Source organism: Castanea sativa, chromosome 7 (genome assembly GCF_040712315.1).
Source record: "Castanea sativa cultivar Marrone di Chiusa Pesio chromosome 7, ASM4071231v1".
Classification (NCBI taxonomy): Eukaryota; Viridiplantae; Streptophyta; class Magnoliopsida; order Fagales; family Fagaceae; genus Castanea; species Castanea sativa.
This window is the reverse complement of record NC_134019.1, coordinates 16,608,088-16,680,176: the sequence shown is the minus strand read 5'-3', so window position 1 is coordinate 16,680,176 and position 72,089 is coordinate 16,608,088. Positions and strand designations below refer to the sequence as shown.

The 72,089-nt window shown below is 36.2% G+C and overlaps 2 protein-coding genes and 2 pseudogenes across 2 annotated transcripts; 1 reads left to right on the top strand and 3 right to left on the bottom strand.

Annotated features, from left to right (window-relative positions):
• The window catches only part of LOC142644049 (leucine-rich repeat receptor-like protein kinase PXC1), a 3,042-nt pseudogene extending 2,792 nt beyond the window's left edge, over nt 1-250 (bottom strand).
• A 30,198-nt stretch (nt 251-30,448) lies between these two features.
• LOC142644048 (uncharacterized protein At4g02000-like) lies at nt 30,449-30,991 on the bottom strand. The gene is made up of 2 exons (XM_075818734.1): nt 30,821-30,991; nt 30,449-30,772 (listed from the first exon to the last, which is right to left on the bottom strand). The coding sequence occupies exons 1-2, from the start codon at nt 30,989-30,991 to the stop codon at nt 30,449-30,451; spliced, it is 495 nt and encodes a 164-aa protein (XP_075674849.1).
• Nucleotides 30,992-46,209: 15,218 nt separating this feature from the next.
• On the top strand, nt 46,210-48,686 carry LOC142643018 (cationic peroxidase 2-like). Its single transcript, XM_075817540.1, has 3 exons — nt 46,210-46,694; nt 47,028-47,190; nt 48,222-48,686. The coding sequence occupies exons 1-3, from the start codon at nt 46,293-46,295 to the stop codon at nt 48,629-48,631; spliced, it is 975 nt and encodes a 324-aa protein (XP_075673655.1). The 5' UTR covers nt 46,210-46,292; the 3' UTR covers nt 48,632-48,686.
• An 8,237-nt stretch (nt 48,687-56,923) lies between these two features.
• Nucleotides 56,924-59,558, bottom strand: LOC142644047 (putative pentatricopeptide repeat-containing protein At3g15130; annotated as a pseudogene).
• Between the last annotated feature and the right edge of the window lie 12,531 nt (nt 59,559-72,089).

Sequence of the window (72,089 nt, the reverse complement as noted above, 5' to 3'; positions counted from 1 at the left end):
CATAAAGGGCATTCTTCTCATCAGGATCAACAGATGGAGTCCCTCCTTGGCCTAGAACGTTTCTGTATAACAATAGAAAAACTGTGACTATAAGAATCTGTTCGAGAAATTGAGCAGAACCCATGATGCATTTCAGGGTGAAAAAAACTGTATTGGCTGTCTGTGCTGCACGGAAGTCAACAAGTAGAAATGGTATTTGGCCTAGGAATGTGGCTCGATGAATTCGTAAAGATATCCTCATTATTTCCATTGTAGCGAACGGTTTCTTTTGTCTAAGACAATAAAAAGGGCAATGTCCAACTGTTTCTCTTGGATATTCTTTTGTGAAGAATCCTAGGATTAAAAAAGGCTGTTGTTTAGTGTTCTTTTATGAATGAATGTCAGGTTGGATGTACATGTATGTTTATATGTGATATAATTTATGAAATCTTGGCAAGTTCTTGCCTCATCCTGCAAAATAATATATAACATGGGTAGATTTTTTGTTTTTGTTTTTTCTTTTTTGAAAATTAACATGGGTAGATGTGGATTGCCTCAACACTTTGACAAAATAATATATAACATGGGTAGATTTTTCGTTTTTTGCTTTTGTTTTTTCTTTTTTGAAAATTAACATGGGTAGATGTGGATTGCCTTAACACTCTAACAAAATAATATATAACATGGGTAGATTTTTCGTTTTTTGTTTTTGTTTTTTGTTTTTGGAAAATTAACATGAGTAGATGTGGATTCCCTCAACATTTTAACAATTTTTTGATGGAAACTATTGTTTTACACTCGTTATTGTACATTCTATACATACAATGTGGGGAATAAAAGGACCCAAATGGGCATATGGGCCTGTGGACTGTAGCATGGAGGGCCGACCTGCCCCAAAATCGAACTCTACGAATTGGCCGATACGCCGAGGATACAAGGGTACCGCCGAGGACGAGCTTCTCCTCGGACAAGCCCAAGAGAATTCAAAGCTTCATTATGAAGGTCAAAGCACAACTCTAGAAAGACTAATGGTTAAAAGGGGAAAACCCTGAACCTTCTCAATACACCAGTGTTAAGGAAAATATCTAGAGCAAAGGCTGCCACCTCCGCATTAAAGACTCTGCACCTACCTCCCTGGCCGCATTAATGTGGAAGTGACCCCTGAACAGTAGGGCAGAAACTTCTAGTCAGGGTCCCAAAGGGCATCTAAAAAAGGGGTATTTAAGGGGGAGGAATGCAAAAGGAGGGGGGATCTTCTTCTTTCTCTCTCTCGCTTACTCTCTCTCTCTCTAAAGAAAAAGAAAAGAAATTAAGGATTGTAACCTGTAAGAAAGAAAGAAAAATAATAAAGAAGTAGTCCTCGGCTCGAGTCCGAGGAGATCCATTTGCAATTATCGTTCGTTATTTACCTGTATTTGTTTATAAAAGCCTGTTATCAAGCTCCCAGCACTTCTAACTTAGGTTTCAAGCCCACACTCTCCAAATTTTATTGTTTAAGGCTCATTGGGCCTGAGCCCATAATCTTCTTTGGGTCCAGGTGCAATTGTGCACTTACATACAATATTCATAATTTCACGTGCAATGTACTCATTTTTTACTAATGTTTACATTTAAAAGGTGAAATGAATAATGTGTATGGACGATATGCACTAATGATTATGAGATAATCAATACTTCATGCTAAATAGCAAGATTAATAAAATCATTCTTTACCGGGAGCTCAACAAAAATTAATGTTGTCCACTCTAAGTTTTGTATGAGTATCCTAATTTATATTTCACATCCACTCTAATATTTTGTTTAGCATCCCTCTATTTAAAACAGGTTTAACATTAATTTTAACTCATGTAAAACTACCTTTAACATAATCTTTTTCACTGTTAACGTGTAATAGGTTGTGGGTTTTAGGTCCACCTTATTTACTTGTATAGCACACATACTTGTACTACACACACTGCCTCCTATATAAAGGCACTTATGTATATTTTATTCTCAGAGAAATACAATACTATTCATTCAGTATTTCTAATATGGTATCAGAGTTACTGCTTTGACATTTCTCTTTGCAGTCTTGTCTTTTTTGGTGTTACTCCACTCTTATTGCTTCCGCTGTCACAATAGCTGTCGCAACCACTCACCGTTGAACCTCCGATGTCTCTCAACCGTCCTCCTTGGGTTCCAGACCTACAACTACCGTCCTTGAGGAGTCCCACACCACAAAGATCACTACCCTTACCATCTCCTCTGTGAATCTTGTTCTGATTAATCTTTTGCAAGTACCACTGTGATCATCTCGCCCTAATCTACTCAGTCGTGGAACTCTCACAATCATCAAAGCTTACACACACCCTCACACGCCACCTAAAGAAGTTGCGCCTTAGTCACGCATCGGCCCTGGTCCACACTGACATAATCCGTGACTTCAGCATTGCCACGTCAGCCCTAGCTGATGTCATCATTAGTCACTGCTATGTCATCGCCACGTCAACTGCTCACATTAGCATCATTGACTGCCGCTTGTTGACCGTTAACCACTGTCAGTTGACTTTGACCATGAGTTTGACTGTTGACTTTTTTGCTGTCTAGGTGTTCCTTATCCAGTTTTTTGCATTGATTTCATTTTTGCAGTCTGTTTTTGCATATTTTTCTTCCTCGCCCCATCAATGCTATATTGGAGGAAAATAAGAATTACTTATCTTGGTTTCAAGCTATGCGCAGTTTTCTTAAGGGTCGCATGCTCTAGCAATATTGTGCCGGTACAATCATTATTCCTGTGAAAGGGGCAGCTGAAGAAGACATTGCCTTCATCAGTCGCATGGTTGAATAGGATAGTCACAATCACATGATCCTCACTTGGATCCAGAACACCTCAATTTCCTCCATCTCTAATCTGTTAGGCAGCTTTGATTATGCAAAATCTGCATGGGATATTTTGGCTAAAAGATACTTCACTTCTCACGGATTCATGAAATATCAATTAGTGGTTGAGTTGCATCAGCTTAGGCAACAACCAGGGCAATCTATCAATGACTACTATGATCAGCTACACTTCATTTGGGACTAAATTGACATTTCTGATCCAACTTGGGCATGCTCAAAGGACGCTCAGCAATATGCATTTGTTCAAGATGAATTTCGTCTCTATGAATTCTTGATGTCTCTTAGATGACTATAAGCCCATTCGAGGCTAGCTTCTTAATCGCAGTCCTTATCCTTCTCTTGATACTGCTGTAAATAAGTTGGTTGGAGAAGAAGCTCGTCTTGCAACTCTTCAAGCCCAGAATAAGCTTAATGTTCTGGCTACTGCTCCCTCTGCTCCCCCCACATAATAACCTTTGCAATCAGGGTTGAGGCCTCTGGATCTGGCAATCGTCACAAGTAGTTTGTACGTGCAAGTTAGATTTGAGCTTATATGGGAGATGAAATAAGTTATCTAACAGACATCTACATGAAAAAGCTTATGAGTGACAAAGGTACAAGCTTTGACATCACAAAGATTAAAGAAGGAGAAAGTGATTGCAAGAATGTAAAGTGGACACAACATGTACGTGAAAAACCCTAAGAAAGGGAGGAGCTTTTGTATGTGAAAAATCCACGCTTTGTATTATATGGAAAGAAGAGGTAACTCTTGTACAATAAGGGTGTTTTTCCTTAAAAGAGAGACCTTGTTTTCTACCTTCCTATTTTATCAACTTTCTACTCTCTTCTCAAAAGATCTACTTGGGTTCTTCCTTAAAAGTCCAGCTGCATGTTCCTCTTATAATTTGAGGAATATGGCTAAGTACAAAGACAGGTGTCAAGTCATCATTTTTTATTTATTTTTTGGACCTTTTCATAGCTGGGGTACTATTTGGTGACTGGAGGAGAGAGAATGCACCAACATGGCATTGTGGCATGTGGGTAGGTGACTCTACCACTGCCTGGGTAAGAACTCTTGGACAATGAGAGGAACATCAAGAGTACTATAAGTAATACACGTGTCTTTGAAGTGGTCCAACAAGCACTCAGCCAGTAAGAGGTGTTCTCATAGTTGTTAACCTTAGAAAGTCAATATCTCTCTTTTTGTGAGTGCTTAGTACCATGTCAGGTGTATATCTTACTTCCTTCCCAAGGCAGTCATGCCTTTGGCATAGGCCAAGGATGAGATTTTGTAGCCAACGCTTCCTCTTCCTTTGTTCACAACCACTCCACATGTAGGGTTCGGATCCAACCATATAGACATTCCCCTATGCCTTGGTTGGTGGAACGTACATAATCCAACAAGAAGTTCTGCAACTATTGCAAGCGTCCAAGCCACACTATTGAGACTTATTACCGTCGCAACAAATCTACTATTGTTGTTGCTAATACTGAGTCTACTCCACCAATGTCTTCTGTCTCAGCTGAGTCCTAGTCTTCTAGATCTATTATCAACCTCTCTTCCACTGAACTACATGACATCATAACTCAGGCTATTCGTATGGCTGGTAATGCATCTCTTTCCATTGCTCTCTCAGTTTTACTCGGTAAGTCTCACTCTTGGCTTTTTAATTTTGCCTGCTGCAATCACATGACACCTCACTCGTCCTTATTCTCCAAACTTGAACCTGGACCACATCTTCTTCTTATTCATATAGCTGGTGGTTCCACCATGCATGGAAATAGTATAGATTTTGTTTCGACCTCCAATCTCTCAGTTCCTAGGGTCTTCCATGTACTTGACCTATCCTATAATTTATGCTCTGCTGGACAATTAGCTGAACTAGGTTATTGCCTATTTTTTACTATTCTGGGTGTATTGTGCATGATCAAAGGACGGGGCAGGAGCTTGGGATCTGTCCTAGAGTTGGGTGTACGTTTCTAGTAGATAACCTTCATCTTCCACCGGTTGCTCCTGTTTCTATTGCTGCTGCAACGCTATGGTTTCTTCCTTACCTTCTCTTGCACTTTGGCATTCTCGTCTTGGTCATGCATCCTCTTCTCAGGTACAACAGTTAGCTTCTAGGGGTTTGTTAGGTTTTGTGTCCAAGACAATTTTGATTATACTTCATGCCAATTGGGAAAATAGCTAGCTTTGCCTTTCAATAATAGTGAATTTATCTCTAATAGTATTTTTAATTTAATTCATTATGATGTTTGGGGACTTTCTCTTATTACTAGTATTGGTAGATCTTGATATTTTGTTATTTTTATTGATGATTATTCTTGTTATATTTGGATTTTTCCTATGAAAACTCGTTTTGAATTATTACCAATCTATAGTAACTTTGCAAAAATGGTTGAAACACAATTTTCCAAACGAATCAAATTTTTTTCGATCTGATAATGCTCTTGAATATACTAAATATGCTTTTCAAGCTCTTTTGCATTCCTATGGCACTATACATCACTTAACTTGTCCAGGTACCTTTCAACAAAATGGTCGAGTTGAACAAAAATTTTGTCATATTCTTGATACTGTTCGTGCTCTTCTTCTCTCTGCTAAAGTTCTTACCCCATTTTGGGGGTGTAGCTGCTCTTCATGCTGTTCGTGCTATTAATATCATTCAAAGCACTGTCATCCATAATCAAACTCCTTATGAGCGCCTTTTTAGGTCACCCCCTGACTATCATTACCTTTGCTCCTTTGGTTCTGCTTGTTTCGTTCTTTTTCAACCTCATGAGCACAGCGAACTTGAGCTTCAATCTAGACTTTGTTGTTTCCTTGGCTATGACGAAACTTAAAAAGGGTATCGGTGTTATGATTCTGTCTCTCATCGTCTTCGTGTTTCCTGAAATGTTGTCTTTTGGGAACACTGCTCATTTGTTGAATTCTCTTACTTCCATTCTTCCCTGACTACCTCCTCTGTTTTAGAAATCTTTCCAGACAAGTCACATCTTCCTTCTATAAATACTCTCGATCCTCCTTTGGACTTCTCTATCCAACCATCGGATATTTTTGATGCTTTTCCTGGATTACCCTTAAATGAACAGGTGGAAGATGAACAGGTGAATGACAAGCTACCCCACTTTGAGCTTGGGTCCCCTACTCCTGCTCCGCCTGAAGATCTTCCATAAGACATTTCACCTCGTCACTCAACTTGGGTAAGATCAATTTTTGCACATTTACTTAAGTATCATTGTTACATTGCCCTTGCTATACTGCACGAGCCTCACACCTATCATGAGGCCTTCACAGACCCTTTATAGCAGATTGCAATGAAAGAGGAACTTGATGCATTATCCAAAAACCATACTTGGGATTTGGTTACTCTCGCTCCTGAACAATCTATGGTTGGTTGTAAGTGGATTTACAAGATCAAGACTCGCTCTGATGGGTTTATTGAGCGCTATAAGACTTGTCTTGTTGCAAAAGGTTTTATACAGGAGTATGATATTGATTATGAAGAGACCTTTGCTCTAGTTGCTCGTATCTTATTTGTTCATGCCCTCTTAGCTATTGTTGCTGCTAGTAAATGAGATATTTTTCAAATAAATGTCAAAAATGCCTTCCTTAATGGGGATTTAAGTGAAGAAGTTTATATGCAACCTCCTCTTGGTCCCTCTATTGAATCAAACAAGGCTTGTCACCTTCGATGTGCACTTTATGGCCTTGAACAAGCTCTAAGAGCTTGGTTTGCCAAGTTCAGCTCCACTATCTTTCACTTGGGTTACATTGCCAGTCCTTATGATTCTGCCTTGTTTCTTCGTCGCACTAACAAAGGCACCATTTTGCTTCTCCTATATGTGGATGATATGATTATAACTGGTGATAACCTCAGTGGCATTCAAGAACTCAAGGATTTTCTTAGTTAGCAGTTTGAGATGAAAGATCTTGGATATCTCAACTATTTCTTGGGTCTTGAAATCATTCATTCCACATATGGTATTTATATTACTCAAGCCAAGTATACTTTTGAACTTTTGTCTCGAGCTAGACTCACTGATAGAAAGACTGTTGACACTCCAGTTGAATTTAATGCACATTTGACTCTCTCGAGGCGGAAACCATTGTCTAATCCCTCTCTTTTATAGACAATTGGTTGGCAGTTGTGGACACAACGGAGGAGTCATCACCTAGTTTTTACAATGGCCTAGGAACCATGAATATAACATCCTTTCAAGGAAGGACAATTGATTTTACTACTAGAGATATGAGTTCGGAGTTTAGGTACGTATTTGGAAAGGTGTTAGGTACCCAAGATAGCCCAACCCTAAGGTTGGCCTCCAATCATTGCGTCCTACATCTTAACCTCGATAAAATCATGTTTAACACTTATGTCCTAAACTCACACACACACTAGCATACATTTAAGCATACAACTAAGCGTACAATATGACATCATTATACCAAAACACATACATACCCATCCATAAAGCATATGAAACCAAAGTACACATATACAACCCTTGCATTCATCTAACATGTGAAAACCCTATCATGTCATATATAAGGCAGCAATTTAATCATGGTAGTAAGTACATCATTTATCAATTAATCATAAAACGCAACACAACAACACATGTACATGTTCATCAAGCAAAACAACACATATGCATGCTCATGTGAATGTATGACTTACCTTTATTCACCTTGCAGCAACTCAGCACCTATGGCATCATGCATGAGCATGTAAATGAATGATCATGGCATTGAAACATAGAAAATACAAAATAAACCCTAATTCTAACATGTGAGACAAAACAAGCAATTAAACATGTGAAAGATCAACATTGAAAGCATAAAGGCATGGGAGAAGAAGCTAAACAAACAAACACATGAAAGTAGGAAATAAATAAACAAAATAAAAATTAATGTTTCTAGGTAGTGGCTTGTGCATGCAAGAATAAGCCTGTGTGCGCATAATTAAGCCTGCGTGCATGGGCAAGATTATGTGTAAGCAAGTTCTTGCCAAGAAAACCCTAAAAGCACAATCAAGCTTAAAACAATAAATCTAACACCCTAACATGCATTTTAAACATATAAAAACGTAAACCTAGACTAGAAAAACATATAAAAACATGTTATAACAAGAAAATAAGACAAACAAAAGAATTAAAAGCATAAAAAGAAAGAAAAGGAAAAAAAGCAAAAGTTTGAACTAATACCTCAAAGAAAAGCTCTTCAAACTTAATTTTAACTGTTCCCCTCAGTCAAATCTATTCACAAACCAATAAGAAAGTGATTAGCAATGTTAAACTAAAAGGATCGGGGCTAAAAAATGTCATAATCAAACAAAATTGACTTGTGGGTATTTTGTGAAAAACTCCCTTTTGATTCACTATTTTCTAGTAAATCTTGTAATTTTCCCATGGAATTTCAGTGTCTTTTGAAAATATACCATGTAAGGCTTTATATAGTGGAAAATTGAAACGGCTCCTAGACGATGTGGGATTCATTCCAAACCTCAGCCATTATTGCAGAAAACTTGCATTTTTTATGTTTCTGAACCCTAGCTGCATACGTAGGAGTGTGCCTGTGTACGCATTCTTTGGCCCACGTACATAGGCTGCTGCCCACATATGTGGGCCGAGAGCCACTTTGATAATTTTATTTCCAAAAATAGATTTTTGCTCATTTGAAATGTTATATTTTCAATTTTAACACTCCTCAAGTCAATTTAAATTTGATTGGGCTTTTAATTGGCTTTGGGCCTTAGAGTTTGGGCATCATTGGGGGAATGAGGGCTACAGTCATAAGGGGTATATAATGCAGTGTTTACAGTAACCTAGTTTATCTCACTGTCACTCATCCAGACATTTGCTATGCTATTCACCAGGTGAGCCAGTATTTGTCTGCTTCATGATTAACTCACTATGCTACCGTTCTGTGCATTCTTTGATACCTGAAGGACACTTTCTTCCTTGACCTTTTCTACTCTGCTCAGTCTCCTCTTGTTCTTTGCACATTCTCTGATGTTGATTGGGTAGGAGATCCCATTGATCACAGGTCCACCACTGGTTATTGCTTTCTTCTTGGTTCATCTCTGATTTCTTGGCGAAATAAGAAACAAACCCTTGTGGCTCGCTCTAGTACTGAAGCAGAATATCATGCCCTTGCTGATACCACATCTGAGCTCCTTTGGCTATAATGGCTTCTTAAGGACTTAAGTATGTCCATATCCTCTGCTACTTCTCTTTATTGTGACAACCAGAGTACCATTCATATTGCTTACAATGATATCTTCCATGAATGGACTAAACACATCGAGATTGATTGTCATTTTATCCGTTATTATCTTGTCTATGGTGCTCTCAAGCTGTTCTCGGTCTCCTCTAATGATTAACTTGTGGATATCTTCACCAAGTTATATCCTGAGGGACGCCTTCGGGATTTAGTTGACAACCTCAAGTTGGTTTCACACCCACCTTGAGTTTGAGGGGGGGTTGTTAATGTGTAATAGGTTGTGGGTTTTAGGCCCAATTTGTTTACTTGTATAACATGCATACTTGTACTACACACTCTGCCACCTATATAAAGGCACTCATATATATTTTATTCTTAGAGAAATACAATACTATTCATTCAGTAGCCATCATTAGCACAAATTCTTAGGTAGCAGTGAAGCATATACTTAAGTGGAGAACGGGAGATTATATGTTTGTCTATCATTGTGAGTATTTCATAACCATCGATTACACAAATTTTGATTTTCAATCTGATCTTGATTCTTGATGGTACACTTCAAGATATGTGTTCACACTTCACCCTACCTAAGGAGCCATAGTTGGAGGAATGTAAAAGCAATCTTGTATTTATTGACTCCACCATGGAAGCTGGGTATGTTTCGTTTTGTGAAGCAGCAACATAGGTTAGATCTTGGTGTTATACGATTGGAGTAGGTTCCTCTCACTTTGTTTTGCAACAAAAGTGGAGTGATTGCATAATCCAAAGAACCGAAAAAACACAAGACAAGAAAACACATACACCATAAATACAATCTCATCATAGAAATAGTAAAAGCATATGGATGTGACCATAGTAAAAATAGAATATGAGGAGAATGTTAAAGTTCTTGTTTTTGTTGGCCCTTAATTTAGTGGCAAAGTTTTAAGTATCTTTTTTTTTTTTCTTTTCTCATTTTAATGTTTTCATTTTGGGTAAAATGTATTTGAATAGAAATTACATGATGTCATGCCCCAAACCCTAAAGGGTCCAAAGCATGAGAAATAAGTCTTAAAGTACCTGTAGATTTTTCCTTTTTGACAATTTAATTCACAAAAATCATATCAAGTACCAACATCAAGAATTATCATAATAATTCCCTTGAATATACTCTTAAAGTAAGTCAGAACTCTAAACAATAATTACAAAGACCATTGGTCACAAAAGAACAGAGGTCTGAATAAACAATTACATATCAACAGCTTGTCCCATCAGTGGGAATAAAGTCACAACCACTATAATATACAAAAAATGAGTCAAGCCTATTTTAAGATGTACATCATCTAATGTCTCCATTACAAAAGTTCAGCCTCCATCAGTAGTTAGTCTAACTACTGTTAGCCACCAAAAAGCTGTCTCAAAATATTGTTGCCTACTCTGAAACGTTTATAAATTAATAGAATGAAACAGAGCCTAGTAAGTAGCATAATTAATGGGGTGGGGGAAATGCAAGTTTCATCTTCAATAATAATAATATGACAAAAATGATTAAGTAATTAAACACAAAATTTCTCAAAGCAAATACCTTGAAACTATATAACATAATCCGTGAGCACTAACAATATATTTTTCAAAGCCATAAAATCTAACATACGGTAAATTATCACAAATATACCACACTACCACATAGACCGGTCAGGGGATCCACCCATTTATAACTGGCACGATATTGTCCTTTCTGGTATTTAGACTCTTGGCTCCATGGACAACAGCCTTATCCATACCATCAAGGTTTTTCTCTCCCCCCATGGGCAGCAGAGAGAGTGCATCAAGTAGGACCTCTCTTGCATGTAGTCTCTTGGGCCCATGGGCAGTAACCTCACCCACACAAAATCAAGGAACCTCTTCCTCCCATGGGTAGCAAGGAAGAACGCGTCATCCAAAGTGAAAGGGCACTGACCTGGATTTGATTTCGTTATCACAAATTCTACGAAAACCAAATCGGGTGATCACCTGGTAATCACAGATGGCATGGTGTTAAAACCACATAAAGCTCACAGGTTACATTACTTTCAAATACATAATTTATATCTAGATAATTTCAGGAAAACCTTAAATAATATAATTTCCACAAAGTTTGTAAGGTTTTTAACTTCATTCTTGTCAAAAAGATTTTATATCAATTTCCCAATAACAAGACAAGATAAGCATCTTTAGATTTTTTAATAAACCATAAAATCCATAATTTCCTTATCAAAGATTAAATAAAAGATGCTCATATTTTCCATATCAACAATTCATGCATTTCCCTAAATGCAATACCAAATATGATGCATTTTTCATATATAATAATATATAATAGGGTCACAACACAACACTTTTAAGAAAACATATATCCATATATAATTTTTCAAAATGTGTTTGACCCAAAAACATCATTTATGAAATATAGTTATTTTCCAAAAATATCCCATTAAGAAGCTACTTACCTCGCAGCCGCAAAATCCGAATTCTCCAAGCTCCAAGGAGATTAGCTAGAACCTAAACAATATCAAGTAAACTTATTACAATAAGCATAGAGCTTGAAATTGTATCTATCTACAATTTAGGATTGGCCAAATAAGCACTTAATTAGGTAAGCCTAGTATTTATCCTCAGCAATAATAATATATACCACTTCCAAAGTTTCTCAACAAATTGATTCACAAGGCATCAACTCCAATTTATAAAGTTAACCCATTTAATATCAACTCCAACATTATGACTAGCTTCAATAAAATTTACACTACATCATTAAGAGACCCATGAAAGTAAAATAAAAATATCCTCTAAGACAAGAGATTTAGGACTTCAACTAACTCCAAATAAACCCAATGGCAATGGAAAAATTAAATTTACCAACCATCACATGTTATAACTTAAAACCCCTAAATTTTCCACCATACATAAACCTTAAGTAGCCATCATTAGCACAAATTATATACTCACTCATCAAATAATTCCACCAATACAAAACCCATACATAAAAACACATAAATATCACTTCCAATACTCATAAATCACATGGGTATAATTATTAAAGCTTAGACAAAAATAACCTCAAGAAAAAGTGTAAAACCCACCAAAAAGATTAGAATTTTTTACCTCAAAAAAAGGATGTGAAGGTGCTTATAGGTTCTCAAGAATTTTCCGGCAATCTTGCCAGAAAATTATGGTGGAAATGGTGGTGGTGGTGTGGTAGTACCGGTAAGAGGATATAAGAGTAGAGAGGAGTGTATGAGAGAAAACAAAAAATGAAAAGACAAGAAGAGAGTGAGCCGGCCAAAGAGTAAAGAGATGAGTGCGAATGAGTGGTGGGAAAGCGGAGGCACGTGTGAACTCAAAAATCTGATTTTTTTTTTTGCTGATTGGGACGTTACACATGATCCTGGTTAAATTGTGGTCAAAGCTGCTTTCGTGACCTGGATGAGACCTGCCTAACTCGCGAGTCACACATGGCAGATGAAGATAAAATTAGGTTTCAAAAAAAAAAAAAAAACACTATTAAGTCAAATTACTATTATTATTTTTTTGATACAAGATAGAATTTTTACTATAGCCTAATCTAAATGTATATGTGTGTGAAGCTCCCTCTTAGAGACTTGAACCCCGACCCTTACCCTCCACATCCCACCAATACTTATACTTGTGGAGTGATCACCGCATCAAGGGAAGTCAAATTATTTCTATCTAACCAAATAAATAAGGAAACCCAAAAAATCTCTCCTAATCCTATGGCCAATCTTCATCCGTCATACTCCATTATGTGTTAAAGGTAAAATTTTCAGAATCTAGGAGCAGTTTCTACTTAAGAAAAAAAAAAAAGATAAATAAAAGAACAGTGTCACATGATCTTTGCCAAAATATTGAGAAAGGAAAATGTGAGGGCACGGCCACTCTCTCAATTTTTTCTTTCTAAGAGAATAAGAGAACAAAATTCCTTTGTGTTTGGACTAAAAGTGTCTAAAACCCATTTGGAAAATTTTTAGAAATATTAAATAAGATGTCGATGAGGCAATGGCGACACTAGAAATTTATTTTAGGGTGGTCACTAAAAAACTTAAATGATACAAAATCTAATAAAGAGATGGTTTGAATATATCAATGTCACAAAAAAATGTAAATACATCAAGTATTACAATGTTTTTCAACTAACAAAGAGAACAAGAAGAAAAAAAAATGACTGATAAGATATAAAATGGGAATTGAGAATGTTAAGAGAGAGAGAGAGAGAGAGAGAGAGAGAGAGAGAGAGAGAGAGAGAATTGATAATAGAGAAGAGAAAAATAAAGAGAGCTTAAGAGGAAAAAATGGATGATATTTGCTATAACTACAAGCCAAGTTATTAAGGAGGGGAAAATTATTGCAACAGCAAAGCCAAAGAGAGCATAATTGTTGGCACCACTAAGAAGAACTCACGACCATAATATTTCTCTTGGTATCATTTTGTAAGGAAAAATGACATTAGACATTATTTTTATATAATGGTTGAACGAGTTACAAATTTGAATGATTAGAGTCTTTTTTTTAATAGGATTTTTCTTGAACAATTTGTTCACTTGTTATTGTTTGGTCTAGTCTTGTCTTTTCTTCTTTTTTTTTTTTTTGGGTTTGTGATGGGCCTTTTGTGCTGTTAGGCTTTAATCTCCTCTCCTGTTGTACCACGACCCGTGATTCTGAGGTAGGAGAGTTGGGACTGGCCTAAGTGAAACACACCTTAGACTAGTTTGTGCTCAAGTTGGGCCATCCCATTATAGACGCGCCTTGGCAGGAGTCCTAAGTGTACGCCGTGCTCACAGCAGGAGTAATTGTTACAGACATTACAGCAGGAAATACAATATAGCAATTATAACATTTTATAAATAATACTAACTCCTGAATAACAGAACAAAGGAATCTAACAAGGTTGTGGTAGAATAATACAACCACGAATAACGAGATCACAAAAAACGAATAACGAGATCACAACAACCAAAAACTAAAACTCATCTACCAAAGAAAGGGGCTTAACTTTTCAGCAAACACAAGTCCAAAAAGGGAGCCGATCTCCAATGTGGGTAACCTTAGAGAATGCTTCTGCCATAGAGATTACACACTTTGGAAAAATGACCTAAATGACTTAAACTCTAATTCTTAACTTCTTAGAGAGTGGGTTTGTCAAGAGGGAGAGAAATGGGTAGCCTATTGATGCTTGCCTCTATTCCTATCACTCATGCTTTTCTCTGATTTCTGTGTTTATCTTTTCTTTTCTCTCATTTTCTTCCTTGTTCTATCTCTATTTCTTGTCGTGGTTCTTCCTCTCTTTCGCTGATCACAACTATTGCCTTTTATACTATCTGCCATGATAAGATTTACCATTTTTACTCCTCAACCGCTTTTGGCGTGTTGTGGGCGTCCTTCCAAGACTGCCCATTAGCCTGCCGACTACCTAGCCACTACCATTACACTGTGTTGGCTGCACCACACCTCATTCCCAGGCAAAAATGGCTTGTCTTGTCTTTTACCTCTCTTTGTTTTCACTACTCTCATCTGGATAAGTGTTAAATCTCTTCCTCACCTACCTCTATGGCATGCATCAAGTAGTTCTAGCTCATACTTACTTCTTTTGGGTAAGATGCCATTCCTATAGGACATTTCTCCCCGAAGAAGTTTGAGCGGAAACCCTAAAATAGATTCCCTCTTTCTCCCCACTGCCAGACCACACCTTCTCATACCCTTGACCCGTGGCCTACCTCTCATGTATTGGCTGGGTACAAGTAGGTGGTGCTCGGGCGTATGCTCCACTTTTGTTTGAATCCATTACTTTTTTGGCCTTTACACCTTTGCTATTGCGTCCGTGTTTTTCTGATTTTGCTGTACGTTCTGGTAGGTGTTTAACTCTTGTGGCATGAGAGTCATATAAGCCTTTGGGTTCACGTTCTCTGCCTTCCATCTCTTCTTTAGACTGAGCATTAGTTGGGTGCAGGTCCTCTCCTACTTGTTTAGCCCATCTTCTTTCCTGTGTCCATGGGCTTCTTGGCTAGGGATCCTGCCATGTCACTGCATTGCTCCTGCTATATTATTACCTCTCTTTTATTTCCTTGTTACCCATGGACTTATGGGTTGATATTTCTACTGTGCCAGTCCACTTTCCATATCCTTACCTCTTTTAGGCTTTATGGGCCAACATTCCTGTTGTGCTAGCCCATTTCATTCTTCGGGCTTCCTCAGCTCATTTACTTCTTCTTTACCTCTTTTACTCCCATGGGCTTTTGCTAAATTCTTTAGGCTTCCTCGGCCCAATTACCACATCTTTACCTCTTATTAATTTTCGAGCTTATTGGCCTTTAAGCCAACCCAATGAATTTACTAACTCATTTCTTGGGTTTCCCCAGCCCATTTACTTCTTCTTTATCTCTTATTGTTCCCATGAGTTTACTACTTCATTCCTTGGGCTTCCTTGACCCATTTTTCTTCTCTTTACCTCTTATTATTCTTGTGGGCCTACTAGCCATTATTTTTGCCATTCCGGCCTGCTGGGCTGGTTTTACTATTTTCTCTTCCCATTTTCTTCATATTGTTGGGCTTCTTCTGCTATTGGGCCCTTTGTCAAAAAGTGGGCATCAACATTTAGCCCTTTGAGCATATGAATTGCTCCTGTAATTCATATGCGAATACTTACGTAATAATTTTTTTTTTCTGCAGGTTTTTTAAACAGTGGACCTCGCCTTATTTCCTTTCTTTCCATGAACGGGCTTATCTCTTCGAATTTCTCAGTTTAGTAGTTATTCTGGAACATAGCCTCTGCTTCATTAATACCAAGTTTCTTTTAACGGCTGATCTGTTACTTCCTTTCACGTCACTTTTATTGTCTTTAGTTCTTGCGCTTTTCTCTCTCATTCACCTTCACTATCGGGCCGCATTTGGCTTTCTATTTGCTGCCGTGACATGGAGGTTTCTTGGGCCCCTTTGGCTTCCACCATTACCGATCTTGATATTTGCCAAGGAACTTTAATACCCGTGCCCATTCTCTTCTAATTTGGGTCGGACACTTCTTTGGGTTGGAAAGAGTGGGTGGACAAGGAGTTGGTCGATGTGGGTTCTATGATGGCATTACAGCAGACCGGTGTGTTGAAGGCCATTGTTTCATCCCGGTGTTTGTCCAACTATCGGGATTTGTTCAACCTTCGCCATCTAGTCCGTCGGTGGTGTAGCACCACCCATACCTTTTTCCTTTCTTGTGGCGAGATCACTGTGACCTTGGAGGATGTGGCAAACCAACTGTTGCTACCCATTCTTAGTGATACGGACCTGAATGATATCGAGCTTTCCGCCGAGGAGGAGGCCATGACGGTCGAGTATGATGCACGGATCCTAATACATGACTAACTTCTTTGCACGAATCCTAGTACTTGACTAACCCCAGTAACTTGAAGAAGATGTTGGCTGCAAATTTCTTCACTTCATCAACAATGAAGATCAAGAAGCACTTGGTTACAAAACCCTAAATCACAAAAACACAATAGCTTCTACAGAGAGAGTAAGACACTTGGTCACTTTTTCATATGTTCTCTATGTGCATATTCCCAATGATGGCCTTTAAAATAAGCCTTATATATGTCTAGGGTTGTGAGAAAAGAAACCCTATACAAATATTTTAACATGGGCCAAAAATCAGATATGGAAATTCTGATTTTGTAAGCCTTGATAGATTTAGCTTCTGTCGAGCTTTGATAGATAATCTGTTGAGCTTTAATGAACAACTTTTCTTCACTTGTTTCTTGGTCCAATCATTATGGTTTTAAAACTTGGCTTGAACAAATTGTTTCTTGAAGTCTTAAACCCATCCTAGATCTACCCAATTACAAGTAAAGTGCGTTTTGTTAAAGGATTAGCCAATTTACATAACGTATGTCCCTAACAGCTTATGTAGTGGACTGGCTGTTCAGTGCTACCTCCATCCTCCTGGGCTATCAAAGCTCCAATGGCAGACAACCTTAACGCTAAGTAAAGCAACAATGGTTTCCTGCGGACTGGGGCTTATACTGTGGGGAGGTTCATCATGATTTGCTGTAGCTTCCGAAAAGCTCCCTGCTATGCTTCCCCTCACTCAAAGCCTTGTCCCTTTTTAGTAGCTTTGTAAAAGCCGAAGTGATCGATGCTAAACCAGGGATGAACCTCTTGATGTAGGAGACTTTGCCTAGAAAACTCTTCAACTCCTTCACTGTGGCTGAGGGCTTCAAGTTCACTATTGCCACTGCCTTGGTCGGATTTACATCTATCTCTCTATTGTGGAGCAGAAACCCCAGAACTCGTCTTTGGGACAGACTCGATTAAGATTTCTAAAATCGACAAAATACCGTATCTGCCCATTTTTCTTCTTCACCAGTACAATGTTAGACAACCACCACGGGTGGTGGATTGGTTTGATGAAACGACCACTAGTAATTTTTGTACTTCATTCACCCTTTGCTTTTCTATCTCGGTGTGAAACACTCTGGCAGGTTGAGCCATTGGCTTTGCCTCAAGATCCACGTTGAGCATATGTACCACCAGCCTTGGGTCTAGCCCAAGCATCTCGTTGTAGTCCTATGCAAAGACATCTTTGAATTCTTTTAATAGCAGGATCAATTCAGCCTTTTCTTCTTCTAACAACTTTGAGCTTATTGAAATTGGTCTTGGCTTTTATGGCTCTGTGCCTAAGCTAATCTCTTCTAGCTTTTCTTCTGTAGTTACTTGTGCGTCCTTTTCCATTGCAATCTCTTTTTCACTTTCCGTGTTGCTTTCCTCCCTTGAACCTTCTTGGGTCACACAGCATACTAGGCTCTTATGTTGTGGTCCTCCTTTGGGACCCCTTTGCATACTGCAGGTAGGTCTTAAGCACCTTCATAATTTATAAACTATCTTTCTGTCAGGTGTTCAGACCCTGACATATCGTGGCATACTGTTTAACTCCGAAGTTGGTGCTTCTTTCCTTTTCTTCTTCCACATTAGCAACTCTCTCAAGTCAAGCTTTGGGTTGTCCTAGATGTCCTCCTACTTGGGGACAAAGATGCCTTGTGGTTTAGATAATGAGCTTTCTCCAAATGATGTCCTCCTACATGGTTTCTACTAAATGGGCTTCTGCTTGCTCAAATGGTGATGGGTTCACTGCTATCCGTATCATCCTGCCATTCAATCTCCCTTTCACACACTAATGATAGGTAGATGAAATTAGGCGATGCTTGTGCAACCATGGTCTTCCCAATAATATATGATAGGAAACTTCTATCTTTACCACATGAAAACGAGCCAAGGAGGCTATTGGACCCACCTTCAGCCATAGTTATATGTGGCTTGCGGTATACTCACATCTTCCTCTGAACCCTGTTACTTCCATTGGGCATCCCTAGATCTTGCTTTTTGGGATTCTTGTTGCTTGTAATGTGCTAAGTGGGATGAGATTCTTTGAAGCGTCCGTATCAACCAGGGCTCTTTTAATGGGAATTTGGTTTATAGAGGTTGCCAAGTAGAGGGGCCTTTTGTGGATTGAGTATCCCACCTCCATGTCTTCATCACTGAAAGTAATCTTGTTGGCGTCTTATAGGAAAGCTTTGTCAGCTCTAGTTATTGCTGCAAGATATTCTAATCCTGCTTTTGAGGCAATGCTTACCAAAGCCTCTGTAGCGATCCTTCGTTCTTTGGCCGTGAGCTCTAATTGGTCAAACAAGTTCTTGAATTGAGAACTCTTCTGTAAAGTAGTGATAGCAGCGGCAGCTAGAGTCAGCCTTTCTTCTTCGTCCTCTCCCGAATCCGCACAAATGACAGCTATTACTACTCTCTTTCCCTTATGATTCAGGAGTAGGTTTCTCTACACTTTTGGTTGGGATAGCTCAAGAGTTCCCTCTTTTTTTGGTGGTGCATTAGTCTGCAGAGTGCCCAACATTTTGCAGTCACATGCTGCACATAATTATGTAGACGGCAGAAATGTGGGTCCCTCCATTCTTCCTCAATGGGCTTTCTAGAAACTTGATTGGGTTTGAAAACTCCATCTGTGATCCATATGTCCTGGAGCATATCCAGCACCTTTGGTGTGCATGGTATTGGTAGAGGGTTCTCATATTCCCTTCCATCTAACTTCCTCTTTTTCTTGCCAGTGGACATTGTCATGACCTGTGGCATGGATCTCCGCTCCTTGGGCTTGTTAGAGCTGGGCCTGACTGGTTGGGCAGTCTTTCTAGCTTTTTGCAATAGTTGCGCAAACTGCAAGATTTCCAAATTTTCCAGGACATCTCTATATTCCATGATCATGTTACCCATGCACATTTCCACCAACATCTTTTCTTCACAGTGGTCATAGCAATCGAGGGCTATGTCCCTGAACCTCTTGATGTACTCCATCAGATCTTCACCATTTTTCCTAGTTCCTTGCAAAGTTGCAAGCGTTATTGTCTCCGTTTTGTGGAAATACTTGGTGTAGAACACGTCTATCACGTCTCCCATGTTGGGATTGATCCTCGCTTCAAGCCAGTGTACCACGTGTATGTCACATAAGGACTTTGAGAAGTCTCGGAGACACAAGTCCTCATTTGCTGCGTAGGGATCGAGGGTGTCAATAAACTTACATATGTGCTCAACAACACTTCCCCTTCTACCATCATACTGTGCGAAAGTTTACGGCTCACATCTCTTGAGATACAGCTTGCTGAGTGTCCTTAGTAGATAGGGGGTCTTTATGCATAAAATCTCTCCTTGGTTGCCTTGGCTCTTTCTTGCTCTAAAAGTGCTATGATATTAACCATCGTAACAAAACGCTACTCTGAGTTCTGCGGGCCACCACTCATAGGGGTTTCTTCCTTGTCTGCCATATGTTCGGGGTCATGTTGGCTTCATTTTTCCTTAGTCTTATCCGCCTTCAGCTAGCAAATTTCTTCCATTAGTTGTTGTTAGGAATGCTGTACATACTGCAACACTTCAATAAAGAAGTTAGTATTGTCAGCAGGAATCCTTTGTTGCTACTGTGGCCCAGCCCCCGCTCCATGAGTACCTTTTTTTTAGTTGGGCTGGTGTGGCATGGTTGGCCTTGATTTTGCCTATGATGGCACGGTACTCATGTTTTGTGTTGTCTTTGATCTTGGGGGCATAACTTATGGTTGGCCTTTTGTGCTGTTGGGCTTTGATCTCTCCTACTGTACCACAACCCATGATTTTGAAGTAGGAGAGTTGGGATTGGCCTAAGTAAAACACACCTTAGACCAATTTGTGTGCAAGTTGGGCCATCCCAGTATAGACATGCCTTGGCAGGAGTCCTAAGTGTACAATGTGCTCATGGCAGGAGTAATTGTTATAGACATTACAGTAGGAAACACAACATGGTTGGATAAATAAACATTTCACAAATAATATTAACGCCTGAATAACAGAACAAAGGAATCTAACAAGATTGTGGTAGAATAATACAATCACAAATAACGAGATCACAATAAACAATTTAGTAATAAGTTAACAAGTTAATTATTCATCAACCAAAAAGTAAAACTCGTTTGCCAAAGAAAGGGGCTTAACTTTTCAACAAACACAAGACTAAAAAGGGAGCCAATCTCCAATGTGGGTAACCTTAGAGAAGGATTCTACCATAGAGATTACACACTTTGGAAAAAGGACCTAAATGACTTAAACTCTAATTCTTAAATTATTAAAGAGTGGGTCTGTCAAGAGGGAGAGAAATGGGTAGCCTATTGATGCATGCCTCTATTCCTATCACTCATGCTTTTCTCTGATTTCTATGTTTTTCTTTTCTTTTCTCTCCTTTTCTTCCTTGTTCTATCTCTATTTCTTGCCGTGGTTCTTCTTCTCTTCCACTGTTCACAACTATTGTATTTTATATTGTCTACCATAATAGGATTTGCCATTTTTACTCCTTAACCACTTTTGGCTTGTTGTGGGCGTCTTTCCAAGACTGCCCACTAGCCTGCAAGCTACCCAGCCACTACCATTACACTGTGTTGGCTGCACCACGCCTCATTCCCAAAAAAAAAAAAAAAGACTTGTCTTATCTCATACCTCTCTTTGTTTTCACTACTCTCATCTGGATAAGTGTTAAACCTCTCCCTCATCTACCTCTATGGCATGCATCCAGTGGTTCCAACTTATACTTACTTTTTTTAGGCAAGATGCCATTCTAGCAAGACATTTCTTCCCAAAAACATTTGAGCGGGAACCCCAAAATAGACTCCTTCTTTCTCCCCACCGCCAGACTACATCCTTTCATACCTTAAACCCATGGCTCACCTCTCATGTATTGCCTGGGTACAAGTAGGTGGTGCCTGGGCCCTGTGTTTATGCTCCACTTTCGTTTGAATCCATTACTTTTCTAACCTTCACGCCTTTGCTATTGCATCTGTGTTTGTTTGATTTTGCTGTACGTTCTAGTTGGTGTTTAACTCTTGAGGAGTGAAAGACATATGGGCCTTTGGGTTCACGTTCTCTGCCTTCCATCTCTTCTTTAGACTGGGCATTGCTTAGGTGTAGACCCTCTCTTTCCTGCTTAGCCCATCTTCTTTCCTGTGTCTGTGGGCTTCTTGGCTGGGGATCCTGCCATGTCACTGCATTAATCCTGCTATATCATTACCTTTCTTTTATTTCCTTGTTACCCTTGGGCTTACAGGCTGATGTTTCTACCATGCCAATCCACTTTCCACATCCTTGCCTCTTTTGGGCTTTATTGGCCAACATTTCTATTGTGCCAACCCAATTTCCACATCCTTACCTCTTTGGGCTTTATGAGTCAACATTCTTGCTGTGCCAGCCCATTTCATTCCTCGGGCTTCCTCGACCTATTTACTTCTTCTTTATCTCTTTTACTCTCATGGGTTTTTGTTAAATCCTTTGGGCTTCCTTGGCCCAATTCCCAAATTTTTACCTCTTATTACTTTTCGAGCTTATTGGCCTGTAAGCCAACCCAATAAATTTACTAACTCATTTATTGGGCTTCCTCGGCCCATTTACTTCTTCTTTACCTCTTATTGTTCTCATGGGTTTACTACTTCATTCCTTGGGCTTCCTCGGCCCATTTATCTCCTCTTTACCTCTTATCATTCTTGTGGGCCTGTTGGCCATTATTTCTGCTATTTCGGCGTACTGGGCTTGCTTTACCATTTTCTCTTCCCATTTTCTTCATATTGTTGGGCTTTTTCTACTATTGGGCCCTTTGTCAAAAAGTGGGCATCAACAGGGTTATTTTTGTTGTTATTGGGCTAATAATAATAATTATTATTATTTAAGCCCATTTTTTTTGGAGTTTAAGGGGTTAAGGATTATGTTTGAGGGGCCAAAATTATTTTTGGAGTAATGCTAATGTCTACAACATTTTCACGATAATTCTTATGCGACAAGTTGTTATTGGTGAGTAAACAAGTAATGTTAGTATTGAACCCAAGTTAGAATCACTAACAACTTACTACATATGATAAATTGTAAAATTATTGTGAAAATCTTGTCGATGTATCATTATTCTTATTTGTGTTGAACCTAAATTCCTTTGATTTTCAAGTCAGGGTGTTCAAAATTTTTATTAAGGTAGATAGAATAGGTTAGTTTAGTGTATAATTTATTTTGCAAGTGTGTGTATATATATATATATACACACACACACACACACATTATTTTGCAAGTCAAGGTGGTCATGTGACCACCTTGACATTAATGCGAAGCTACCATTGCAATGCGGCCTTTTAATGCTCTGTGCTTTTTTCTTCATGAAATCTAGAAGATCTTTATCCTAAAGATATTTGTTACATGACCACAATGTGGCAATCTATATATATATACACACTCTTAATTAGCAAAGCAAAATGTAGCATCCTAATTAATTTCCCCACTTACCCCACCGATATCCCCAATTTTTTCACCTTTTTGCAACATAACAGTTTTCAATCTCTCTCTCTCTCTCTCTCTCTCTCTCTCTCTAAATCTGTGGAGATCGCTAGTGCTACTTCCTCTACTGCCTACAGCTCACAAGCCACTATGACAAAGGGACCTCTATCGCTGCAAAATGGCTAAAAATTGATCTCCTCCGCCACAAAACAAAATTTCTCTCCTCTTGTGAATCTTTGTTAGCATCTTCATCCTCTACTTCTTTCAGAGTTAGGATGTCCAAAATTTTATTTTAAGGGTCAATATATATATGTATTAATTTTTTTTTCTTCAAGTCAGGGGGTTCATTTGAACCCCTTGCCTTCAATTTGGTGCCACCCCTGTAAGTGTTACATGGGTAATAATTTAGGGGGTTAAGTGTGCATTCTCATAGTTTAAGAGTGTTAAGTTTAAAAGAAGTATAGGTTAGGAGGATAAAGTGTAATTTTCCAAGTGTTTGTGAGAGTATAGGGTGAATAGTGGTAATTGATGAATCATTAGATTAAATTTAAAAGGTAGAAGAGGAACAACCATTAATGAAAGTCACGGTAGAAAAACTACTCTGAAACCAAGTTAGAATTCAGAGGTTAAGCATACTCTGGCAACTTTATGTAAGACAGAGTTTGGTTTTTTTGGGGGTGATAATGGAAAAGTTGATAGATAAGTCACCCTTACTATCACTCTATAGAACCCTACATGAGATTTTCTCCTCTTATGGCTCCTCGTTTAATTCTCTCAAAGTTGTTGGATCATTTTCCTCGTTTGAGAATCTCCTCCCTTCTTTCACTCTACCTTGAAGAGTAACTAGGATCGATTGAGTCACATTTTCATTCATTTAGAATTTGGGCTCTTCTACTTCATTTTGATTTAATTATTATTTTTTGATTCTTTTTCCCTCTCTTTTTCATTTTTTATTCCCTTCTATCATTGCTTAAATTCCATAGGTTTGATCCTATAGAATTAGCCCCATTTTCTCATTGAATGAAAGGTATGAATTAAATAAGAATTTTTTTTAATGAAATCTCTCACCTTAACTTAATTTGAGATGTGGAGAACTATTACATCTATAAAAATCATTAAATATTAATTAAAAATACAAATTTAAACCCAAACATTATCTGATTAATAAATGTTGATTACAAAAGCCCATAGTTAATGATAAGGGACTACAATTAATTCCACTAGCAATAAGAGTATAAGACAATAACAGTGCATATATATATATATATATATATATATATATAAAATAAAAGTTGGGCTTAGAAGCCGTGGTTGCGCCAAGTAATTTTACCAAATTGTAGAATTTTTTTAGATTTTTAGAATATATATATAATTTTTATTTTCCTATAATTTTTAAGTTGATAAAAATCTTAATTTAATTACAATCCAAATTATTCATTTATTCCTTATTTTTTTTAATTAGTACACGTAAAAAGAGCTTAGAAGCCTTGCAATTAGATAGAAATAACAGTTCTTATCAACTTCTCCTTCATGTTTTACAAATCATTGCAACCTTTTTTTGTCACACCAAAACTTAATAGTCAATATCATGTTTTAGATAAAAAAAACAATTTAATTGTACTTATCAATAATTTTTATTAATAAAATACGTTTGTGACTAAGAAATAAGAGGAAAAAAAAAAGTCATGTAAACCCTGTTATCATGTAGGGGCCAGGGACCCGTATATTAATCAAATTCTTTATTTTTTCTAAGTGGAAATGTCGAATTAAAAGTCCAACGTTGGTTCAAGATCACTAAGGTGCTATTTGATAAAGATTGAAGTATAACTCCATGATTTTCTCCTATCATGATTCTCTACTTCTTGAATTAAGACATAAATTCTAGCTCATCCATGATTTTCCAGATTTAGACGTAACTCCTTGATTATCAATATACAGAATAGATATTAGAATGAACAAAAATATTAAATCATGTAAATAAAAATTGATATTAACCTTTTGTTTTCTTCACTTTTTTATTCTATCTTATGGCTTCTTCTTCTTCTTTTTATTTTATTTTTATTTTTATTTTTTATGTTTTTATTTTTTTGTTTTGTTGCCATAGATCCCTGGATGATCTTAATTTTCCAAGTGTATAAATTCTAGATGATGTCAATCTTCTTTTTTTTCACACAATCTTAATCTTCTAAGGAGAAAGAAAGAGGATAGATTAAGTTTGGAGTCCAAAAAAGAGAAACTACTTGATTCCCTATGAAAAGGAATTATACTTCTTCTCCACTAATTGGATAACAATTATCCAATATTCCAATCCTGTACTAGATGTTCCTGAACCAAATGGTTATGGCAGAACTTTTATGTTGCTTGGGAAAGCAATTCTACATACTGCGACCCATTAATTCTGCTATTTTACTCTAGTAATTAACAGCCTTCCTAGACAAATAAACCTAACACGGTAACACCAGAGTATTTCTTGGGGGTCCTTGTCAAAATCTTGAGCGATCTGATTCCTAAAAATAAAATGTTAATGCACACAAAGACAAATATGTCAATTTTTTTTGGATCTGCTTACTGTTCTATGATCTTATCTATTTTTAAAATTTTTTTTTTTCTCTTATCATTATTATTTTGTCTCACTAGTTTTTTTTGATGAATAATTCTTGCGTTTAACTTAAAATCTTAGAGGCCACGTCACTTAGATCAGTGGGCCGCGAAAAGAGCTTTGGGGTGGCGAGGAGGAAGACCCCCAAAATTCAAATTCTAGCACTAAAATTTTGGCCCACGAAAAAAAAAAAAACGTATTTATTCTTTTATGATTATATACAAACAAGTGATAAGATAGATAATAACTATTTATTAATAGAATTCAACTGAGTCAGTTATTGAATAAATTGAAATTTTTTTTAAAAAATCTCGATTTTTTTTTGAGAAAGAAACGATTCAATCATTCAATAAGATGTAAAAGATCCTAGTACAAGGCTTCCACGGCAAGTGGTGGTGTATCTTCTACCCAATACAAATTATCGACAATGTTCCTACCATTTTTAGCTAATGAATGAGCTGTCATATTCCCTCCCTTTTCACCCAACTAATAGACACAGCCCGCAAGCTGCTCATATAGCATCTTATATCCTCATAAATATGGCCTAGCAAGGACTCCAGCTCAAAAAAACTGCTTCCATGGAGAATTCTAGAGCTTTTCGACATGCCAAAGCTTCTGCTTCTTCACTGCTACTCACATATGGTCCCTTAGCTGACATTCCAGCTATCACCTCGCTCGTTGAGTTCCTGATAATTGCTCCAAATCCAAAACATTTCAGGTCTGAGAAAATTGCAACATCAAAGTTTAGTTTATACACATTTGGCAGTGGAGGTTGCCACACATTTCTGCTTGATACCGTGCTTGCTACTGCAAGATACCTGGGCCTTTTTTTAATCCTTGAGGTACTCAACAGCTCTTTTGTTCAGCCACCGTGGATCCTTTATTTGTCCTCCAGGCACTATGACATTTCTCTGGTTCTATATAAGCCAAGCTTGCACAAGAAAAAGTTCAAGTTCTGGTGTAGACAGTTTGTCCAGCAAGCATTCAAATAGGTGCCTAAAATCAAAATAAATAGTAGAGCTTTTCTGCAGCATAGGAAGACTTCCTGCCCATACATCCTGAAGAAGCCCCACAATCCCAGATGGCATGAATAGCCGTTTCAGCAGTCTTTTTGCAGCAGTGACAGATATCATCCTCTATAATCTTCCTTTTTGCTAGGTTCACCCAAGTAGGAAGAATTTCATGGCAAGCTCTCCAACAAAATACCTTCAATTTGCTAGGTACTCACATCTTCCATAAGGACTTCTATATTAGTCACCCCTTTGCCCTTCTCAAACTTTCAGCCCAGTTGTCTTTCCTCATCACTTTCCTAGCTAAATGATATCCTGATCTGACATAATAAACCCCATTCTTATTATGCATCCAAACAATAGAATCTGGCACATTCCTTCAGCTCAGAGGGATTCAGCAAATAGCCTCGGCATCATCCCTGTTAAACCTTTCCATAATTATGTCTCGTCTCCACCATTTTAGGTACAAATCAATCAGATCCGAGACCCTCCATTCCTCCCCCTCCTCATTGACTGGATGCAAGATTTTATTAGATGGATAATTAGGAATCCATTTACTTGTACTCACCCTAATAGACTTTCCATTCCCCACTCTCCAACAGCAATCACTTCTTAAAATTGGCATGGCTGGCACAATGGATTTCCACACATACGAACTGTTAGGTGATTCAACCGAATCAAGAAAATGGCGCCGAGGGAAGTATCTCACTTTGAACCATTTAAAAAGAAGAGACTCATGATCATGCATCATTCTCCAACCTTGTTTAGCAAGCATGGCAAAGTTAAACAACCTTAAGTCTCGAAACCCCATCCTCCCTTCATTTTTTGGTTGAGGAAGACTATCCCAACTCTTCCAGTGAATTTTTCTTTCGTTTCCAACTTGATCCTACCAAAATCTAGCACACAATGCATTAAGTTTGTCACACAACTTCACTGGCAATTGAAACACCCCTATAGTATAAGTGGGAGTGGATTGAGCAACAACCTTTATAAGCACTTCCTCCCCTACCCTAGCTAACATCATGCTTGTCCATCCCTACAATTTTTTCCAAACTCGATCTTTCAAAAAAGAATAAGTTTGGTATTAAGCCCTTCCAACCAGGGTAGGTAACCCCAAATATGTTTCAAAGCGCTCCACTTCCTTCACCCCTAATGTTGACACAATCTCTACTTCTTTTGGCTAGCTTGAGTGTTGCTGCTAAAGTACATTGAAGAATTTTCCATGGTAATACATTGCCCCGATGCATTGGCATATGTTTGCAGGACCTCATTGATCACATCAACCTCTCCATGTGTAGCTCGGCAAAATAAAATAGAGTCATCAGCCAACATTAGATTTGAGATTTTGGGCTCCCTTTTGCATATAGATACACCCTTAATGCGTCCCCCCAGTTTTGCCTTTGCCAATAGTGAAGTGAAACCTTCTGCACACTAAAAGAACAAGTATGGTGAAAAAGGATCCACTTGGCAAATTCCTTTAGATGGTTTGATGTTGCCATAGGGCTTCCTATTGATTAGGAGTGAGAAAGAAGGGGTGATTACACACCCCATCACTCAGTTGATCCATATTTCTGGAAAGCCCAACTTGGTCACTATGTTCTACAAGAATGGCCATTCTACCTTGTCATATGCTTTACTAATGTCTAGCTTCAATGTGAGTGATATTTTTTTGCCTTTCTTCCTAGAGTGCGTAGTGTGCAAAATTTTAAGCCACCAAAACATTGTTAGTAATGAGATGTCTAGGGACAAAAGCACTTCGAGTAGAGGAGATAATATTTGGGAGGATCTGTTTCAACCTATTAGCTAGGACTTTGCATATAATTTTATAAATAACATTGCACAAACTAATAAGCCGGAAATCAGTCATTTTCTCAAGTGACTTCACTTTAGGGTCAGCACAATATTTGTATGGTTAATTTCAGGAACCATAACACCAGAATTCTAATAATCCAACACAATAGCAATAACACTATCACCCACTACATGCCAAAATTTTTCGTAAATTAGTGCATTCATACCATTAGGTCTAGGTGCCTTTGTAGGTCCCATTTGGAACAACGCTCCCTTGATCTCATCAGCAGTAAATTCATTGGACAGTATTTGTTGCATATCTGGGGTCACCCTGTGTGGCACTGTGTTGAGACATTCATCAATTTGAGAACATGTACCTGCATTGAACAGACCATCAAAATAGTTAGTTGCCGCCTTAGCTATATCTTCCTTCTCTTACACCTAATTGCCATCATTATTTTTAATTCCCTGTATATGATTTCTCCTTCTACACTGTGATGCTTTAGAGTGAAAGAATTGTGTATTTTTATCTCCATACTTTAGCCAAAAAACTCTGGATTGTTGAACCCAATAAATTTCTTGTTTCATTAATAAATCATCCAATGTCTTGCTCACCCCTAAGAATTCTGCTTCGATTCCTCAGATATCTCCTCCATATTCAACTTCTCAAATTTCTTTTGAAGCTGCTTGACCTCTTTAGTATTTGGACTGGTCTTAGAACTTCCCAGGTCCTCAACTTCTCTCCACAAACCTGTATTTTTTGATGTAGGAGCTCTAACCCGTGGCCACCTAGATTTGTACCATCCCATGCCTGTTTTACTACATCCTCAATCCTCCCATAATAGCCAAGCTTCTTCAAACTTGAAGCCTTTTTGGATCTGCATTCTACCCTTCCTATACTGGTTTGTTTGAAGAACAATAGGCAGATGATCTGAAGCATGGGGAGGTAAATGGGTTATTAAGCTATGCTGAAATTTATTTCTCCATTCCCTCATAGCTATTGCTCTATCTAACCGAATTTTTGTGTTTGCATCTCCAGGTCTTTTATTGTTCCATGTATACTGGTAGCCTTTGAACCGCAAATCCTTAAACTGACATGCCTCCAAAGCACCTCAGAATGCATCAATATGGTTCATTTGGGGGGGGGGTCGTTTGCTTAGTTTATTCGAAGATTGGAGTATGGCATTAAAATCTCCAATACACATCCAAGGATCTTCTACAAAAGACTTAAGGTGTCCCAGTAGTTCTCAAGACTTGTATCTTTGATTTGCTTCTGGCAACCCATGGAAACATGTCAACCACCATTCAAACCCATCATCCTCTTTTACTTTCACCAGTATATGGTTGTTTGTGTAATTTATCAACTCAAACATCACATCATTCTTCCATTTTAAGGCCAAAACTCCCCCTAAATCAGGCTTCTTGACAATAACTCTATTCGGAGAAGGTAGCTAGCCATATAGTTTGTCAAATCCTTCTCTATCCAGCCGTGTCTCCATTAGAAAATACATATTGGGAGCTTGTTCCCTCACAAGTTTGCAAAGGCTACGACTTATCCAAGGGTTCCCAAGCCCTTGGCAGTTCCAGCTTATGAGCCTCATTGCTCTCGACAAGGGTGAAGGTCCACCCCTGCCAATATATCATTAGAATTTTGAGCGACTTTCTCACGCTTTGTTGCTCTCTGCACATCCTCCTCCATATCTAGTATATGATTTTTAGCGTTGTGTATACTGCCTCTCTTTCTAGTATTGGACCCTCAGGTGCCCTTATAATATCTCCTAGCCCATAATCCATCCTCATGATTCTGGTCCAAGTAGCCTTAGGCTTAGGTAGTTTCGGCCCACTCTGTCCATCATCGTGTGAATCTATTAAAGTCTCAAATTTTGAATTTGAATTATCAGCATCTTCATCCATGATTTTAGGGATAGAATTTACTTCATTGACATCCTGAACACCTTTCTCCTCGGGGCAATTCTGTTGGATTCCCATGTCTATCCCATGATTTTCGGCTTGATCATCTCGTTGAGTGATTTCCTCTCCTTGATTCTTGGCCATCCCTGAATGGTGGTTTGGATTTGCAAAGCCATCTTGTGGTGGTGATCATTGGCGGCCACTTGAAGCTCTCAGCCAATCTCAGTATTGATAATCAACAACCCCACCAATTTTTTCAGGTACAAGGTGACTCGCATAGTGATTTAAGTCATGCCTTAAGTGTCCACAAAAGTGGCATAATATAGGCAATCTCTCATATTTAAAGTTCACCCATGTACGTTCGCCATCTGAATCTGCAATAAATCCTCCACGTCTTAGAGGTTTTGATATGGGAAAAGCAACTTGAACCCTCATGAAATAGTTCGGAGTGTCTTCTCTTATATGCCTCTCAACATCTTCCACAGCCCCCAACCGACTTCCAACTTCAGTTGCTATCTGAGGAGTAACCATATCAAACGGAGCCCCCTAGATTTGGATCCACAGGGAAGTGCAGTCTAGATTCACATTGCTCACAACCATCCCTTTATGCCATCTCTTAAGCATGAGCAATTGATTATCAAAACTCCAGGGTCCATCTTTCAACACTCGGTTCAAATCAAAGTCAGTCTGAAATTTGAATTGAAAATGATTCATACGAACTTCTACGATCTGCAGACTAGTGTGCATCCCCCATGTTGTACGCATTGTATTCATGGTTGCTCACTTGTTAAAAGATTTGCAAGTCAAGAATTTACCAATCAGACTCAAATTGCAGCTTTCAATATCATGCAGACGACCCTCATCAGATATTGCAATGACTTCTTCCTCTTCTGTTGTTAACTTCATGTTCCCTAAGCCATCAATCACTTTTTCTGCCATTAAGAGAGTGGTGAAATGAAAAGGAAAAAATTCAGGCACTTAGAGAATGCCCTTAGGGAGGGAGGGACTCGTTTAGAAAACGAGAGAGAGAACTCCTAATCTCGAAAAATGATTTAAGATTGAATCTTTACTATATTTCCTAGTAATTTCTCTTTCAATAAGCTTTTTCATTTTTCATTCTATTGTGAAGCCTAGCTTTTGCTTCTAATTTATTGGCATGTTTTCTTTGAAAGTTGAAAATTGATATGCTAAAAATGTATTGCCCCCTTGTGATTAATTAATTGATTAATTAGCTAAGTTTATTAATTAATCAAATTAACATGCAATGTATGTGGCAGCACAAACAAATCACTAACTAAAATTGATGTGGGATGAAAACACTCAACCCGTCCTTGGACGGTCACCACCTTCGTAGCCGTCCAGAAGTTATCCTTAAGACGAGAGTAACGGACAAGGACGTCCAGAGGGTGATAGCGAAGCTACATCCCTCGTCCATGGGATGCGCACAGCCTACCTTATGAGGACTCGTCCATATAAAGATTCGTGGACTAGCCTATAGGAGTGAAGCTGTCATACCAGCGGAGGTCCACATGGCAAGTCATCGAGTGATGGAGTACCAGGAGAAAGACAACGGGGAACAACTTCGCCTCGACCTCGATCTTATCGATGAGGTAAGAATGGATGCGGAACAAAGGACGGCAAGGTACAAAAATCTCATGGTCAGACAGCATGACGCCATGGTTAAGCCCAGACGGTTCGGTATGGGCGACCTTGTCCTCAAAAGGGTCTCCTTGGCGACCAGGAACCCAGCACATGGAAAACTGGGACCCAATTGGGAAGGACCCTACAGGGTAATCAACTGCAAAAGGCAGGGGTCCTACTACCTGGAAGCCCTCGACGGGCGGAAGTTAGGGCATCCTTGGAACGTGGAACATCTGCGAAGGTACTATCAGTGATGAGCGGGGACGAGGGAAGTCAGTGGCAAAATTTGGAAAAGTGAGAGGGGCACGAGAGAGAAACCACTATTTATAGGCAGAAAAGTCTCGGTAACCGCAACGACGGACCTAATTAGAAGGTGACACGTGGCGCATGCCTCAGAGGAGTAAACCAGTTGACTAACCTCCTATGGATATGCGACACGTGGTGCATTTTAGAATCTGCTGATACATTGTATAACTCCTGGACGAGGGGCAACTGATGATGCCAAGAAAATCAGTAGGCTGGATGCTTCGGACTTGAAAGGACTACTGGTTCTTTCTACGGCCTGAAAAAGAAAGAAAAGCGTATCAAAGGCGACCGGGGCTGCCGGCCAAAAATCCTCCGATGGCAAAGTTAGTTTTTTCCTCTAAGTTATTCGAATTCCAACTTTTTTGGAGTAAAAACTGAACATACCTTGGCCTTGTCTGAAGCAACTTTATATAGTGTTCTTATAGACGGTTATTGAGACAGGAACCTCTCCTGGATTCAAGGAGGCTTAACGTAACTGCCATAACCGTTTAGGAGTTACACTTCTATTCCACAACGGGTACATGACCGTTATGCGTGGGATAAGGGATTGTCACATTATATTCGGAGATTCTCCTAAGTATGATACCCTCCTATGGATATGCGACACGTGGTGCATTTTAGAATCTGCTGATACATCGTATAACTCCTGGACGAGGGGCAACTGATGTGGGATGAAAACACTCAACCCGTCCTTGGACGGTTACCACCTTCGCAGCCGTCCAGAAGTTATCCTCAAGACGAGAGTAACGGACAAGGACGTCCAGAGGGTGATAGCGAAGCTACATCCCTCGTCCATGGAATGCGCACAGCCTACCTTATGAGGACTCGTCCATATAAAGATTCGTGGACTAGCCTATGGGAGTGAAGCTGTCATACCAGCGGAGGTCCACATGGCAAGTCATCGAGTGATGGAGTACCAGGAGAAAGACAACGGGGAACAACTTCGCCTCGACCTCGATCTTATCGATGAGGTAAGAATGGATGCGGAACAAAGGACGGCAAGGTACAAAAATCTCATGGTCAGACAGCATGACGCCATGGTTAAGCCCAGACGGTTCGGTATGGGGGACCTTGTCCTCAAAAGGGTCTCCTTGGCGACCAGGAACCCAGCACATGGAAAACTGGGACCCAATTGGGAAGGACCCTACAGGGTAATCAACTGCAAAAGGCAGGGGTCCTACTACCTGGAAGCCCTGGACGGGCGGAAGTTAGGGCATCCTTGGAACGTGGAACATCTGCGAAGGTACTATCAGTGATGAGCGGGGACGAGGGAAGTCAGTGGCAAAATTTGGAAAAGTGAGAGGGGCACGAGAGAGAAACCACTATTTATAGGCAGAAAAGTCTCGGTAACCGCAACGACGGACCTAATTAGAAGGTGACACGTGGCGCATGCCTCAGAGGAGTAAACCAGTTGACTAACCTCCTATGGATATGCGACACGTGGTGCATTTTAGAATCTGCTGATACATTGTATAACTCCTGGACGAGGGGCAACTGATGTGGGATGAAAACACTCAACCCGTCCTTGGACGGTCACCACCTTCGCAGCCGTCCAGAAGTTATCCTCAAGACGAGAGTAACGGACAAGGACGTCCAGAGGGTGATAGCGAAGCTACATCCCTCGTCCATGGGATGCGCACAGCCTACCTTATGAGGACTCGTCCATATAAAGATTCGTGGACTAGGATGTTACACTTAGAATTAACAGGCGCGCTCGATGAAGGAATTCCAGGACAAGGGTATCATACTTAGGAGAATCTCCGAATATAATGTGACAATCCCTTATCCCACGCATAACGGTCATGTACCCGTTGTGGAATAGAAGTGTAACTCCTAAACGGTTATGGCAGTTACGTTAAGCCTCCTTGAATCTAGGAGAGGTTCCTGTCTCAATAACCGTCTATAAGAACACTATATAAAGGCTGCTTCAGACAAGGCCAAGGTATGTTCAGTTTTTACTCCAAAAAAGTTGGAATTCGAATAACTTAGAGGAAAAAACTAACTTTGCCATCGGAGGATTTTTGGCCGGCAGCCCCGGTCGCCTTTGATACGCTTTTCTTTCTTTTTCAGGCCGTAGAAAGAACCAGTAGTCCTTTCAAGTCCGAAGCATCCAGCCTACTGATTTTCTTGGCATCATCAAAAATAAAATGCAGCGGAAAAGAAATTTGACAAGGTGATTTGTTTTCAAATGGGGAAAACCTTCAAGGAAAAAACCCCACTTAGTAATTTTAAGGTCACCACTCCCGAGAATTCACTATTATCTTAACAAGCGATTATAAGTAAAAGAATCCTAGTACCTTATACCAACCTACAGTTAAACCCATACCCCAATACACAATTGGACTTGTTCTGTAGTGACAATCTTTCCTTTTAATGCACGGCTCCCAATACATGACTAACCATTAGATGCGCGGATCCTAGTATGCATTTGATCACTAACTTGAGAAGGATGTTGGCTGCAAAGTTTTTCAGTTCATCACACGATGAAGATCACGAAGTTGCTTCCCTACAATGTACAAACACAACAACTTCTTCAAGATGAACTAGGGCAAACTAGGTTTCTGGTCACAATTTGCATGAACAACTCTTTGCTTCACACTTGTGCAACTGTGTTTTTATTTTTATTTTTTATGGCCCTTAAAATAATCCTTATATATGTTTAGGGTTGTGAGAAAAGAAAACTCAAACACATACTCAAGGATTGGCATGAAATTAGAACTGAAAATCTGATTTTCATAATTTTTGATAGATACCCTATCTGTCAAGCAACTGTCGAGCTTTGTGCTTAGACAGCTTTTTAAATCTTGATAGATACTAGTTGTCAAGCTTTAAAAACTAGCACTTCATCACTTGATTCTTGGATAAACTTGCATGACTTTAACATTTGAACTTAAAACCTTGTTACTTAAAGTATTAAACACATCCTAGATCTATCTAATTACAAGTAAAGTACATTTTGTCAAAGGATTAGCCAATACATGATGACATATGTTCCTAACATGAATCACATATGTCCTAACAAAAATGAAAAATATTATTGTTAAAGTTCTATAATTTACAAATCATATTTATTATCTCATTATTTGTAAAATGTTCTTCCAACTGAAAACCAAGTAATATTAGTTCTCCGTGTAATGCCAAGTAAAAATATACACACCCAAATACACACATAAATAAAATTTTAAAATAATCACTGAAACAAATCCTTGCTGGGATGGAGGTAGACAAAACTTTTGCTTTTTGATTCCAAACAGAAAATATCCAAAGTGCCATACCAAACAAAACCATATATCATTTGTATATTAAAAAAAAAAAAATTCAAACACAAAATGACACAAATAGAGTCATTGTATAACAAAAAAAAAAAAAAAACTAAATACTAAAATACATAGTCATCGTAGAATCTTAGAGCATTCCCAACAAACCTATTAAAATGCTAAAAGGTTATATTTTAGCAAAACAAACAACAAAAGCATGATACATCAAAGATGCTAAATTTTAAAATTTTAGCATCTAAGCTACAGTAAGTTGTCAAAGATAATAGCTTACTGTAGCTGTAATCTTATAAAAAATATTAATTTTTTATTCCAGTCTCTCTCTTATTTTCTTAAAAAATATTTCTTTCTCTTTTTTCTCAATGCTCTCTTCTTCTCCTCCACCCATTTCCGTATCTATCACTTTCTTTCTCACTTCTTTCTTTATTTGCTCTCTCTTCTTCTCCTCTAGCTCAAACTCTTTCAAAATATATATAGATCAGTGGTGGCATGGGATGGTTGGTTTGGTAGTTGTGGTGATGGTGGATGTTGATTTTGGGTCATGGGTTTGGTGGATGTGGTGGTGGTAAATGCTTTTGGGTTGTGGGTTTGGGTGTGGTGGCTAATGGTAGTTTGGGTTTTGGATGGAGTGGCTGATTTTTTTATTTTTTATTTAAAATTTTTTTTTTCCAGTGGTGACTGTGTGGGTTTGTTGGGTTTAGAGATAGGTGGATTGGTGTTTTTGGGTGTGGTGGCTAATGGTAGTTTAGGTTTTTGGGTGGGGTGGCTGATTTGTTTTTTAATATTTCGGTTGTGGCTGGGTTGTTTTGTTGGGTTAGATAGGTGGGTTTGGTGTTTTGGGTGTGGCGGCTAACGGTAGTTTGGGTTTTTGGGTGGGGTGGCTGATTTTTTTTTTTTTTTAATACTCCGATGGTGGTGCCGTGTTGGTGGTGGCTGTGTGGGTTTGTTGTGCTGAGAAGAGGTAGCTAGGTTTGGACCGTTTGGTGTTTGATGGTTTCTCTGCTCTTGCTTTATAGAAGAGAGAGAGATACAGGTAGGAAGAGACAAACAAATATTAAATAAAGAATATTTAAATGAGGTGCTAAAAAAATAGAAGTTTTGATGTTGAGTGTATTGTAAAGTGGTATGTTAAAATAGGTAAAGTAGGGTTTTGAGATGTTAAAAACTAAAATATTTGCATTCTTGGATGGGAATGCTCTTAGCTAAAGACATAGTAAAAAATATTGCTCATAGAGATTTGACACAAACAATAAAAAAAAAAAAAAAAAAATTCTAGAGTTGAGAGAAATCAACAAACCTTTGAGTCAATTTTCAATTTTGAAAGGTCAAGTATAAATTTTTTTGATTTAATCTTTTAAATACATATGTGTGTCTATATATATATATAAATTATTTGAAAAATATTTAAATCTAATGGGGTCCTAGTCCCATTGATTTGCATTTGCGTCTATCTACCCCTCCCAATTGGTCGCATCAATTATTGCGAAAAAAAGTTACGAAAAATATTTTGTTTTTGATTTTTTTTTTTTTGGCTATCTAATAAATGTTGAAGCTGTCCCTGGTTCGCTATCAGTGCAAGTTGGATTGGTTCCTCTTCTCAAAAAAAAAAAAAGTTGGATAGGTTCCTGATCCTAATAATTTCATAGTCATCCTCTACTGTTTGAAAAAGTCGGTATAGTTAATGCCCTTTAAAATTATCAACTAACAACCAACGTATTGTCGGGCCTTTATTTTGCAAGTTGTTACTCAAAGGTATGTTTTATACTTTATTGGTACCAAGGTGGGGTTAACTTTTCTTATTCATTGAAGAAATACCCAAAAAATAATTCAGTTTGTGTGTACAGAGTACAGACCGATCTGCAAGTTGGTATGTGCAACAAGTTTTACAGTTTATGTTAGGTTTTACTATTTATATACATACATACATACATATATATATATTTGATAGATGGGAAATGAGAGATTGAAATCCTAACATCTTCATTGAAAACACCAAAAGATTATAACCTAATGAATTACATAATTTGTAGCTAATATTTAGTGTTAGGACATATGTGATTCATGTTAGGAATATATGTTAACATCTTATGTAATTAGCTAATCATTTGACAAAATGCACTTTACTTATAATTGGGTAGATTTAGGATGTGCTTAATGCTTCAAGAAATAAAGTTTCCAGTTCAAGTGTTAAAACCGTGTAAGTCTGTCCAAGAATCAAGTGAAAAAGTGCTATTTATTAAAGCTCAACAGCTAGTATTTATCGAGGTTTAAAAGAACTGCTTCAGCCTGAGGCTCGACAGCTGCTTGATAGATAGGGTATCTGTCGAGGTATATGAAAAACAGATTTTCTGTTCTAATTTTCATTAAATCCGTGAATGTATGTTAGGGCTTTCTTTTCTCACAACCCTAAACATACATAAGGATTATTTTAAGGGTCATCTAGGGTTGCACAGTTGCGTGAGTATTGAGCAAAATCTTGTTCATGCAAATTGTGACTAGAGACAAAATTTGCCCTAATTCTTATTTATTTTGAAGAAGCTGCTGTGTTTGTACACCGTAGGGTTTTTTGACCAAGCAACTTCATGATTTTCATCGTGTGATGAATAGAAGAACTTTGCAGCCAACATCCTTCTCAAGTTGGTGATCAAGTCACGTACTAGGATCCGCGCATCTTTTGGTTAGTCACATACTGGAAGCCGTGTAATACAAGAAGAGATTGTTACTACAGAACAAGTCCAATTGTATATTGGGTTAAGGGTTCAACTGTAGGTTGGTATAAGATATTGAGATTCCTTAACTTGTAACTACTTGTTTTGATAATTGTGGATTCTCGAGAGTGGTGACCTTAAAATCATCCGGTGGGATTTTTCCCTCGGAGGTTTTCCCCATTTGTAAACAAATCACTGTGTCTATTTATTTTTCGCTACATATTTATTTAGTTGGTGATTTGTTTGTGCTGTCACGTATATTGCATGTTAATTTGATTAATTAATTAAACTTGGCTAATTAATCAATTAATCCATCACAAGGGCTTAATACAATTTTGGCCTACCAAGTGGTGTCAGAGCAGGCACACTCTGATTAGGGTTTAATCTTTGCTATGAGATCCATTGACCCCTGTTTGTCATGGATAAAGGACAGTAACTTATTGCACCTCTTTATTTTATGGTACTTACTATGCATACTGGAAATTACACATGAGAGCTTTCTTGTAGTCATTAGATGAGAAAGTGTGGCAAGTTGTGGAAATAGGCTGGACCAAGCCGAAGGAAGCACTGGTCGACTGGGATGATGCAAAGATCAAGGCGAAAAATTTTAACAGCAAGGCATTGAATGCTTTATTCAGTGCGGTCACAAATGAGGAGTTCAAGAAGATATCCTCCACTGAAACTGCAAAGGAAGCATGGACCATTCTCCAGAAAACTTATAAGGGAACCAAGGTTGTCAAGGATTCAAAACTTCAGAGGCTCACCACTAGCTTCAAAGAAATCAAGATGGAGGGGGATGAGTTATTTGATGAGTTCTATGCTAAGCTCAAGGACATAGTGAACTTAGCTTTTAATCTTGGGGAAACCATTCCTGAACCCAAGATTGTGAGAAAGGTGCTCAGATCTTTGCCCAAGAGATTTCATGCCAAGATCACCGCGATAGAGGAATCAAAGGATATTGACAAGATTTCATTGATAGAGCTAGTTGGAAATCTGCAGATTTATGAGTTGGGTTTGTCTAGAATCTAGAAGTCAAGCAAGGGCAAGAGCATGGCATTAAAGGCCAAAAGCAGTGACACGGATGAGTCTTCCGATGATGAAGATTCTAAAATGAAGTCCTACATCACCTGGTAGTTCAAGAAATTTATGAAAAATGCCAATGCAAAGGGCTTCAACAAGGACCGTAGGCAATCAAGTTCTTCTCAGTCTAAAAGTCAAGACTAAGGGAAGACGGATGCTAGGGATGGCGGTTAGTGCACTGTTCCCTCAGGACCCAAGTGTTTCGGGTGCCAAAGCTTCGGTCACAGGAAATAATAGTGTCTTATTTATCTCAAGTCCATTGGGAAAAGCAAGGCACTTGTTATTACCTTGAGTGACACCGAACTTGAGGATGATTCTGAAAATGAAGATGACAGAATCCTAAATGCCTTCACCACCACTGTCAATCCTACTAAGGGGATTGTAGAAGATGTAGATGAAGAAGAAGACTTGGTGGAGTTAAAGTTTGAAAAGATGGATAAACAAGATGACATCTACACAGCCTATGCAAAGTTATACAAGGTCTTGGAAAAGCATGAGAAGCTGTATAGGTTGGCCACTAAGAAACTCAGTGATGTGGAGCTTGAACGAGAACAACTCTCTATAAAGTTTGATGAAGCAAATCAAATCATTGGAGGTTTGAAAACAATCTCTTGGTTGAGAAGACCAAGAAGATTGAGGTGGAACTGTTCCAAGTTAGAGCTCAGTTGGAGAGGACCCCAAGTGTAAAGCTTGATGAGATGCTCCGTATGCAGAAATTTGCCTCCAATTGAACTGGTTTAGGGTATGATTTTTCTTCTCCTAATATTGCTTCTTCTAGTACTACTGTTTTTGTTTCTCCTGCTAACAATATTGAATCTGAGAATAATGATGCTAAAACTGTGATAGCTAGTGAGAACATAAATAAGGGTAAATCTATCTTAGGAGCACCCCCTAAGCTTACTAAGAAAGAAATAAAAAACCTTAGGGCTAAGGAGAGTAACGCTCAAAAGTCCAAAGAGAAGAAGCAGCATCTCTGTCATCACTGTGGAGGAGCTGGACACACTCGACCAAATTGCTACAAGTGGCAAGCCACTCAACAGAGCAATAACATGCTTTCTTCAGGAAACTTGAGTCAATTTCCATCCTCTCTTGCTCCTTTTGGAGATCTCCTCAAGGCCCTTATGTTCCTTACGAACTTGAACGGTTGCAATTCTTTCCCCACTTCACCGGTTCAAGGGTTTGTCAAAAGGAAAAGTTCTTCTAAGGTGTGCAAGGAAAAAGATTCTAAATGATTTAGTCACTTTTCCCTCTCTCCCTCTTTTTGTTGTCTTTACATTACTTGTGTGTTTTGCTCTCTTATTTTGAGACAGTCTAGTTTTTATGCATTACTTTGTTTGACATGTTTTTGTTTGTTTGTTTTTCAGTTTTGTTTTATTTTGCTTTCATTCATAAAAATAAAAAATTGAAAAATCAGAAAAATACAAAACAGTGTGTGTTTGTGTACATTGGTACTTGTGTACCTTGATTGGCCAATGAAACAAAGTTTTCTAAACTTTGTATCTCTTATAACTTAGACGAGCATCTCTATGCACAACTAAGCAAGTGAGCTTTGTGGCTTGTGTTTGTGATGAGTAAGATTAAGCTGTCTCTTGTACTTAACACTCGTATCACTCTTTTTAACTAGAAGGACTAAAAAATCCTAAGAGAAAGGCATAAATAACCATCTCATCACTGTTGCCTGCCAATTATAAAATGACATCGGTATGCTTCGGCATAACAAAAGTGCAATTTCAAAACCTTAACATAATTGGATATTTCTTTTTCTCTCTCTTATATGCCCATGATTGATATGCTTAATAAAAGAAAAATATACAAAGAAAATTAAAGCAAATAAATCAAAATGCTTTAAAACATGATTACAAGCGTGTATTCTAGGAGATGCGGGAGTGATAGGATGTACCTCGAAGGTGATAGTCCCCATCAAGCAGTTATGATTGTGTGTGAGTTAAATTGATTTACTCATATCTCAAATCATCATAACATAGAGACACTTATGCAATATTGCGATATTTTTCAAACACTACACGCAATATTTTTTGCTACCTTTGATACATGTGCAAGTACAATGTGATTTGGCCATCACAAGATTTACATGTGTTACTATATGCTCACTAAACTATCTTAACTTATTTTTGAAATATAAAATCAATTAGACTTGTTTAGTGTGTGTGTGTTTTTGGATCTATGTGCTTACTTTTTTCTTGATTGAGAGATTAAAATGTTGTTTGGATCTTTGGTTGAGTTGGATGTTTGATTGCATTCATGTATGTGCTTTTCTCTTCTTGAAAAATTGTTTTTAAAACAATCTCGACAGCTCCTTGACACCTCTCGACAGCTAGGCTATCTATCGAGCTCGTCAGCTTCTTTTTATCGCAATCTCAATAGCTTTTCGATAACTCCTCGATCCATCGAACTCTCTTTGCTATGGACACCTCTGGATAACTGCTCGATAGTTGGATCTTTTCAAGCTTTTGACACCTTTCAACACCTCTTGATCTGTCGAGAATTAAGAGTTTCTATAAATAGGATCTGCGCGACTTTTCTTCATTTCTCTTCAATCTCTCTCGATTGTTTTCAGCCTTTTCACCTCCTAAACACTCTATTCTCACTCCAAACTTCATCCTTAAGGATTTTTCGGCCTAGATCAAGTATTTCTTCACTGGTAAGGGTCCTAAATCCTTCATGCATTTCGTGCATTTGACCTAACTTTTAGGGGTTTTTGAAAATTTTTTGGGGTTTTTCAAAATTGATGAAGTTTTTGTGAAATTTTTGGGATGGGCTTTGTGATAATAGCTTTAAATCATCATGCATTGCATCACATTTGCATCACATTTTTGGGATGGGCTTTGTGAAATGTTCATGCATTTTAGATGTGTGTTTACTTTGTTGCAATATTGTGTGCTCGTAGGTTTGGATTGGGCTGAGCCCATGATGTTTTTACTATTGCATATCACATGCTCATGAATTTTCATGCATACGTACCTTACATTCTCTATATTCTTATATATTGATTGAGATTGGTGCTTTTCTACGTGTCTCTCTTTCTCCCTCTCTCTTTCTTTCGGTTAGTTGCTCTATGACACCTAAACGAAAATCTACTCCGTCTCGAAACCCTCTTCATTCCGGGGCATCTTCCTCTTCTGATCCTACCCCTTCCCATGTTCGATTCTATGATGATGAAGCCCACAAGGACTTGTCAGAGAACTTTTTTAGACGACGCATTCATTTGGAATACCAAGTCATTTTGTCGGATTTCTCTAACACTGACCTACCCATTGTCATTCACAGTAGGGGTTGGGAGTCACTGTGTGATGTCCCGATCACTTGTCCATCCGTGATTATTCAGGAGTTTTACTCCAACATGCACAGATTTGATTATTCAGTGCCTCTCTTTGTCACTCGCATTTGAGGTACGTGCATTGTGGTCACACCAGATATAGTATCCGACGTGCTTCATGTCCCAAGGGTAGTGCATCCTGACTACCTTCGCTGTGATCGTCTTAAGACCGTGTCTAAAGACGAGCTTATGTCTTCTTTTTGTGAGCGTCCTTCTGATTGGGGTGATTGTCAGTTCACTCCTTGTTTGGCCTTTGCTAAAGGTCCTAGGTTCATTAACATGGTTATGACTTTTGTTTTGCATCCTCTGTCTCACTACAACTCCATTACAGAGCCTCGTGCTCGGTTTTTGCTTTCCCTTCTAGAGCATCTCATTATAGACTTCCCCTCTTATTTCATTCTTTCCCTCATTGATGTCTATAGGGATATGATGTCCTGTGATAAGCTCATTTTTCCTTCGGCTATCGTGAAGATTCTTCACCACTTTTCTGTCTCCTTTCCTGTTTTTGACCACTTTCATGTCATGTGTGCCATAGACGCTGCTACCGTTAAATGAAGCGAGGCGCAGCTACGTTCGAGACGGCCTGGGACGACGATTCCTCCAGCTTCTATAGCTCTATCCACCTTCGCTCCTTCTTCTACTGGTGGAGTGACTCTCGAGGACATCATGGCACAGCTTGTGCGCATGGATGCTTGCCTTGACACTCTTAGTGATGAGTTGTGTTAGGTGAACACCCATGTTGGTTGTATTGCACGACGACAGGCTGTCATGGGTGGCTTTGTTGCTTTTCCTTCTCCATCTCCAGAGACTTTTGAGGATGAGGATGATGATGGTGATGCTGATGCTACTGATGCTGAGGATGATGGTGCTAGCTCTTCTAGCGATGATGAGATGTCTACTTGATGTATTTACCATTTGTCACTGATGACAAAAAGAGGGAGTACTTTTGGATATGAAAATAGTCATATACATAGGGAGAGAGTTAGTCTTTAGGAGATTTTTATTAGGAGGAGTGTTTACATATTTTGAGGGATGTAGTAAGGACTTTATGTGTCTTTTTCTTTTCTCTCTACTTTAGACACATTGTTCATGTACCTTAGATCTTGTGATCATGTTGTGATAGCAAACCTTGTACTTGTTGATATATATACATTTGAGGTTGTATTACAGTTCTTTCACTTATCTTTACATGTGTTGTTTCTTTTCTCTCTTTATGCACATGCTTCTTATCTTTTATGCAATCTTTTATTTTTGTTTCACACTAAGATGCCTTGATGAGTTTTGTTTAAAGTGTTTCAAAAATACAGGTTTTCAAAGTCTTCCTTGCCATGAACTCTCTTCTTGCAAATTTTTTCAAGAGTTTGTGTTAGGATAGATTTTATTGCACTTAACAAGTGAGTATGAGTTGAGTGATTTATGACTTCTCTCATATGTTCATTTGTTTGTTGTGGTTTTGTCACGGATTGCTAAATGAGGAGATTGTTAGGACATATGTGATTCATGTTAGGAAGATATGTCAACATTTTATGTAATTGGCTAATCTTTTGACAAAACACACTTTACTTGTAATTGGGTAGATTTAGGATGTGTTTAATGCTTCAAGAAACAAGGTTTCCAGTTCAAGTGTTAAAGCCATACAAGTATGTGCAAGAATTAAGTGAAGAAGTGCTGTTCATTAAATCTCGAAAGTTAGTATCTATCGAGGTTTAAAAGAGCTGCTTCAGCCTGAGACTCAACAGCTGCTTGATAGATAGGGTATCTGTCAAGGTTTATGAAAAACAGATTTTCTGTTCTGATTTTCATCCAATCCCTGAATGTATGTTTGGCTTTCTTTTCTCACAATCCTAAACATATATAAGGATTATTTTAAGGGCCGTCTAGGGTTGCACAGTTGTGCAAGTATTGAGCAAAGTCTTTTCATGTAAATTGTGACTAGAGACAGAATTTGTCCTAGTTCTTTTTTCTCTTGAAGAAGCTGATGTGTTTGTACATCGTAAGGTTTTGTGACCAAAAAACTTCATGATCTTCATCGTGTGATGAACATAAGAATTCTGCAACCAACATCCTTCTCAAGTTGGTGATCAAGTTGCGTACTAAGATCCACGCATCTTTTTGTGAGTCACGTACTGGAAGCCGTGCAATACAATGAGAGATTGTTACTACAGAACAAGTCCAATTGTGTATTGGGTAAGGGTTCAATTGTAGGTTAGTATAAGGTATTGAGATTCTTTTACTTGTAACCATTTGTTTTGATAATAATGGATTCTCGGGAGTGGTGACCTTAAAATCACCTGGTGAGGCTTTTGCCTCGGAGGTTTTCCTCATTTGTAAACAAATCATCGTGTCAATTTATTTTTCGCTGAATATTTATTTAGTTGGTAATTTGTTTGTGCTGCCACGTTCATTGCATGTTAATTTGATTACTTAATTAAACTTGACTAATTAATCAATTAATCCATCACAAGGGGTCAATACATTTTTGGCCTATCATTTAGTTTGTATACTAAAATTTAGAGAAAATTGCAAAAAAATAAAACAATTTATAGATTTATCATTGCGACATGTTAAACCCTGTTCTTTTAAACTCCAGACTTGCGAAATGTTAACAAGTACCGGGCAGTACTTGTTAAAATTTTCCTAATGTGAGTCTCACTTAATAAAAATGAGATAAATAAAAGAAAAGACATAAAAGTAACCCCACGGTTTATTTTAATATATTTTTTCTCTCTATGAAGCTGGCCCCCTAAGTTATAAAGCTGAAAAAAAAAAATGACATAAAACTGCAAAAAAGAAAAAAAGTTACCAAAAAAAAAAAGTCTAAAAAAATGTTGTTAACGACACCTTAACACGGTCAAAAAAGAAAAACAAATAAAATGACTCCACCGGCAGGAGATGTACACTTATGATTTATGAAAGATTTATGAAAGTGTAGGGTTTATTTTCTCAAAAAGGAAAGTGTAGGGTTTAAAATATTTCATTTAAAAGTGCAATACAAAAACTGAGTTTATTTTGGGTACTTTCCCCTAAACTTTTATTTACTGTTTTGGTATATCTTTCCTTTTTTCTGATAATCCTGGTATCTCCTTCCTTCTTTCTTTCACGGAAACAGTTCGATCACTTTTTCAACAGTGTAGGTGGGGTTAAATTATAAATGGATATAGTTAAGTAATTATGAGACAAAAAAAATCTAGTGAGTTGGCCTAAGTGGTGGGACACTCGGTCTCAAAGTGGTTGTTTCGGGTTTGATTGGATGCTTTTTCGTTTAAGTTTGGGCATCAATATTTTGAAAAAACTCTCTGGAGCAATGATTTATCTTGCTATGGGTTCACTTGTCGTGAATATTGATTAATCTCTTGTTGAAAATTTCGAGAAAACACAGGAGAAAACCGAAAAAAAAAAAAAATATAAGACAAAAAACTCTGCCTCGTGTTATTGCGTCAAGCCCACCACGCAAACTATGACAATGATTGGGGGGACAAACTCTTGAAGCCAGCTACAAGCTGGGCCATACATTATCTAATTTTTTGGAATCTTTCAATTTGAATAGCCTTCTTTGTTACTTGTTAGTTGTAACAAAAATTTGACGTCACTCTTGCCTATATATAACCCTGGCTTACAAGCAATTTCTTTAACAATTCAAAATACTTTTATTAAGAATTGAATTGACTAGTAGTAGTTATTTAGTAGTTTCATTTTCTTTCTCTTGCTGTTTAGTCATAATGGCGAGTGGACATTCCAGCCATATATTGATTTTGTTTACGTATCTCTTGCTTGCCTTGAGTGCTTCCTTGGTGCATGCATGGCCAAGAGTTGGATTTTATTCCGCTTCGTGTCCTCGAGTTGAATCCATTGTTCGTTCAACCGTTCAATCTCATTTCCGTTCTGATCCCACTGTGGCTCCTGGATTGTTGAGGATGCTTTTTCATGACTGTTTTGTGCAGGGTTGTGATGCTTCTATCCTTATTTCAGGGTCTAACACTGAACGAACAGCTGGTCCTAACCTATTACTGAGAGGATATGAAGTTATTGATGATGCCAAGACGGAACTTGAAGCTGCATGCCCTGGCATTGTCTCTTGTGCTGATATTCTTGCCCTTGCTGCCCGCGATTCTGTTGTTTTGGTAATTATCACATGGAAAAAGTTCACTTCCAAACCAGTATGGAAAGTAAATTCCTCTGACAGTCTAACCAACTGGTAATTGATAAAATCATTTGTGTGTATTTTGTTACATAATCTATTTAATAGATTATGCGACTTGTTTAAATGATACACGTAAGTGATTTTATGAACGGCCATGTTAATCGATAGGAGGAAATTCCTCCCTTTGATTTGGAGGAAAACTTTATTAAAATAGAATGTTGAATGCATTTGTATTTCTGTGTAGTGTTTGTTCTGTTCTGTTCTTTGAAAAGTTTGGTTAATAATTAATCCTCCTTTGGGGCTTATGATGCAGACAAATGGACCAAGTTGGGTTGTTCCCTTAGGACGCAGAGACGGGAGGGTTTCATTGGCATCTGATACTGCCAATTTGCCTGCGTTCACTGACTCCGTCGATGTGCAAAAGCAAAAGTTTTCTGCTTTGGGTCTCAATACTCAAGATCTTGTGGCCCTCGCTGGTAATTTTTCTTTAACTCAAGCTGGCAAGGTTTTGACGTTATGTAATAAAAGTAAGCAAGGGAAGCGCTACTAAAGTAACTAAACAATGAAACCATGATTATTGTCGGTAATGAGAAAACAATCAATAAGTTGAAAAAGAAAACCAAAATAATACACACACAAAAGTTAATGCTAGGAATATTATAAATTTTCATATATAAATCTTACAAATCGACATGTTACTAATAATAATAAAAAATTTAAACATTCATTTATTATATATTTATTGAAATGAAATCAATTTTATTTTTGTTACATTAATTTGTAAAACTTTTGCAGTATATATATATAAATCTTACAAATCGACATGTTACTAATAATAATAAAAAATTTAAACATTCATTTATTATATATTTATTGAAATGAAATCAATTTTATTTTTGTTACATTAATTTGTAAAACTTTTGCAGTATATATATATATATATATATATATATATATATATATATATATATATATATATATAGCCTCTAGGATTTCATACTACTGACTGTACAGTTAGATCCCTTTGTTATGAGAGTTATATTGTTTAACAAGGAGTAACTAACAGACTATATTTGAGCTTTACTTATGAGGGACTAATCTGGTAACACGATCTCTTAGTTTTTGTCTTAAAGAAGAAGACAAAAAACTTCCATTTTGAGCCGTGGTACCCATTGCGGAGTGCTTTCTCACTTAATTAGTGAGATAAGTGTTAAATTATCTTCCTCACTTTTTTCAGGTTTTGGATTGATGGTGAACAAAATATATTACAATAAGTATGAATACAGAGATAATCAATCATTAAAATTGAAAACAAAAATGACACAAGAGAGTGAGAGAGATATACCCTTTACAGTTTTATGCTATGGGCCCTTATTATAATTGTTTTTTGTTTCATCAAATACTTCAACATAACAGTTTTATGCTATGGGCCCTTATTATAATTGTTTTTTGTTTCATCAAATACTTCAACATAACCTTACTTTTTTTTTCTTGTCATTTCTAATAGGAGGACACACCTTAGGAACTTCAGCTTGCCGGTTCTTCCGATACAGAATGTACAATTTCACTAAAGTTGGGAATGGTGCTGTGGACCCGTCTATTGATTCATCATTCCTTCTTCAACTACGAGCACTCTGCCCACAAAATGGAAATGATTCAAAGCGAGTTGCATTGGATACTGGTAGCCCTAATAGGTTTGACACCTCTTATTTTACAAATTTGAGAAATGGGCGAGGGATCCTTGAGTCTGATCAAGTGTTGTGGACTGATGCTTCAACAAAAACCATTGTCCAGCGCTTCTTGACGGGTCTGAGTTTTAATTTGCAATTTGGGAAGTCCATGATTAAAATGAGTAACATCGGGGTAAAGATAGGCAATGCTGGTGAAATTCGCAAAATATGTTCCAAAATTAATTGATGATATATAAAAATATATAATCACATAAGGAGCTCACTTGTTGAGGTTTTTGTTTTGTGTGTTTGTTAGCCTTTGCTTATACAATAACTCTATAAGCACCTACAATTTTACATAAATTTTCACACCTGAGATGTATCATGAGTGACAATTTTATGTGGAGGGTGTGAAATTTTTGGTGCCTATAAGTACAGTACTCGACTTATTATTGGCCAATTTGCATAATAAATAACAACTAGGGTCTAAATTTACTCAACAAGTTTTTAATTCATATAGACAAAACATGACTTGACAATTCAAGAGAGATCACCTAGCTTAAGACTCTTATGTTGCATGTGGATTTGGAGAATTCTGGTGTTTGAAGCCAAAGCAAGAGAGGACTCTAGAGTAGTCCAAAATATTATGTGGTGAGTGGTATGGTCAATACCAATATGTATTAGTTCTTGCACGATTGCCAAGTAAACATATACTCTCCCCAAAACACACTCAAAATTTTTATTGAAATAAGCATCGAAACAATCCTTCAGATGAAGGCAAACAATATGATAAAACAATGATTCTCACATACTTTTTTATTGTATATCATCCTTACATATTACCCGTTTCACGTTTTAAATGTGGACATTATTAAAAAATGTGAATATCGAGTGTGAAATTATGGTTGTTATATGTATGTATGAAGTATACACCAAAGAGTGTGAGAAAACAATTATTGAATATGATAACATCTAAATTCAAAAGTCCACAACTTTTAATTTTGGATCCCAAAAAATAAAAAGCCAATGTGTCATGCCAAACACACAACTTTAAATCATTTGTATATTGAAAAAAATCCAAATACAAAGTGACACAGCTAGAGTAATTATATGACAAAAAAAAAAAAAATCAAAATTTTAATTACATGGTAGTTGCACTCATTTAGCCACAAACTTATAGTAAAATATTTTTCCTTAGAGGTTTGAGAGAATGAGATAATAAATATTTTAGATATAAACTTTTAAAATTGGGCAAGGATTTGCTGCATACTTAGTTGCAGTAGGTGTTGCATATTGGCATACATGTCAAAATATTATAGAGACACCTGTCAAGTGCCAATTTAATGAAAAAACTTCTGTTAGTCCTTGACCTTCTTCTTCGTCTTCCTCCGTTCTTCTCACTTCTTAGATACCCATCCACAAAACCAAATAAAAAGACAAATCTCTCTCTCTCTCTCTCTCTCTCTCTCTCTCTCTCCCCTCCTCCTCCTCCTCCTCCGTTGCTCTCAGATACCCCCCCAACCCATCATGAAACTCATCAAACCACCACCACCACCACATGCTCTGGCCACCAATCCCACTTGACCATGTCTACATCTACCACACCTATAAAGACATATATTCAAACTTTAATAATAATCACAATCACAAACGGAAACAAAAATTTATTTTACAAATTTCAGGAAATAATTAGCTTTAATGGAAAACAAACCTAGAAAATTGGGAGTTGTTGTCTTTGCCATTGTTAGGGACAATGTCGTGAAAATAATAGGTATGTGGGGGATGGGAATGGCAAGGAGAGATAAAGGGATTGGGGGTGGCACTAGTGGAGTGAGATAGGGAAAAGGGGGGGGGGGAAGGGGGGGAACTGGCAAAGAGGGAAAGGGGTGAAGTGGTAGAATGGAGGAGACATAAGGTGGATGGGTGGGGATGACAGAGACGCGGTCAGGTGAGATCGACGGTTAGAGAATGTGGTGGTGGTGGTTTTTTAAGGTTTAAAGGTGAGTAATCTGACAAGATCGGATGAGAGAGAGAGAGAGGGAACTGATGAGGTTCTGATGAGAGAGAGGGATTTTTCTTTTTCTTTTGGTTTTACTAGTGTGTGTGATAGGGAGAGAGTGTGTGAGCGAAACGTTAAGGTTAAGGGTTAACGAAAGTTTTCATTAAATTGCCACTTGATAGGTGTCGCTCTAATATGTTGACATGTATGGCAGTATGCAGCAAATATTTGCCCTTTAAAATTTTTATGTATATAAGTTGTTTGAAAATATTTTAAACCATAAGAGGGACATAATTCCCTTCATTTTCGGATTCAGATCCTCTAGAGTTCCTAGAGTACTCTACCAAGTAGAGTTCATTAAATCCTAACCACTCTTTAATGATTTAATGGTCTAGATTTTGCCATGTCAGCATTTCATTAACAATTATCTTAATTGTTTTGTTTACAACATTATTTTATTATTTCAAGAATATTATTAATGAAATGCTGACATGGCAGAATCTAAACCATTAAATCATTAAAGAGTGGTTAGGATTTAATGAACTCTACTAGTAGAGTACCCTAAGAACTCTAGAGGATATGAATCCTTCATTTTCAGTTATGTCGATCACTAGTTCAGAATAGACCACATTAACATTTAATGAAAAACTTTTTTTATGAAAATTATTGTGCCCTTGGATTTGTTATTAATTTTTCTTTGGTCATTTAATTATTATTAAAGCTGTCCCTATGATGACCAAAGAAAAAGTATTTTCCACACGACTCAAGGACTTATCACACACCTATATAACACTCACTAAATCTCCTTGAGCATAACAGTCCCAAGTTGCTATCAACGCAAGTTTGATCGATTCATATTTTTGTAGTCATTGTCCTTTGAAAAAAGTGAACTTCCTAAGTCCCTATAATGCATTAATTAATGCTTTTAATTAGCAATAAACAATGTAGGTGAGACTACATTATTAGTCTCTGAAGTTTACCCTGTGAGTGCAATTGGTCTCTTAAGTTTTAAGTAAGTGCTCTATTGGTTCTTTAAGTTTCAATAATGACCGTTGTTAGTCCTTTATTAACTGCCATTAGTATTATTGTCTATGTGGCTAATAGAATAATGATATAACATAATTTTAATTAATTTGGCACAGTGCACATCAACAATTAATAATAAATTAACGGATCATATTTTAGATAAAGAATTTATTGAGATTTTAAAAACTCTTAAAACACTCATTTAAAAAAAAAAAACACAAAAAAAAAACAAACAATAGATCAGTGCCGAGCAAATTCTACAGGTAAGTATCTTTGTTCTCCTAGGTCTCTCCGTTGGTGTCCAAGCCTCCACGCTTCTTGACCCTTAAAATCCTTACAAAGCTGTTCAGCCACATTCTAAACCTACATCTTGCCTTCGTTTCCATCCACCAAGGCAAGTCCTCCATAATGACTCAACAATCCATATCCGAATTCTCCACCAACGTCCCAAGTACCTAATTATTCAAATATCTCCATCCCATAAACACTTGGAAAAGTGTAGAAAGGAAAATATATCGAAGTACAAATTGTTAAATTATAATTTATTCTTCTCAAATTAGACAAGGTTTAAGACAATCCTTTTTTTATTTTAAAAAATCATTCCAACCTCACTAGGCTAATAATTATTATAATATGCAAAAAGGCTAATTACTGGTTCATTTGAATGAAATCCAATAGTCATGGATTTTGAAAGCAAATTCTCATCAATAAGTCTAGCAAAGCATATCTTTAGTCTTTACACAACACTCTTGCCAAACGCTGTAGTATATTAAAATGCAATATCAAGAACAGGATGATGAGATCTAGTTTAGACACAGGCTAGGATGTGGTGGATACTTTGGCAGTGAGGTGGAGGCTTGGACGAGTCGAATTGAAACCGGCGAGGACATGGATGGATAGTCATCATTAGAATCTTTAAAATCACTTAAAACTCCAAACCTTTCAAGTGACCATCAATCTCCTCCCAAAGTCTCTTCATCGGCGTCACATTCAAGAGACTTGGTCATCAAATGGTGACTATTATTTTAATTGTCAATATGACCTGTTAACTTACTATTTTAATTGTCGATATGACATTATGCCACATCAAATGTCGTGAATTTATTAAAATTAAATTTTATAATATTTTAATTTATAAAATGTCACATCAATTAAAAATATGTCACTGTTCCATTACTCACATAGTAACGACAGTTAACAAAAAGACTAATACTCATTATTGAGACTTGAGGAACTAATAACACTCAAAATTTAAGAGATTAATTGTGATAGGCTAAGAATGTATTGACCCATTGTGATGAATTAATAAATTAATTAGCCAAGTTTATTAATTAATCAAATTAACATGCAAACGCGTGGTAGCACAAACAAATCACTAATTAACTAAAGTATGCAGCGGAAAATAATTTGACACAATGATTTGTTTACGAATGGGAAAACCTACATGGCAAAAACCCCATCGGGTGATTTTAAGGTCACCACTCCCGAGAATTCACTATTATCACAACAAGTGGTTACAAGTAAAGGAATCCCAGTACCTTATACCAACCTACAGTTGAACCCTTACCCCAATACCCAATTGGACTTGTTTTGTAGTGACAATCTCTCATTTTCAATACACGGCTCCCAGTACGTTACTAACCAATTGCGCGAATCCTAGTACGTGACTTCAATCACCAACTAGAGAAGATTGTTGGTTGCAAAGTTCATCAGTTCATCACACGATGAAGATCACGAAGTTGCTTGGTCACAAAACCCGATGGTGTACAAGCACAGTAGCTTCTTCAAGAATTAAGGCAAACTAGGTTTCTAATCACACTTGAGGAATTATACTTTTATGCAATTGTGCTCTTGGTTATGCAACCTGATACGACCCTTAAAATAATCTTTTTATATGTTTAGGGTTGTGAGAAAGAAAGCCTAAACATACAATCACAGATTGAATGAAAAACAAACCAAACATTCTGAGTTTCATAAACCTCGACAAATACCCTATCTGTCGAGTTGCTGTCAAGCCACGGGCTGGAACAACTCTTCAAGTCTCGATAGATGCTAGCTATCGAACTTTAATGAACAAAACTTTTCACACTTAAATTTTGGACAGACTTACATGACTTTAAGACTTAAACTTGAACTTTTGTTCCTTGAAGTATTAAACACATCCTAGGTCTATCCAATTACAAGTAAAGTGTATTTTGTCAAAAGATTAGTCAATTACATAAAATAGTGACATATGTTCCTAACATTGAATCACATATGTCCTAACAAATTGTACTCATACGATAAACTTCAAGGACCAATAGTATAGTTTTACCAACAATGTATAAGTTGTTGGACATTATTTTTGTAAGTTGTTGATGATATACTACTATGCAACAAAATACTATATATGCAAATGACATGTTGATGATATTTTTTTATAATAAATTGAAGCGGGCCATCCTATAATTATCCATCATGTGATATATTTGAATCTTTCAACTTGATTAACCGTATTCGCTTACTTGGTCCAAAAATGGTGTTGATAATATTTTTTGATAATGAATTGAAGCGGGCCATCCTATTAATTATCCATCATATGATATTTTTGAATCTTTCAATCTGATTAGCCGTATTCGCTTACTTGTTAAATTTGGCTTCACTAATGCCTATATATAACTCTGGCTCACAAGCCAATCTTTAAAACAGTTTTGTGTGTAGTAAACAATACTTTTGTTGTCTTTATTCTCTAAGTCATAATGGTGAGTGGCAATTCCAACCAAATATTCATTTTGTGGACGTTTCTCTTGCTTGCCATGGGTGCCTCCTTGGGGCATGGCCATAAAGGCACAAGAGTTGGATTTTATTCCACTATGTTGAAATAAGTATATTCTTTAAAATAAATAAATAAATAAATTTGGATACGCTTTTTACATTGATCAAAATTTAATAACCTAATTCAAAATATAGAGTCCGTTTGGATAGAACTTATTGCTGAAAACTGAAAATTAAAAACACTGTAGCAAAATAATTTTTAAATGGATAAAAAACACTGTTTATTCCAGAAGTTACTGTTCATTGGCCTAAAATCACTGTTCATGACCAATGAACAGTAACAAACACGCGTTGAAAAAAAAAAAAAACTGGACGTGGACGCAGAAAAGTGCTATCCAAACGCCCTCATAATGTAAACACAATTGTGCAATTCTTAATTAAATTTACAACAACCAATCAACTACTCTTTTAACACAATAAAAAAACTGTAAAAATATTATGTATAATTAGAGCTGAAAATATTTTTTTATCAGTAATTTGAACTGAAAATATAGAAGTCAACCTTTCGAAACCCATGCCCGTATCAACATGCTTAGCAGGCAGGGTTTTAAAGAACCATCACTTTTCCTATTAAACTGCCACAAAAATCAAAATCTATAAATAATAAATCAAATTCATTCTTAGGCCACATAGAAGAAGAAGAAGAAGAAGAAGAAGAAGAAGAATATACACAAATACAGTAAGGAGTCTTTTCTTCTTTGAGCAACCATAGATGACAATGAACTTAGTTGCTAAATGCTCATCAACAAATTATGGTAAAGAACTTTCCATATGCAAATAACTAAAAGTCAATAAATATGAATTAAAACAAACCAAAACTGTAAAACCATTGCTTTCACCATCACAACATGAGAACAAACATTTACAAAATCAAAGGCTAATTGTACTTCAAAAGGAAAACCAAAAAACATTTTTCTATAATAAAATCAAAGTCAAATTTCCAATCTCCTACTTACCAACAAATTATAATATAAATGAATAAAAAAAATAAAAACATTTTTCTATAATATAATCAAAATAAAGCAAACTAGCTAAAACTAAAAGAAACACAATAAACAAAAACAGATAACTATGCACATGCTTAAACTCATCTCCATTCCCCAACAGTAACTACAACTATTTGTTTTGAAATTCAGCCCTAAGATGCCCAACATTAGACTATACTAGGTATGTGAGGGAACTTGCGAGGCATAAAAGGCCGCAACAAACCTTTCTGAATTTTCCAATCAATTGGATTTAGACTAGTTGCTTCCAGTTTTAGCAAGAGCTCATCCTTCTTTGGAATGGGAACTAGAACTTCAACATGTTGCAATAAATGTGAAATATATTCATCTTTAAAAGCACCTACAGGTACATTCAACATAATTTCAAAGAATTCTAACACTATAGCTCTGTAAAGCAAGCAGTAAATGCAAGGAAAATATTTACAGAAAATAAAACCACAAAACTACAATCACAACTTTAAGTTTCCAACTAGAAAGATTTTGGGACCACGAGCTGTCACTAAGTTTCCACAAAGGCTACGATTAATCATTTTGAGACCAAGGCTTCTAAGGAAGTCATAGAAGAATGAAGTACTGAGAAGGTGCAGCCACAAAATAAAGTAGTTAAAAAATATCATAATCACAAGATGGGACTTTCGCTAGCAAAAGCTTCCCTACCCAAAATGACAATCAGAACTGAGACGAAATAAAGGAAGGAGATTTATATAAACATCACGGATCATTTATTAAATTAACCCTTTATGCATTCCAATATGAACCCTATTTCAGCCACTTAAGCTTCATCATCATGAGGAACAAGAACTTATCGTAGAGGTGAGATACCTACATTATAGTCAAATCATATACTTCACCTAAGTACCATAACCCTAACTCTATTTTCAGTAACCACAAATCGAACTCATTTAGGTATGAGGATCCATGCTATTCCAAAACTACATCAAAGCAAATTCAATTTTTTTTCTCAATTTGAAGTCCCTGGTTCTTCATTTTTTGTCAAACAAAACTACATCGGAGCCCATAATTATCCTCCCTTGAGGTTTGGAGGGGGAAAAACAGAACTTTGACATAATCTTCAACTTGGCATCACTAACACAGACTAGGCTAAAGAATGATTCTATTATTTATTTTAAGGTATGTACCTGAAATCTGTTTACTCCTTTCAATAGCTGCAAGGATGAAATTAACTCACAGAAACATGAATTTCAACACATATATGAGTTTCATAATAATAAACAAATAAATAAAAGAAAAAATAAGCAAACAAATATCTAGACAATATTTGGATATATTGTTCCTAAGAAAATGTTATATCAGTCAATAAATCCTTCAAATAGCAAGTTTGATGACAAAACATGGCACGGCCCATATTGCACTATGCACATTATTAGTATTAATAGAACAGTTATTTCTCGATGATGCAGCATTAAATGCGTAATATATTTGTTACCACACACAGGAATCTTATTTCCTTGCATTCTAAAGTTTGTAAAGGCTGTACTCATACTCACAAACAGCAATGTATAATGTAAAAACAAATGCTTCCAAATGAGAAGGGTAGGAAAGAGAAGATGAAGAAACAAGAAAAAAGAATTGGAAGGAAAGGGGTGAAAAAGTTCGCAGCATCATATCCAGCATTCTAGTATTATTCCTCAAGGTTCCCCACATACAGAAAGAGCTTTCTGCAACAAGCAAAAACACCAGTAACTTGCTCTTTGGACCATGAAGTGATTTGTATAACTCACCCCCCCCCCCCCCCTCTCTCTCATTACATGCATATCCCCAATCCTTTTCCTAACATGAAATTTCAGCTTTGTTAAAAAGCTATAGTTATTCAAAAAAAATTCAAGATATGGTGCTTTTTTCATACGGCTTTCTAACATACGCCCAATTTAATCCCAGATGCCAATTTGGCTTCACATGGGTTGGGTTGAGCCTCCAAGGATGACAATTCTAGTAGCAGGTGAGGGCAGCATATTAGTAGTGACTACAGACCCGAACAATCACACTCCAGTTGGGAGATGAAGAAATTCAAGGGTTTTAGTTAGTTTCTAGGTGTTAAATATAATGGTTTTGAAGAGGACTTCTTGGAGTTGTTTATTGTAGTTAAAGCAAATCTGGAGAATGAGTCTTGATCCTAGCCCAAGAAAGTCTAAAAAGGTCATGCAGAGACAAAGGGTTCTAGAGAATTGAAGAATTTAATAACCAATGTAAATTATGAGACGGGGCTCCAGAAGAAAAACATCTAATAGCAGGAGGGCAAGTATAGAGCTATGTATCTGAAGCATCAAACCTTGAATATTATTATTATTTTTTTGGATAAGTAAGAATGATGATTCTGAGAGATTGAGAGTCAGTATTTAGTAATTTGTTGAGAAGCTTGTAGGGCAGTTATCATGTAGATTGGCTGTATGTGGATTCTGTAGGGGCCTCAGGTGGTATATTGTTAATGTGGGACAAGAGGACTATGGAGAAAGTAGATGAAGTGGTGGGAGATTACTCTTAGCCATGTCGTTTCAAATTGGTGTCTTTTGGTTTTGAGTGGGCATTTTTTGGGGTTTATGGACCTAATCGTGACTCTGATATGAGATTACTTTGGGAAAAGTTAGTTGGGTTTTTTAAATGGTGGGAAGTACCATGCAGGATCCTCAGGTTCAAGCTCCATCAAGGTTTTTGCTACTCTCCTTCCCACTATCTCATTACCATGGAATCTAGAACTTTACAACAATGAACTCCACATTACACTGTCACCCTTTCTTAGTGCCCGTTACAACACTCCAATGTCCTCTCCAGAACACTTTCATATATGGCTACCGAACTCTCAATGTCACCACATTTCCCATGCATATCAAACAAAGCAGATTGGATATGCATGCTTCCATGATCAAAGCCTAATTTTAGAACATAAGAGTGAATCTGCTTACCAAATTGAATATTATTGGACCCACTAGAGCAATTCAAGAAGCCTACAAATGATCGAATCGAAGGCCTCTTCCCCCAAAATTGCATAATTGAAAATAATTTGAGAGCATCAAACAATAAACCATTATTTGCATAGACTGCAACAATTGAATTCCATGAAATCACATCCTCCACTGGAATACTATCAAATGATTCTTTTGCATCAACTAAACTTCCCCAAGCAGAATAAAAATCTACCAAAGCATTAGCTACGAATATATTTGATTCTACCCATCCAAACTTAACAGTGAGGCAATGCAGCTGCTTTCCTTCATCTAAAAGTTTCTGGTTACTGCAACCACGAAATAAATAACAAAAGGTAAGACCATTTGGCTCCACACCATCCAATCCCATTTTAGAGAACAACTCTAATAACTTATCTGATCAACCTGAACCGCTGGGTTCACAATACCCACGTAATACCAAATTCCATACGGCCAAATTTCACTCCGACAACTCATTGAACTACTTGAAAGCTACATCATCATGCCCCATATGCATATAAAGGTCAACAAGCGAACTTCCAACAACCAAATTCAAGCTAAATCCAAATGTAATAACCCTGCAGTGAACTTGAATTCCTTCTCCATAAAACCCTGCATCACTACAAAAACCCAAAACAGAGGAAAATGTGGATGGGCTTTCTCTTACTCCTTCTTGAACCATTTTAGCATAGAGGTTGCTATGCTTCGTAAAAAGGATAGGAGTTTATTTTTAAAGCTAATTCAAGAGGGTGGGGGCAAGTAGTCCATGGAAGGCCATGCCACAAAGAACAAGCCCCCAAATAATTCAACCAGTACCAAAAATGTAAGCTTCCTCCAAAATGTTTTCTAAACTAAAAACTTCCACCAACTAATATTTTCTTATAGCATAAATATATTTATTAGAAATCAAGAGCCTCGGTATAATGAAAAACACTGTTGTTTTCATATAGAATAGGAAAAAGCTTTGTAGAGTTTTTCTATCTAATGGGATGACAAAAAGGGAAGGAAGATCAGTTCAGACTTCAAACTGAGTACTAAGGCTGCAAACCAAAAAATTGGAAATTAGTAACCATCTATATTACAATGTGCATTATAAAATTTACAACTGAGCACATCTAATCAATTACAACTTACAGCTACACATAATCGCATAATTCTCAGAAACCCTCCTGGTAGAACAACCAACAAATGTAAACAATAGTAATGAAATTTATCAAGAACCTGCAACTCACTCACTTACTCACCAATTGACGTTCTTGCTTTCAATCTTACAGACAGTGAAATTTGAACTCTCCTTGACCATTCATTGAGCTGAAATACCAATGCAAATGCACTTGCAATCACATTGAAAGCACACAATACACAAAACCACAAATTCAATTTTGACATAGCATTTCAAATTCAAGAACAAAAACCACAAAAGTTCAAAATACTCAAAGCGAATAACAAAGTATGGACAAAATTGGAGTCCAAGCAAAAACAAACTGATTAGAAATAAGTTTTTAAAACTACGAAATCGAGATAAATAGAAAAAATACCTAATTGAAGGGTTTGGATAGGGAAAAATGTGAATGTCTGAATGTAGTAGTACCAACTTGGTGAAATCAATTCGATGGTGATGATCTTGATGAGGAAATCAAAACGAAAATCGTAAAAAATATTTAATTTATTTTTTCCCCGTTTATTTGACTGTTAATATAACTTTTTCTTATTAATTTATTTTTTAAAAAACTTTTTTAACAGGTATGTCAATTGTGGATTTTTTTTTAACACATGTTTCAACGGTTATACCAACTATGGAAATAAATATATGATTTTCTTTACTTTACTCAATAGTCGTGTATAACCGTAGAAGTTTAAGGATTTTATTAACATTTTTTAGTGATCGTAGATAAAAATATGTTAAAAAAAGTAAAGTTTGTTGTAGTGTAATACAAATCCTTAAGCTTTTCATGCACCACCTCTGAGTGCCCAAAATACATCTAATCCTGAAATTATTTTATTTTTCTGTTTTTAAAAGCGACTTAGAAAATCTAAAATAGAAGAGAAAAGTAGTGAGCTCAATGGTTCAGTAATAATAACCAATGACCTAAGCTAGCTAAACAAACCATTAAAAAAAAACTAACATACACAAAATTTGTAGGCTTGGAAAAAAATCATTTTAGTTCGTTTTGAACTAGTGCTTACATGATTGAAAATAGTTAACAATAATATCAAATATTCATTAGATTTTGAAAGAAATTCTTACAGTTTTGAAATATCATATATATCCGTAGACAGAGGTCAAAGTACATCATACTATAGTGCTTGAATTGCGAGAACATAAAGCTCCATCTTCATTTATATCTACGTTATGAATGACAATATCTTAGTTGCATTGAGTTTTATTTAAGAGTCCAAACCAGTAGGTGCTTTGATAAAGATGTGTCCTATATTCCTATATATGCCTGACTGGCCATGAAATGTTTTTACTCTATAAAATCTTTTCCATAACTAAATTGAATAAATTCTCTCTAACTTATTATGTGACACTCATAAAATCATTCATGTGTATTAAATTTCATAATTTATGAAATTATTTAAACAAATTACATAATTATTAAGTAAATCATATGTCTAAAAACTACATATAAGTAGTTTATAAAATTGTCACCTAATAGGCTGCTAACTAAGGGAGGGGCTTAAGTCCACTCCGTCCTGTACACTGAACCTAATAAGAGGTTGAAATATGAAATTTTTAAACATACGACAATATAAGCCAGCAACTAACTTTGACTAATTGACAAACAATAAATGATATATGATGACGTATATATCTTTCCTTGCTAAAAATCTATGAGAGAACTTTCAAAATAAGCGTCGAGTCAACTAGTCAAGTGTCATTTTGAATAAAGCAATCCGGATAGGTTGTCTTTTTGCAAATGGAGATCTTGTTGCTTCTTGAATGATTTGAAGCAGTCAATAATTTACATGATTGAAAATAGTTAACAATAATATCAAATATTCATTAGATATTGAAAGAAATTCTTACAGTTTTGAAATATCATATATATCCATAGACAGAGGTCAAAGTACATCATATTATAGTGCTTGAATTGCGGAAACATAAAGCTCCATCTTCATTTTGCATTGAGTTTTATTTAAGAGTCCAAACCAGTAGGTGCTTTGATAAAGATGTGTCCTATATTCCTATATATGCCCGAGTGGGATGAAATGTTTTTACTCTATAAAATCTTTTCCATAACTAAATTGAATAAATCTTCTCCAACTCATTATGTGGCACTCATAAAATCATACATGTGTATTAAATTGCATAATTTATGAAATTATTTAAACAAATTACATAATTATTAAGTAAATCATATGTCTAAAAACTACATATAAAGTACTTTATAAAATTGTCACCTAATAGGCTGCTAACTAAGGGAGAGACTTAAGTCCACTCCATCCTGTGCACTGAACCTAATAAGAGGTTGAAACATGAAAATATTTAAACATACGACAATATCCGATCTAATACATAGAACATTGAACCCATGCCAAAGCAACTAACTATATACGCCATAGAATTCTTGTTATCACGCTATAAGCCAACAACTAACTTTGACTAATTGACAAACAATAAATGATATATGACGACGTATATATCTTTCCTTGCTAAAAATCTATGAGAGAACTTTCAAAATAAGTGTTGAGTTAACTAGTCAAGTGTCATTTTGCATAAAGCAATCCGGATAGGGTTGTCTTTTCGCAAATCGAGATCTTGTTGCTTCTTGAATGATTTGAACCAGTCAATAATTTACTGACAAAATATGTTTCTTTCTCTGTTTATTTTTAAAAATATAAAATTTAATAATTATTATGATGATTTTAATAAGTATTTATTTTATTATGTTTATATGTGGAACTATTTCGTCTACCATATATGATGTAGTAAGATTTTATTGAAGGGTATAAATATATGAGGTTGTGATCCTTATAGAATATAATCTAAATTAAAATTATATACTACAATGATGATGTGGAAAATGTGAGCTTGAAAACATTTATGTAGAAATATTAGAAGAAGTCAACATAAAATTAAATATTTTGATTTTATATATATTATAGACAAGTGGGAAGATGCAAAAAATTGTTCACATGTCTTTTTTACACAACTATTAAAATCCTGCAAATGGAAATTATGTCATTGGTAAGCTCATATAAAAATCATATTACCAATTGCAACTTATAATTTAATCATTGTTAAAATATTATGACTTTTTTGTTTTTGTTTCTAACATTAGTATTATTTGAATTTATGGAATCAACTTTAGTGTTACTAAAATTTTTAACATGGCAAACCAGGTGTACACACAATGTGTTGTCTATTTGTTTTATACTAATAGATGAGATTGAAAAGAGTAGGCTATGTCATAATACCTTTTAAAACTTACTACAACAGATAGTCACTAAGGAACTTAAATTATTAAAAAAAATAATAATAAAAAAGAACTTAAATATATCAAGATCACACAAAAAATACACAAATTGATAAAATTAAGTTAGTTTAGTATATAATTTTTTTTCTTTTCAAATTCAGGGTGATAGTTTGAACACCTTGACTATAATGTAGAGCCGCCACTAGCTGCATCGAAGCATGTGAAAATATCTATTAGTAGTTGACCTATATAATTATGAACATAATGTTAGACCTATTTGTAATTTACAAACTCAAAAAGTTGTGAAAAGTTTTTTTTTTTTTTTTTTAATAAACAAAAGTTGTGAAAAATGTATATCAGTAATATATATAACTGCATGAAAAAAAGGATTAAAGAGCATATTTCAAATCAATCCTTAAGAAAATTATAAAAAGAGACTCCTAAACAATTTAGTATTTTTTTAATAAAAAAATTCTCTCTCTCTCTCCAATCCCTGGAATTGTTTTTCAACTATATGTGGAACATAGATACTAATATTGATTGGAATGAAATAAAGGTTAAGAGAGAGAGGGTCAATAGCCTAGTTATTAGTTTCTGATCAATTATTAGTTACCGAGATTAGCTTACCTTCTTCGTATTTTGAGATTTAATATTTCTATGTAAACTCGGTGTACGTGATAGATATAACTTGAAGAACATTTAACGAGGCACTGAGTTTAGATTAGTTAACTATTCATACATTTGGTTGTCATTGGCAGATCAATGATACGTATTAGAGTATCATGGATGTTAGTAATGAGAGCAAAGAAAAAAGAACACATTGTTTTATGTGGAAACCCAATCTACCTGATGAGAAAGGATGAAAAACACAGTTGTGGTAGAGAATAGTCTAGCTCTAGATACTAGTTATACTAATAAGAAAATAGTGAACCATGGTCTCATGGAGGTCAAACTCTTCCTTTTATAGTTGTCGTTGTACTTCTCTTGAAACATCCTTTGAAACACCCTTTCATTTACTTTGTGATTTATGTGTGATCCTAGCTAGTCAGTTTGGCACCAAATCCAAACCCCCTAACACTTTGGACTTTTTTTTCCAAAACAAAATTTGCTAAGAAGTTTTGTCCATAATACTTTTATAACAAATTCAAGGTGGTAAGTTACAAGTTCTAATTTGAACCATTATTAAAACTATTTTTTCACCCACTAGTAACAGCCAATAACAATCAGTCACTTAGAAATTGTTGTGAAAGTTTTGGAAAAAGTCACGGACAACATTTTTTATATTTTTTAAAAGTTGTGAAATGGATTCCTTGCTCCTCCCTCTTGAAATCTTTTTAAAATTTAATACTAAGGTAGTTCCAAATGCAACCAAGGTTCTTCTAGGGTTGGTGATTTAACTAGAGATCATTTTTGGAAACCGGATTCTAAGTTTTTCCCGTAATACAGATGTTACTATTACTGTAGCGGCAGAATAATAGGCTATTCGTGGCGGTTTAACACTTGCTTAGTAACTTGATATGGGTATTTAACTTGCTTAGTAATACTTCTTTATTGCATCCATCTTCTAATGCTCTAAATTCTGATTGTAGGAGAACCCTCGCTTGACCTTAGCAAGTGACCATTCCGCATATATATTGAAAAGAAAATAAATGTGCTGATGTTTTGAGAAACTCTAATAGCTAGTCTTCTTGCGTTTAATTATAGGATTTTCCCTCCATCTTTATATTTTGTGTACTTCTGAGAAGTTCAAAGATTAACTACTTCTAGACTTGTGTAATATAAATCTCCCTGGTACTTGTGTTCTATGTTTACACTGTATTTAGTTATCTTAATTTTTTAGTATAAAGCTCTCCTTAGAAGCGAAAAAACAAAGATATTGTGATTATCTTTTTATTGTGGATCGGCATTGACATCAATAAAATGTAGAATATTATCTTATCAACGAATGACATAATTTTTTAAAATTAAAAAAAAATTAAAAAGAAAAAGACAAGAAGGATTAGGATAAACAATGTTGATAACCTATTTCAAAGTCGCAGCCCCCGATTGAGCGGCGCTGCTGGCACGCGCAATACCAGCGAGGCCCTTCTGTAAGTACACCTCTATCCTAGAAAAAGAACTTTTTTTGGGCTCATTTTTTAATCTTATATAAACAATGTTGATTGCCTATTTCAAAGTTTGCCCAAATTAATATTGTTGATGTCCCTATTGCATGAGTTGTTATGTATGGCTCTCAAAAAAAGTGTTGTTTATGAAAATGTTTTTATCGAACTATTTTAGGTTTCATTAATTTGTTCAAATTCATAAGAACATGGCGCGTGTCATGCAATTCAAGAGCCACGCTAATTTCAAATACTTTTGTAGTAAAATATAATTATAACAGCTCTAAACATCTCTCTTTTTATATTTCTGTATATTTTATTTTTTACTTTTTAAGAAATGCCATGTGATGAGAAGTTGTTCTGAATTACATTTGTTTCAATGTAAAATATTTTCGCAAAAACATTTTATTTTTTAGTGTTTGGTTGTGTTTTTGAATATGGCTCAAAAAACATTTTCTAGAATTTGACACGTTATAAATATTATTTTAAAAAATTCCATTTATATTGGAAAGTAAATGACTAAAATATCTTAGGAACCTCCCAAAAACCCAAAATACATCTCAAACCACCAAAATGATGTTAGGGTTATTTTGAACATTTCAGGGCTATTTGGATATTTTTGTTCATTTTGGAAGTTTTTAGGGTATTTTGGTTATTCTGGTGATTTCAAGAACATTTTGGTCGCTTTAGAATTTATGGAGTGTATTTTGGTTGTCGCAAGGGTATTTTGATTATTTTGAAAATTCTATGGACATTTGGTCATTTAAGAGGTTCAAAGGGTATTTTTGTCATTTTAGACTTTTTTAGTGGTAATGTTTTGGTAATACTAAGAGTTTCTAGGGTATTTTGGAGTTTCTAGGGGTATTTTGTTTATTTCAAGGATATTTTGATCATGTTGGAGATTTTGGGAGTATTTTAGTAATTTTGAAGATTTCTAGGATATTTTAGTAATTTTAGAGTTTCTAAGGGTATTTTCATATGGTGTCTTTGCCCCCGCCCCACATAGTTTGGTCTTGCCCTATCCTCACTGCACTCCACGTGACGGAGAAAATTTTCTTACTCCATCCTCGCCTCTTGGGGCCTCGCGAAGCCCTGCCTCACCTCGTAAAAATTTAGTCTTGTTAATTTGCCCTAGAACTGTTACAATTGTTTTAATGAAACTTGTTTCATTAATAAAAATGCAATTGAAATTATAACTAAATTCATCCCATCAAATCAAACTAATTTTTAGCAAAAATTAAATAATATTATCCAAGTATTTAACAAGATGATATCACAAAAAAAAAATCTCATATTATAAAAAATAACAAAATAGAGGCAGAGAGTCACATTGGGTAGAATAATATAAGTTAATATTGATATGTTTGTTTAAATAATAATATTTTAGGGTATGGAAAATCTACAATTATAATCCTTGTTAACACGAGGAGGAGACAAGGAGGGGTGGGGCAGAGTTGGCTTAAAAAGTCTAAATTCATCCCTATCACGTCTTGTGGTATAGGGCTAAAATTTCGCTCCATCCTTGTCCCACTATCTTTGCGTGAGGGGGGAGGAAGGGGGGGAACTCGTGCGGGGCGAAGCGGTGTGAAGTGAGTCAAACGGGATGTGGCAAAATTGTCATCCTCATTTCGAATGTTCAAAATGAATTTTGGAGATTTCGAGAGTGTTGTAGTCATTTTAAAGGTTTCAATGATTATTTAAAATTTAATTTTGGAGTTTCCTTTTTTATTTTTGTCATTTTCAATATTTTGGGGGTATTTTTATAACTTTTAGATATTTGAGGTATATTTTAGTTATTTTAAAAGATTTTGGGATAGATAGTACGAAGGGATAATGATCGAAAATGTTTTACTCTTTTTTATTTTTATTTTTTTTTTATGCCCAAAAGTCTACAACGCTGATACCTACATTTTTTTGGTCAACTGAATTTTTTTGTTTTTTTTTTTTTTTCAGTTTGACCAAAGATTTCAAGCCACTCAAAACACGTAAAAAAACAATTTTTTTTTTATTTTTTTTTATTTTTAACATCGAAACAAATGCACCCCCAATATATGCTGGATTTGAATTTCTAAAAATTCAATCTTTTTCGAAGAAGGTTATAAGTTGTTAAATACATAAACGAGTGGAAATATCGATAAAATAAAAGCAAACATTAGCCTTCACCCTAGAACTTGGACTCTTAGAGTATTTAAATTCAATAGTTATAAGTGAGAAGTGGAGAATCTTAACCCTGGTTCTCTTAGTAAAAAAGATCAAATTATCCTCTCAAAAAAAAAAAAAAGAAGATCAAATTATATTACTAAACTACAAAACTTTTGATAAATAAAACATATATAATTTTAAATAGTGTTGCACCATGGAGATACCATATATATCAACCTATAGATTCATAAAAAGCTAAACTGTACGTCTCTGCATTTGAAAAAGAAATTGAGAGAATCCTAGTATTAATAAAATGCCGTTAAGCATAATAGTCAACAATACGTTAATAGGTAAAAAATAACATCTGAGTATCATATAAAAATGGACAAAAAAAAAAAAAGAAAAAAAAAGTGAGAGCTCTCAAATATTAGAGTGATATCTGATACGTGAAAATATGATCAGCTAGCGCATTTGTACTTAAAGTCAATATTACTTGAAGAGATATGAACAGATATTGACAATTTCCCTGGTTCATTTATAGCGGCTGTTACTGTGCTTGATCCCTTCAGAGCATTTTCATCAAAGAATGCAAATATTTTAGCATTTAACATCTTAAAATCTTACTTTATCTATTTTAATCACTTTTCAATACACCCAATATCAAAAGTTTTATATTTTTACCATTTCATCAAAATATTATTTCTTTATTATTATTATTTTTTTATTCTCAATCTATCTATTCCTCTCTCTTTCTCTGTGTATCTGTCTTCTCTCAAACCCACTGCAAAACCCACCCCCCAGTTACTGCCCACACCCACTGCTATCAGCCACCACCACTCACACCCACTGCCACAGCCACCACCGCCCACAACCTCAACCCCCAACCACCAAAATCACAAACAAAACAAACCCAAACCATAAAAGTCATACCCACCCACCATCAACCACTACCGGTCTAGCGCAAAAACTGATCAAACAAATACCCACCACCACTGGTCCACCACAAACCATACCCATCCAAAACCAAATCACAAACCCACCAAAATATGCCCAAATGAGAACCCCTGTACAAACCTACAATTTGCAAATTGGAACCCAAGGCATGAGAGAGATAATCATAGATCTGAATTGGTGAGGGCGAGTGGGCGATGTTAGGAATGGAGGCGAATCAGAGACAAAGACGACCTGTCGACGTTGCGGCCAAAGAGTAGAGAGATCAAGTGACTGAGAGTAGAGAGATCGAACTTTAGAGATGGAGGCGAAGACGAGCTAGTGATGTTGCAGACAAATAGCTATTATTGATCGGTGACGAGTAGAGATCAGCGAAGAGTAGAGATCGGGTATTGGAAGAAGAGACAACGTCGGACCACAGACCATGAACCACGGGAGAGAGAAGAGACAAGTGAGATAGGAAAGAGAGATAGAGATGAGAAATAGATCCGTTGGTGAATGAAAAACCTTTTTTTTTTTTTTTTTTTTTTTTACAATCCAACTATAGTGAGCTGTTATTGATAACAGCTCACTGTAACTTGGTGCTAAATTTTTTAAGATTTAGCATGTTTGATGGAAGTGTATTTTTATCATTTAATGTGCTAAAAATGCTAAAAAATAGCATTTAACATTTTTAGCACCTTTAATGGGAATGCTCTCATTGTACCAAAAAAATTCATTATTAAATTGAAAAACTTTCGCAAGATTGACCCTCAATCTATTAACTTACATCAATAAATAAAGAATGTTCAATACATATGGTATTTCATCTCCTGAGTTTACACCAAATGGAAACAAAATACAATAACAAATTGTTGGAGCATTTTAATATTAAATAATTAAAATGAATAAATGTTATAACATAAATGTAAAGATATGGGAGTGAAAATGGAAGATGAGGAGGTAGTGAAAATGTTTAATCTCGCATTGAAAAGGAGATAGACTATTTTGTTCTTTTTAATTGTGGTGATTAATGAGCTAACATGAATTATCTCAAATATTAGGCCAAATACGTGCGCAAGGGGGAGGTGAAGGGTGGAGGTGTCTAGCCATACGACACTTGTTGGGCTGTTGTATCCTGGGGGAGACAAGTCAAAGACGGTCTGTACCGGTTACAAAGTTTAGCCAACCAAGGGCTTGAATCTCCTTAAAGAGAGTGAGTGTCACGCCTCAATCCAAATAGTGTTGTGTAATCTCTTTCTTTAAATTAATAAAAATTCAGAAGTATTATTCAGTTTTTCTTTGTGTTATTCAGTCCATTCAATAAGGTGATTGTGGAGAGTACTAGTGACAATGGGGATTCTTCTGATGATGAAGTACCCAAGAAGATGACCCTTTAAGAAGCCTATGATAAGCTATGCACTAAATTTATAAACTCTGAAAAGAATTCCCATCGTTGTAGAGAAGAGCTTAATGAGATAAAAACTGAAAAAACTGATTTGTCAGTCAAACTAGATGAGACTACAAGGTCAGTTGAGACTCTTGTTATGGAGAACATCTTATTAGAAGAGAAAGTTAAGAATCTCAAGGTTAAGCTTAGTCAAGCTAGAACTCAAATAGAGAGGATATCTAGTGCAAAGCTTGATGAGGTATTAAGTGCTCAAAATCCTAGTTTTGATAAGACTAGCTTAGGATATGCTATTCTCTCTGGCCTCTCATCTTCCATGGCTTCTAAATCAAGGACTGTCTTTGTGCCCCAATCTAAGAAAGTTGATAAAGGTATGAAATTCAAAATCGATTTGGCTAATTTTAAATTCTTTGTTAGACCTCATGTTTGTCACCATTGTGGTGTTTCTAGACACATTCATCCTAATTGCTTTAAGCTGTATCCTCAAAAGCAAGTGTCCGGTCACAAGTTTCCTCTCAAGGACCTATACCTTTGTTTGAAGAGTTATTAAAAACTTTGAGCTTTTTAACTTAATTTCAGGAGAATCTTAATTCTTTATTTCCTTTAGTAGACATATTAAGACACATGCCTTTTCATTTTCATGGCTAAAGACTCGTGCTGTGTGGGTGAGAAAGGAGCCTAAGACTTAAATTTTTTTTTTGTCCTTTGCTTTAATTCTTTCTATCTAAAGTAGGACTCTCTTTGCTTGATTTCTTATTTTCTTTTGAAATCATGCTTTCATGCATCTACATCTTTCTTTCATGCTTTCATATTGTTTGTCTGTTTTTGTTTGGTTGTTCAGTCTTTATTTTGTTTATTTTTCAAAATAAAAAGATAAAAAATATATTTATACAAAAATAGTGTGTGTTTGTGCACATTGATACTTATGTACCTTGATTGGCTATTGAAACAAAGTTTTCTAAACTTTGTATCTTTTGTAACTTAGATGAGCATCTCTATGTACAACTAAGCAAGTGAGTTTTGTGGCTTGTATTTGTGATGAGTAAGATTAAGTAATCTTTTGTACTTAAAACTCATATCACTCTTTTTGACAGAAAAGATTAGAAAATCCTAAGAGAAAGGCATAAATAACCATTTCACCATTATTGCCCGCCAATCATGAAATGACATCTATATGCTTTGGCATAGCAAAAATGCAATGTCAATGACATTTTTATGCTTTGACATAGCAAAAGGGCAATGTCAAAAGCTTAACATCATTGAGTATTTTTTCTCTTTCTTATATGCCCATGTATGGTATGCTTAAAAGAAAATATGCAAAAAAAAAAAAATCAAAAGCAAAAAAAAAAAAAAATATATATATATATATATATATCAAAATGCTTTATATATTATTGCAAGTGTGTCTTCTAGGAGATGTGAGAGTTATAGGATGTACCTTGAAGGTGATAATCCTCATCAAGCATATAATTGTGTGCAAATTAAATTCATTTTCACATAGCTCAAATTGTCATAATGTGAGACACTTATGTAATCTTGCGATGTTATCACGCACAACGTGCAATATTCTTTGCTATTTTTGATATATGTGCAGGAATACATGTGTTTATGAATGTTCACTAAACTATCTTGACTTGTTTTTAAGATATAAAATTGGTTAAACTTGTTTATTGTGTGTGTGTGTGTGTGTTTTAGATCTTAATGCTTGACATTTTTATTGTTGAGAGATGTTTTTAAGAACTTAAAATGATGATTGGATCTTTGGTTGAGTAACATGCTTGATTGCATTCATTTCTGTGTTTTTCTTTTATTTGAAAAACTGTTTTTACACATCTCGACAGCTTCCTGATACCTCTCGACAGCTAAGCTATCTATTGAGCCTTTTGATCTTTCTTTCTTGACAGGAGTTAATGTAATCTCGATTCATCAAAAATTTTGAGAATTTTTCTTGATAGCTTCTCAACAGATTCTCGATTCATCGAGAAAGTTTCTGTCTACTTGATAGATGCTTGATCGCTGTTCGATCCATTGAGATTGGCTTCTGCTCGATAGCTGCTCGACAGCTTCTCGATCTGTTCGATCTGTCGAGATCCTCTTGCATGCATTATTTTTCACATGTTTTGCATCTTTCTATTATCTTTTCATTCATTACATTTATGCATTTATATGGACTCCTTGTGGCCCCTTGATCATCTTTTTGTTTTTCGGGTGAAGCTTTATAGCTTCTTGTACCCTATGTCATCATACATCAAAGATAATATCTGTAAGTAACCATGGTCACATAGATAATATCTATCGAGGATTAATGAATCTTGACAAATATATCTATTGAGGTCTCGACAAATAGCTCGATAGCTGTATCTATCGAGAATTACGAAATTCAGATTTTCAAATTTGATTTTCGGCCCATGCTGACATGTATGTGAAGGATTTCTTTTCTTAAAACCCTAGACATATATAAGACTTATTTTAAAGGCTGTCACATATGAGAATACAAGGAGAACACATGTAAAAGGTGACCGATGCTTTATTCTCTCTAAAAGAAGCTACTAGGTCATTGTGCCTTAGGGTTTTGTAACCAAGTGCTTCTTGATCTTCATTGTTAATGAAGTGAAGAACTTTGCAACCAACAATCTTCTTCAAGTTGGTGAATTAGTCACGCACTAGGAGTTGTGCATCATTGGTTAGTCACGTACTGGGATTCGTGCATCAAAAGAGTGGCATTCATATATTGAAGAGTTCAGAGGTTCTGAAGCGGTAAAAGGTTTCTGCTGTAAGTTCATCTACATGGATTGTAGAGTCTAAGGATAAATGTTTTGTACTAGATCTGAAACTTCTCTTTACTATAGTGAATTGCTTTTCGGGAAAGTTTCTCTCTAGGTTTTTTACAGTGAAACTAGTTTGTTTCATTGGTTTT

Coding starts and splice junctions, on each gene's coding strand:
- LOC142644048 (XM_075818734.1), bottom strand. CDS start 30,991: ATGCGTACAACATGGGGGATGCACACTAGTCTGCAGATCGTAGAAGTT. Junction 30,773..30,820: donor GATGGCATAAAGGGATGGTT/GTGAGCAATGTG, acceptor ATCCAAATCTAG/GGGGCTCCGTTTGATATGGT.
- LOC142643018 (XM_075817540.1), top strand. CDS start 46,293: ATGGCGAGTGGACATTCCAGCCATATATTGATTTTGTTTACGTATCTC. Junction 46,695..47,027: donor CCCGCGATTCTGTTGTTTTG/GTAATTATCACA, acceptor CTTATGATGCAG/ACAAATGGACCAAGTTGGGT. Junction 47,191..48,221: donor AGATCTTGTGGCCCTCGCTG/GTAATTTTTCTT, acceptor CATTTCTAATAG/GAGGACACACCTTAGGAACT.